A 72089-nucleotide genomic window follows, 5' to 3' on the forward strand; every position below is an offset into this window, starting at 1 on the left:
GTAGGCAGCTTTTTTCTGGGTAGGTACTTTTGGGCAAACAAACCTATTATTTATTATGGCATAAAATGTCCTGAAACTGGGTTTGTGAGTTTGTGGGAAATACTGGATAAACCCAGGTTTTACTGTCAAAATTTTACTGGGTAAATCACCATAAAAGTACCAATTTATCATGTCAGAGTTTAAAATACAATACAGTTTTCTCCTGATTATAAGTTTGGTAAATTATTGGAGATTAAATTGATGTTACCTTTTTTGCTGGACTACAATACAGAAATAAACATTACATGCTGATTTTATTATATTACAGGAACTGTAGGAAGTATTCCAAAGTCTGATTGCAAAGTATGCATTACAGGATTCTATCATTGGAGCAACATCTTAGGAGGATAAGTGGAAATGTATGAAGGAATCCTTGGGTACAAATATCAATTATATGCAGAAGTGGACTCTTAAACTTTATTAACAGACATGGTAGTCATGGTAGTCAAGAAATTTATACCATTACCAACTGGAATTAACTATTGTGTTTATTTTTTCAACCATAAGTACTTTCAGAATACAATACAATTCAAATTCAGATTATTGTGTCAACATACAAAAATGTACAAGTTACATTTAAAAAAAATGAAAATGCATATATATATATCATGTACACGATGTATTGAAAATGAATTTTATATAAAAAATGAAGTAAAAAAATGTTTAGCTTTGTGCAGCCAAACTTTGAAATCTTTAAATGGTATATAGATGCCTGTTATTTGTCAACATTTTGCCTTCACCTTAAGATCAGTGTCAAACGAGAAAACTATTTTGCATATATGAAAAAAGAAGTAGATGGTTGTAAATTAGAGACTTTCAATTTGGTACATTTGTATATCAGCTAGCCTTTGTTTCATAGAACTTTCTTTTTTAGTTTATTAGTACAATGAGATATGAGGTATACACAGCTACTTTTGTATAGGTACTATTTCTGTACTAAAAATATGTAGTACTGGAAATTTACTTTTAATTTTTAGCACTATTTCTTTACTTTAAAATTATTGTAATATTTGGGTACTTGTATTTTACAGTACTTGATTTGTACTAAATATTTTGGTACAGACATGATACAATATTCCATGTTTGAAAATCATAATTTTAAGAGATTTGAAATAGAAAAACTTTCAAAATGCTGAAAATGTAACAGTAATAACCAAAAATCTGTAGTACCTAAATTTCCAGTACAAATTAAGTACTGTAAAATACAGGTACGTAAATATTACAATAATTTTAAAGTAGTAAAATAGTACCAAATTTTGAAAGTAAATTTCCAGTACTACATATTTTTAGTACAGAAATAGTACCTATGCAAAAGTAGCTGTGTTTATCAATCTGATTATCAGACAGCAATAACACAACAAAAACACCCGAAAGGCATTTAGCTATAGGTGCTAACATGCAGTCCTCAACAAAAGCCAGGTGTCTAAAAGATATGCCATGATATATTGAATTGACCAGAGACTATAAACAATTACAATATGAGTCAAAATAGAGCTGCCATCAAAACCAAATTCTTTAAATAATTTTCTTTTAATAAATATGAGAGTATAGACAACCACTAAAAAGGTTTCTGACTATAAATGGGTACATGAATTTGTGGTGAGGTGAACTAGTTATTTCTTCAAAACCATATACAAAAAATTGGCATCTTTCGCAAATAGTCCTTATCCAGAATATGATTAGTTTGTATCATAACTGATGACCACATATTATGACTTTACATATATGTATACATTTGAACATGATATAAATCGTTTCTAATGTTATAGTACATGTAGTACATCAGTGCAAATATCTTCTTTAAATGGCCACAATCCATAAATCATTTACAGTTTTGTTTTAGACAAAAAAAAATGTGGATACAAAGAAAATAAAATAGAATGGAAGCATGAACACATGACCAAGAAGAAAATTTTTCATGCTTATATATGTATCAAAACAGAATTTGTATTAGATTAGAATTGACTTGCATGAAGAAGCTCAAATCCTGTGAAATTTGTGTTATTATGGCTGAATTCACTTTAATTTCATTTAAAAAGAAGAAGCTCGGTTCATGTTAATTTCACGTGAAAAGTTCACGTGAAGGCTCAATTCACGTGAATTTCACATGAAAAATTTAACGTGAATTTCACGTGAATCAGATATTTCACGTGAAATTCACGTGAATTTTTCATGTGAAATTCACGTGAAATATTTCACGTGAATTACGCGTATAAGCTCGATTAACGTGAAATTCACGTGATTTTTTTCACGTGAAATTTATGTTCATTTCACGTAAATTTCACGTGAACAAAATTTGCCTGTGTATTCAACGCAAACTTGTTTGAGCAGAAGGCGATGCAAAGACGGAAAAGGTCTTAGAAAGTTAGCCTCTGCAACTGAATGTATTATACAACCAGTGAAAGTAATACTGACAACTGTTGCTGGCATGTCTGAAAATGTTTTATTGGTCATTTTATCCAAATAACAAAAGTCAAACTTTAAAGTATTCAACTTTGTTAGTTTATTCATACCGCTATTTTTAAAAATTGGATATATAGTTAAGTCCACGGCCAAAACGGATAGATTATACAGTTCACCAAAGAATGGATAGAACACTGTTCCTCCATTCGTTTTATTCATATTTCTCACGATATTTAAAACTTTCAAGGACACGAGTGGCGTAAATACATTGAAATGATACGATGCATTTAGATCAAGATTATTCTCCAGCATGGACAATTGATTTAATTTTTCCAGACCTGTGAAAGTATTTTCCTCTAAATATGCAATCCTGTTTTCATCGAGAATTAATACCTGCAATTTCCGATAACGTATGAACGCTTTTGCTGTTATATTGACGATTGCATTACGTCTTAGATCTAGTTTTACTATATCATCTGGTAAATCCATTGGAATAGTTTTAAGTCCTCTTGAAGAGCAGTCGGCCGCTTTCAATTTGGCTTTACCAGTTATGCGACATGAAATCAAACCAGAATAGACATTAGAAAGACGCATAGTTGTAATCAAACACATAAGAAAAATATACATGTTGATCCTTCGATTTTTGAGGCAATTAGCGATATCGTATGTTATTTGATTACTTCCTTACGTGTTTAACAAAAACTAGTTGTCCGTAACACTTTTCATCACTTCCTTAAAACTGTACAAAAGACAGCGCAACAATAAAGATTCATCTGATAAAAAGTTGAAATAATAGCAATTAGATAATCAGTATTAGATCTGTACACATATTTTTGTCTTATTCAGTGTTCCTCACACATTCTTGTACAGAACATAACTTATATAGCCTATCAATATTTTGAGCTACTTAACAGAATGATATTTACAACAGGTTTTAGCAATGAAAAAGTTCAGCAAAGATACACACTATATATGTGTTTTTATTGGTTGTCGATTGTTGCTGTTTTTCATATTTGATCGTCATTTATTATTTTGAACAAAGAAATGGCTCTTAGTTTTCTTGTTTGAATTGTTATACATTTTTCATTGCGGTATGGATTTTATATCTCTGTTGAAGGCCGTACAATGACCTATAGTTGTTTATTTTAGTGAAATTGTTGCCTTTATGCATGTTGTGAAGAATTGTCTTATTGGCAATCATACTACATCTTCTTGAAATTATAAACAAGAGAAACTTAATATAACGTTTATCGTCTTTGAAATACATGCCTATCAAACCAATTGAATTGAGTCTTTTGCGACAATATATTCTGCATTAATTTTATTATTTTACGCACTGCTATACACGATTGTTGCCTTTATTCTCTGTTTCTTGTCTTAAATCTTTCAACGTTATACGTATACAAAATTTAACGATGGGGAGAAAAAAACTAACGGCCTGATTCATGTACCACACAACAACAAAAAAGACAACCAAGGGGTTTTTCCTTCAGACAAGATAATAGTTGATTTCTCGGTTTTAGTTAGTAACCCGGATTAGTTTTCCATAAATCTACGTATGACTTTCAAACAGCAGTATGGCACTGTTGCCTTCATATTTTGAATTTTAAGAAACTTATCTGTGACGTTACTTTTTGTTGCGTTGATCCGTTCGTGTTACAGACGCACATTTCGTAATTATATGTATATGTTTTGTTTAATATCCATATCTAATAGTTCGTTTCTTTGTGTGTTGCATTTTTTGTTTGTCATTTGTTGCACTTTAGTGTTTCTGTTGTTTCGCGTTTTCGTTGTTAACGTGTTTCTCGTGGTTGTAGTTTATATCCCGGATTTGTTTTGAAACATGACTTTGTGTGAATGTGCCCAAACCCCTATTTAACATCGAACATTTGTGTAACAGCAAAACATCAGCACAAATTTTTGAGCAAAGCAATTATATAAGTATCGACAGAATGTAATAAACGAAGCCTAACCTACTACCTAAATATTAGACCGTTGGTTTTCCCGTTTGAATGGTTTTACACTAGTAATTTTGGGTTTCGTCATAGCTTGTTGTTTGGTTGAGCCAAGACTCCGTGAAGAAGGCCGTACATTACCCTATAATGATTTACTTTTTATAAATTAATATTTAGATGGAGAGTTATTTCATTGGCACTCACACCACATCTTCCAATATCTATGTCTACTACAGAATATTTAAAAGTTATAAGTAATAAGCAACAAAATCCGTGACTAAATAATTAACCAGTAGTACATAATAGATTACGTTAAATAAAATAAAAACAGACACATGCATACCGAACGATTTCTTTGTGTGTTGCATTTTTTGTTTGTCATTTGTTGCACTTAAGTGTTTCTGTTGTTTCGCGTTTTCGTTGTTGACGTGTTTACCGTGGTTGTAGTTTATAACCCGGATTTGTTTTAAAACACGACTTTGGGTGAATGTGCACAGACCCCCTATTCAACATCAAACATTTTGTAACAGCAAAACATAAGAACAAACTTCAGATGTTTTAATAGGTTTAATTTGGCGGAACGATACAATGAACACAAATCGAACAAAACTATCAAATGCTATAGTAGAAATATGAGAATCATCTTCGTTATTGCTAGTTCACCTCTTAGTATTATTAAAATTTTATACGTCATTTATTACGAAAAAAGCACATTTTTGTGCAAAGCAATTACATAAGTATCGACAGAATGTAATAAACGAAGCCTAACCTACTACCTAAATATTGGACCGTTGGTTTTCCCGTTTGAATGGTTTTACACTAGTAATTTTGGGTTCCTTTATAGCTTGTTGTTTGGTGTGAGCCAAGGCTCAGTGAAGAAGGCCGTACATTGACCTATAATGGTTAACTTTTTATAATTGTTATTTGGATTGAGTGTTGTCTCATTGGCACTCATACCACATCTTCCTATATCTATGTCTATAACAGAATATTTAAAAGTAATGTGTCGCAACAAAATCCCTGACTAAATAATTAACTATTAGTACATAATAGATTACGTTAATTAAAATAAAAAACAGACACATGCATACCGAACGATTTTGGACTTATAAACTTCAGAAAAATATATCAAACAAAAGGGAAATTAACAACGTAAATCGATCCTTTTGTCTTAAATCTTTCCCTTGAACCAAAGCCTTTATTTAAAAACATGTTTGACGTTGACATGATGTTTGTAACACATTTTTGGGGAAAGAGCAACAAAATTATAATAAAATTGGCCGGATACAGGCTTTTTTTTTTACCGCCTAACAAGTTTGTTTATGAAAGGACTAAACTATTAATAATAATAAAAAAAAACTACACAGAACATGCAAAACACAACATAAAAAACTCGACTGAGCTAACACACACCCCATCAAAAACTGAGGTGATCACAGTTGCTTCGGAAAGGTAAGCAAGCAGATATTGTTCCATATTTAGCACCCGTCAAATTGGTAATGCCATACAAACCCGGAAATAAACTTAATTCGGTAAGTCGGATTCTGTAAAAGAGTACAAGTTATTGGTTACTTTTGCAACATATCCGTTATCATCTGTGAACTGGATATTTCATAACGGCAACCATCTCGTGATGGCATCGGAACTAAGGGATGACCTCAACTTCGACACTTGGAACTCTTGGTTTAATAGCTTCCTAGTGATCAGTAACCTTTTATCAGAAAATTATGATAGAAAATACAGCCCTGGAATATAGTATCAACTGGGGGATATATACTCCGTATACAGACTTTCAGAATTTGATAACAGTAAATATATTACAGAAAAGGTCAACAACAATCAAAGATAATACATTTTTAATCTAGGTTTCATTTGCCGTTCAGCATATAGGTTTCACAGTTATAGAAACGGCCAGAATAACTTTATTACGAACCTGTAACGTAGTATCGACAAATAATATTTCAGTCAGTGATTGTTGTTCACTAGCTAAATAACTTTCGAGTTTATTTATTTATACTACTTAATGATAAAACTGATGCTTGTATACAGTGTTCGTGTTCTGGTGCGTTATGCAGTTTGTAATTATGTTTGAATTAAGTCGGTACCCAACACTTTAACTAAAATAAATTTGGCTCGTTTAATTTTCTTGAAATTTTGACAAGGTATTTAATTTGACCCTTTGACAAAAATATAAAAACTTTAAAAAATTTGAACCAACCGTTTTATCCGAAAAATTAAACTGGTTATATACACATGTAGCAGTTTGACCAACACTTATTTTTATCATTGAGCAGCTTAATATTCCCTTAACAATACAACGTAATTAAAACGTTTAGCTGATTTTACAGAGTTATCTCCCTGTAGTGTTAGGTATCATTGTGGCACCGTTAAAGTCCACAATTCCTCTAAAGTCCACAACACCGCTAAAGTCCACAACAATTTTCCGCTAAAGTCCACAACGCCGCTAAATTCCACAAACTTTCCGCTAAAGTCCACAAAATAACCTCCGCTAAAGTCCACAAGAAAACGCCGTTAAAGTCCACAATAACAAGTTCCGCTAAAGTCCACAAAAAAGCACCGTTAAAGTCCAAACATTTTTTTTTATTATCAAAAGATCAATTCGCTGGTTTTATACTCCCAATAGTATATATATCTAATAAAAAGCATGAACCCTTGTTTTTTCAAAGTATTTCTTACGAAAGCGATTTAGGGACATAGTAAACATAAAAGTTGTAATGAAATATTTTTCAATGCCGAAATTTTGACATTCCAAATTTTAAAATTTCGACTTAATCTAGAATTTTTGACCGTCTCAAATTTTTGAATTCCGACTAAGTAAAATTTCAAAATTTTGATTTTTTTTAAAACTCGAAATTTCGACTTTTCTCAAACGCAAAATTCGACTTTTCTCAAACTCAAAATTTCGACTTTACTTCAAATTAAAAAAAATACTTTCTTAAACTCCAAATTTTGACTTTTCTTATGATGCGTTCACACGTAATTCACTTCCCGAAGGCTGCGATTCAATCTAATTGAAATGTTGATCTCTGATTACGTTATACTGCATATGAGATCTAACAACTATCAATATGTAGTTTCACTTCTGAGGATTTCACACGTGACTTTTTAAACCAATTAGAATCAATCTTAACAAATTTTTGCAGTCCATTCGATACCTAAATGTATAATATGGCTTATCTATATCATGAGGATATGTCCAGAGAACATCGAAAGATAAAGCCCGACAGTTTGTTACTCGCTTCAAAAACAAAGTCGATAAATAAAGCAGTTTTGTAGACATTGACATCGAATTAACATTACAAAATAACATTCAATTGAGATGTTTCTCTAAGTGGGAAGCTTAAACAGACATGAATAATCTTAATTTGTTCCGCTCAGCCCCCCCCTTTTTTTTCTCGATAAAACGAACCCGTGGCCAACTTTCAATCGCAGGGTTTTGTTACAATTTACCGAGTTTACGAACCCCGAAAAAAAACATGGTTCGATACTACAAATGAAAGGCACTCACTGGCATTGAGTTTGGAGGAAATTATTCCAAGGGGGTGGTGTTTTTTCTCTCCAATTTCTTTAAGGGGTTTATATTTGGGTTTTTTCAAGAACTATGACAACATTTGCTTGAATCCAAAATCAGGCAGTATCAACTGTTCAGGGTTTGATCAGTGTGGCATTTATTATAGTATAGAATTAAGATGGGCAGTTCAATTGATGCATATGTTTTGTGGTGGAGATTGGAGTTTCTTAAGGGCAAATTATTGTTGCAGGAAAAATGGGACACCAATATCACAGACTAGGGTGAAGAATAAGACACCATAAAGCACAAAGACTTTAGGCGTGGTGATAAGTGTGGGCCATTTTCTGCATTAACTGAGTTGTCCAATTTTAAGATACCCTATTATATTAATCTGAAAGTATAAAAATTGTAAACTAAGTTTACAATTGTGTTCCAATAAATATGAACAATATATTTGACTAAAATATTTGCATGCAACAGAGCTCTATTCTGTCATTAACTTGCATACCAAAATGTGGCTTTCAAGCCACACTGAATTCTATATATTTGAAATGAGACTACTATAACACATGTGTTATAGTAGTCTCAGATTTGAATAACCTAAAGTAACTTTACTTTAATTGAAACATTTTAAACAAGGCTAAAAGAATATATAAAGTTACAAGTACATTTTGTACCTGAAGCGGTGTCTTTCGTCTTCCACCTTCCTGAGTGTATAATATGGACCAGTGACTATCTCGAAGAGTGCTTATATTAGTGTACATGTATATATGGTTAATTTTGATGCGCTTTGAGTTCATGCACAACTCATGCCATTTGAATATATATAAATAAAATTTAAATAATAAAGAATTGCTTTAATTTTCTATTGTACTAATTTAAATATTCAGTACGTAAAACCAAACATAATGTACAAAGCAATAAATTGTTTCAAAATATGCAGCGCAAAACTATTTGTCATCAATCGTCAAGAAACATGAATATGATATGAATGTGAAACATATAACACTGATAACACAAATAAAACAATATGTTCAATAATGAAACAAAATTGATACATGTATCCGGTGACACACACCCCTACCTGCAAAAAGTTCCGTCTCAAAACCAATATATCAAACCTATGACACTTTTGAAATTTGGGCAACCTAGATGTGCATGTGGTAAATGCCTCTATACCATATATAAAGCAATGACCAAAATTCAGGATACTTAATAGGATTCAAACAAATAACAACAACAAAAAATATTAAAAAGTCAAATGAAATAAAAAAAAAAAATTCCCTCATTACTATGAATTGTTGTTGACAAACGTTCAATCCAAATTCTTGCAAATCAAATGTAGGATGTACCTTATCCACTAATCAGTTGCACAAATATCTAAATTTCCCACTCTTACATATATATCATTTAAATAATAATAAAGAGTTAGGTCCGATCCATATTTGAATACTTTTTCAAAATATGCATATGGTCTGAATGTACACTTACAGTCTGCCAGATTATAAGACGTTGGTCAAGTTTATTCGATACATATACATGTATATCATTAAAAGTATAAACATCACAGTTCAACATAACCGAAATCTTAAATTAATATAAAAAGTTCAATTGTAATTGAAACAAAAAATTAATGTTATTTAAAAGTTAATCTCCTGTACATACAGTATATCACGGAAGAAAATGGACATAAATTATATAAAAATCTGTTCCAAAAAAACTAAAAACTAAAATAAAATAGTGTTAAAAAGTAGGCAAAGAATGAAAAAGTTTTTGTAGATAGTCGTCTCATTGGCAATCATACCACATCTTCTTTTTTATATTTGTTATTGTGAGAAGAGTAACTCTGGATGTAGGGTTGCTGATATTATTATTAAGTTTGCAATTTTATACAAACTATTATTTGGCATATTGTTAGGTTATGAGTGCAATAGAACTTTTGACATACAAAATTGAAAATGTAATTTGTAAAACAAAAGGAATTTCATTGCATGCTGCTTCAAAACAAGCATGGGTGCAAATGCAAAGGAACAGAACATGTAAATGTAAGAAATATGATTTTCCTTCCGTCAGCAAGTGTCACCAGGGACGAGAATGCTAAAATAAGATTGAAACAGACAATTAAATACAGAATTTTTCAATTTCAATTGATGTAATGTTTTCCACTTTATTCCTTTAACTGTCTTATATTAATAAGAAATACTCAATAAAAGTATTTTGATGAATATGTGTCTAAAATAAACCCATATGTTCCAAATACATGTATGGTCAAGCTCGTACTAGATCATATGAGTATACTCGTACTGGACCGTACACGTACAATCCAAATACTTATATGGTCTGGAATATATAAGCATAGGTACTTTCTCCTTGTAATTAATGATGTATGAAAAAAAGTAAAAACACAAAAATACTGAACTCCGAGGAAAATTCAAAAAGGAAAATCAAAAATCAAAAGTCCAAACACATCAAACAAATGGATAACAACTGTCATATTCCTGACTTGGTACAGGCATTTTTTAATGTAGAAAATGGTGGATTGAACCTGTTTCTATAGCTAGCTAAACCTCTCACTTGTATGACAATCGCATTAAATTCCATTACATTGTCAACAATGCATGAACAAAACAAACATACTCAAAGAGTAAAAATGTCAAAAATAGGGGTACAACAGTCAATATTGTGTTATCATCTTAATATCACTATAGTAAAAAACAACAAATGTAACGAAGAAGCACAAAAAGGCATACATCAAATTTAAAATACTCATATTGCTTTTCTTATACGACTTAATTTATCTATGTAAAGTCTACCCGTGAAGGATAGAAGGTTTTCAGTTCTGGTGTAAAATTGTGCACTTGAAATTCACACAGGTAATCATAAAAATAATTTTGTCGTTCAATTGAGGGCATACATAAATGCAGAGTCACGTAAAGTAGATATAACAAAAAAAATACTTAACAGTAGAAGTAATAATAATAGATAGAATAATTCTGTGGTTCAAAGTATGACGGGATACATAAGTACAGTTTCACGTCAAATGTATGAAAGTATAACAGTAATTATTTTTCAGATCATTTCATTGGATGGACCTATTCTTCAATGTAGTAAATCCCCATGTATGATTGGAAATTTTGTTATGTATGGCCATGTAACATTGTGTAATTACAAATGACTTAAAAAAAAAATAATTACATGTTTAGGAACATTCTTTAGATATCATAATATTGGAAAGTATTATATATATATATACCATGTATACATGGGCTTTGCTCATTGTTGAAGGCGGTACTGTGACCTTAGTTCTATAGTCATAATTTGTTAATTTCTGTGTCTTTTTGATCTCTTGTGGAGAGTTGTCTCATTGGCAATCATACCACATCTTCTTTTTTATATAACATACCATGATCCTATTGAAGACTAAAACAGACCAGCTGCAATATAACATTTTTATTCCATTTCCATACTTCAGGACTATGACGATCCAGCAACTTTCAGCAGCAGTACATGATGTAAATTAACTCATTCAAAATAATTAATTACAATTGCAAACTGTTTATTAAGAAGCAGTTTGACAACTGAATAACCATCTTGAGAATGATTTATGGTCAAGTTTATTTTCCATGTTTTCAGCACATCAATTCACATCTAATAATAATTTATGACAGAATTCTGTAAAACAAAAAAAGACAGAAAATTTAATTCATTTAATCATTAATGAAATTGACAGTTGATATTGTGATACATAATTTTTGGTATATATATATCAAAAATGTATTTGAGAACAAACTTAAGATATAAATGAAATAAATAGACAATAAACTAAAAGTCTATCCAGATACTTTTTTTGTCTTTATCATCATGATCATAAATTTAAAGTATTATATCATACATTATACATACAATACATGTACCATAGGCTAAGATCTGTATGTTGAAACTCTAGAGCTGGTTCACAACCTATATCTGTAGTGCCATTCTCAGATTCATCTTCAGATGCTTGTAGTGGCTTTTTCTGTGTCACTGTCTGTGTGTTTTAAGAGTTCCCTCCACCGTGTTATTTGTTTGGCCCAGTCACAAATTGAAAGAAACATTGTTAGAATCTAGGGTTTTTCAGACTGGAGTCCAAACTACTGTTTGATCAGACACTAACCTGAAATTAAAGAGTTTTATAATTGGTCTTCATTAATCCCATATAATTGTGTTACATTTATATATGTAAATGTCCAAAAATAATTTGTTGAAAAGCTGATAATCATCCCAAAATTTGTAATTTATATTGTTGACTATGTACATGTATGACAGGCAAAAATTTCCATAACAAGTTGTACAATAAGCTGTTTATGGGAACACGACAACTCAACCTTTTCCAAAATAAATAAAATTTGTAAGTTTACATGTACATGATGTACAAGTATTTGTGCAATAACAAGCCATTAATGGCGCACTGACACAACAGTGTTTATCATTCCCCTTTCTTAACTCTTCTGCATCCACCTTTGTTAAATTTACCAACCGTAGTCTTGATTTGAGTTTTCAGAATGGAGTGTATATATAGTTACAATGTACACATATGAATTGAGAGAGATTTTAACTTCTATGTAATTTTAGCTCTTGTGGAGAGTTGTCTCATTGGCAATCATATTTTTATAGCGAATCACTGAGCATGTCTGGAGCCCCCTCCCCATAGGTAAGTCAGCAGGACCTGCACACAAACCTGAATTTAGTTACTAAGCTATTTTTACTTGTTCTACTTGTATTTTTTATCTATCTGATGAGTTAAGCCTTTTTCAACTGATTTATATAGATTGATCTTATGTTGTACTGTCACATGACTGTTATACCACTGTCCCAGGTTAAGGAGAGGGTTGGGATCCAGCTAACATGTTTAACCCCGCCACATAATTTGTGTATGTGCCTGTGTACTGTGTTCTAGATATTCCAGTAAGTCATTTATAAAGATAAAAAACAGTATTGGGCCCAATACTGTTCCTTGTGGTTCACCAAATGTTACTGGTACAGAGGTGAAGAAAATTCCATTAATGACTACTGTTTGTATTCTGTCCTGTAAAAATGCCTGAATCCAATTAAGTGTGTTATTTTCAATACCATAGAATTTGAGTTTGTAAAGGAGGTGACGATGTGAAACTTTGTCGAACGCTTTAGCGAAGTCCATTATAATTAAGTCAATTTGTGTGTTACTATTATTTGATTTTGATCGTGCTAGTTCGTGAATAAAGTCTATTAATTGTGTTTCACATGACCTTGATTTTCTGAAGCCAGACTGAAGATCATATAATATGTGATGTTTTTCAAGGTGAGACATGATGTTACTTGTAATAATTAGTGGCAGATCTAGAAATTTTCATTAGTGGTGGCCCACTGACTGACCTAAGAGGGGGCCCGCTCCAGTGATCCCTATATATGCAACCAAATTTTTTCCCCAAAAGGGGGGGCCCGGCCCCCTGCCCCCCTCTGATAAATATATGTTCCATTAGCTTGCAACATATGCAGGTTAAAGATATTGGCCTGTAGTTTACGGGTTTGTATTTTTCCCCCTTTTTGAAAGCTGGGGCTACATTATCATGTTGGCATGTAATTTAGTAATACCTGCTTCAGTGATTGTTATTTTTGGCATTTTAATGGGTGGGGCTTGTACCTTTGTCTGGGATGCTCCATGAGCTTGCAACGTATGCAGGTTAAAGATATTGGCCTGTAGTTTACAGGTTTGTATTTTTCCACCATTTTGAAGTCTGTATCTGTATCTGTATTTCCCACTTCTGTAATTAGGATGGGTACGTCACAGATTCCTTTCGGCTATTATGTGACGGGTTGGTCTGGGGCTACATTAGCATGTTTCCACTCCTGAAAATTATAGGTGTATCTCCAGTTTCAAGTGACTTTTAAAATGTTAAATTAAGTAAGAAAATTGGGTAACACGAATTACCGAATAACACTGTTATTATCCGAATAACTCATGTAATTACCGAATAACTCTTCAAATATCAATATTAACACATTTAAGTGACTTTTAAACATATATTATTGAATAAAATTATAATAGAAGTGTATTTTATAACTTAAAAATTAAAAAAAAGTTGCAGGTAAGTTAATATTGATCATTATAAAATTATGGATATCGGTGTGTACTTCCAAGATGGCGACCAAGGAAAACGTAATAAATGAAGAAAAGAAAGATTGCATACAATCCCTCAAAAAAGTCATTTAAATGTGTTAATATTGATATTTGAAGAGTTATTCGGTAATTACATGAGTTATTCGGATAATAACACTGTTATTCGGTAATTCGAGGTACCGGAAAATTTACTTAAAAACTCTTTCCGTTGCCCGTAGGAAGCATGACTATACAATCTCTGTGCTTCAAAATACATGCAAACTTTGACTTTGCTCACAATTAAGCCCTTAAACTTTGTGATGAGGCAAACTATCTGTTTATTCGTTTTCCAAATCCTCTTTCATCCTTCGTCGCCATCTTCAAACGTTCTTTTGAAGCCCTTTCATTAGGACGATTTTGATTGGTCAATATAAATACTTTCTAGGGTAAAAAAAAGGTTACAAAAGCGAAACCTATATTGATAGTTGTTAGATCTCATATGCAGTTAGTATAACGTAATCAGAGATCAACATTTCAATTAGATTGGCTGCGATTTGGACTTAACACTACTCGTTTTTGGAAAAGAAACTCTTTCCTATGATCAAAATGTGCAAATTCTTAAACAAGTATTCAATTTTATAAAGATATCAAAACGATTCCTCGTAGTATAGTATCAACATAAGTAAAACGCACATCATCATCATTATCATCATCAACCTAATCTCTGTCGTTCTTTCCTCATTCCCTCTACTTTTTTCAGTATAGATAAGTAATATTTATGTTGTTTATATAATATGATGCATGCTCATGTTCAATTTGTATTGTTATATATATTGTATTGTGGAGAAGACTTTATAAGTATGTTTTACTTGTGTCCGATCCTTTTTCGCTTTGAGCAAATAAAATATGTTTAAACTAAACGTAATTCGCTTTACTGTCCGAACGTCGTTAACTTTTAATTCGTATCAACAAAAACGGATTTCTAAGGCGAATTGGTTAGTGCGAATTAGACAATTCAAATCAATTCGAATTAAAAAGGAATGGTGTCAACACGATTAGCGAATTCGATTGGCCTTCGATTCGAATCAAATGTACGTGTAGACAACATATCGACTTTTTTAAAACAAAAACAAAAAACTTTTAAAACTGAACATTTCGTCGTTTCCTCACTATTTAAACATAGGCTGTTAGTAATCAAACAAAGCTACTAGTATTACAATTTTAGGAGGAGAAGACATGAACGCAAATTTAAAAGCAACCGAGAATCCACACATTTTGGCAATTTATTTTCAGAAATTCGATTGGTTCTAAAAATATGATAAGGATAATATTGAAGAGTTTCATTCGGAAAGAAGATGCATATTGACAGAAATTTGTAGTTTGAATAAATTTCAAGATCTAAGAATGTCAAAGTTTCAAGTTAAAGTCGAAATTTACAGATTTGAAATACCAAAATTTCGACTTTGAAAAAAGAAGTTCACTGCTAATTTTATTTCTACTATATATTAAAAGAAGATATGGTATTATTGCCAATGAGACGGCCTTATTATCTCCCTTATGTGGGGCCTTAAACTAACGGCCTTACTATGTCCCTTATGCGGGGTTCACACATTTCACACATTACCGATTATTGCTCCCGTTTGAGAACAAACATCGATACGACACGAAAAGTGAAAAAGTCGGATTACTATCCTCAATTATCTCGAATGTTCTATAATTATCTGAACAAAGTCGTGTAAGTTCGTAACAGATTCCTACGGATCGGGCGGGGTCCGAAAGTTCAGCGAAGCACCCCGACAATTATGTGCGTCCCGTTACATTCGGGGAAACTCAGCCGATTTTGTCTAGTCGGATTATAGTCGTGCTTGTGTCATGACAAATTATACTGTATCGGATCAACATCCTAACAATGTTCTGTGTATTCTTTACGGTGTCCTGTGGAACGGGAATGATCTGGAGAAATTTTTCATTACTGTTTTTCTGCCGATTAAGTCCAGATTCGATCCAGATCTTGTGAATTGCGAAACGTTTTTGCCTAAACCGTTCGAGAACAGTCCCGTTATTAATATGAAATTCGTCAATGATACTCACATCAGAGTCCCGACAATTACAGAATACAATTCACTGAGACCAGACAAAGCCGTTTGCAATGCGATAGAGCGGACCGTGATAGGTTTACGTTCCGACAGTACCTGGTCATCCCGAGTATGTCGACAGTTTTCGAACGGATAACTTCCGTCAGCGTCTTGTCACTATCTGATGGCTGATGGGTTACATTCGGTAGAATCGGGACGCAGTCGTGACAGACTCGGTTGAATTTTACCTGTCGAAAGATACAAATCGGATTAGAAGCGGATTTAGAACGGGATTATTGGGATAAATTCGCTTGGAAACGGTTGAATATCGACGCTTCCTGAACAATATATGATTGTTGTCGTGATTAAAAAGTTTTTTTTACAAATTTTAATTAAAGTTTGAATTTCCATCCACAATTCACATGATCGTGATCAGACTTTTAATAAATTTCAATCCCGGGAATGGTCCTGTCAAGAGCGGCAGTAAAAATCGTGAATGTGCGACCCTAGCTTAAAAGATACAAATTAGATCAGAAGCGGATTGAGAACGGGATTACAGGGATATATTCGCTTGGAAATGGTTGAATATCGAAGCTTCCTGAACAATATCTGACTGTTGTCGTGATTATATTATTTGTTTTACAAATTTTAATTAAGGTTTGAATTTCCATGCACGATTCACAGGATCTTGATCAGAGTTTTGATAAATTTTAATCGGAAATGGTCCTGTCAAACTGAGACGGCAGTAAAAAACGTGAATGTGTGACCCCAGCTTAAAGCCCTAGTCCCACTAGACCACGATTGCACCACGCTCACCTCGGTCTAAAATAAATCAGAACGTGGTGAAGTCGCGGTAAGAGCATGATTAATATCGCACTACGATCTGTGAAAAAAATGCACGATCGTGTAAATCGCAGTAAGGTCGTATCACGGTCGTGGTGTGGTCTTCAAGATCGTGATGAGCGTGGCTAACTTTGAACATAGTATTTTTGGTAATTTATACCCCAGTCCCACTAGGCCACGATCGCACTACGATCTGTGAAAAAAATGCAAATTTTGATGATCGACGTACGATCGTATAGATCGCAGTAAGGTCGTAACACGGTCGTGATGAGGTCTTCAAGATCGTGATGAACGTGGCAAACTTTGAACATGTTCAAAACAATCGTGGTACGGTCGTGGCGAAATCAGTTCGTAGTAGAAGCGTAGTAAGAGCGCACTGAGATCGTAGTAAGATCGCAAAGGTCGCTGTTCCATCGTAGTGAGAGCGTAGCGAAAGCGTGATTCTAATCGGAGAAACTGCGCTACGATCTCATTGCGACGTTAAATTACGACCTCACTACGATCATCACGTTCTCACCACGTTCTCACCACGACCAAACTACGCGTCCATTATTTTAAGCTGGGGTCACACATTCACGATTTTTACTACCGTCCTCGACAGGACCGTTCCCGATTAAAGTTTATCAAAAGTCTGATCAAGATCCTTTGAATCGTGGATGGAAATTCAAACTTAAATCAAAATTTGTAAAAAAAAATAATTTGATCACGACAACAATCAGATAGTGTTCAGGAAGCGACGATATTCAACCGTTTCTAAGCGAATTAGTACCGATAATCCCGTTCTGTATTTTTCGCCAGGTAAAATTCGACCGAGTATGTCACGACTTCGTCCCCACTCTACCGAACGTAATCCGACAGAGATCAGACAGTGACCAGACAGTGAACCGACGCTGACGGAAGATATCCGTTAGAAAACTGTCGGCATATTCGGGATGATATGGTACTGTCGGAACGTAATCCTATCACGGTCCGCTCTATCGCATTGCAAACGGCTTTGTCTGGTCTCAGTCGTATTGTATTCTGTAATTATCGGGACTCTGACGTGGGTTATTGATTAATGTCGTATTGATAACGGGACTGTTTCGGAACGGTTTCGGCAAAAAACGGTTCGCAATCGACAAGATATGGATGCAATCTGGACTCAATCGGCAGAAAAACAACTATGAAAAATTACTCCAGATCATTCCCGTTCCACAAGACACCGTCCAGATTACACAAGACATTGTTCGGAACTCGATCCGATACATCAGAATTTGTCACGACATAGCCACGATTGTAATCCGACTAGACAAAATCAGCTGAGTTGTCACGAATGTTACGAGACGCACCTAACTGTCGGGGTGCTTTGCCAAACTATTCGGACCCTTCCCGACCCGTAAGAATCTGTTACGAACTAAAACGGCTGTGTTCAGACAATGATAGGACATTCCAGATAATTGAGGATACTAATCCGACTTTTTCACTTTTCGTGTCGTATTGCTGTCTGATCTCAAACGGGATCAATAATCGGCAATGTGTGAACCCCGCATTACGACTATACCACGCTGTTTACGACCATAGTACGATTTTAGCACGCTTTTGCCGTCCTCATCACGCGCTTCTTACGACCTGACTACGTTCATACTACGACCATTATTCTCATTGTCATTTTCCCATAAAAAATATTAATTCTCTCCAGGTTTTGTTTGTCTGAACGTAATTGGGACTCTTAACGGCTCAACTATGCTTCTTGTTGTCATATAGATCAGACCGTTGGTTTTCCCGTTTGAACGGTTTTACACTAGTAATTTCTGTGGCCTTTTATAGCTTGCTGTTCGGTGTAAGCCCAGACTCTGTGTTGAAGGCCGTATCTTGGCCTATAATTGTTACTTTTAAAAATTGCTACTTGGATTGAGAGTTGTGTCATTGGCACTCATACCACATATTCCTATATATATTACAAATGTAACACATCTGTTTCATATCTGCTATCGTTCACTAAAATATCGTCATTTCAGCTTAATGACCAGCAATAGGTTGTAATTTAGGTCGGATTGGTCGGTCCAACATCTGTACTTGTTCAAGATTCGTTACTATCGGAGCAACATTTGCTTCTTCATCAACCCTAATACCACGCCCACGTGGTCTAGTAGATGTTAGTGGCATGGCTGTATCTTGTTTGAAAAATCTACGTATTAATCAGAAATTGAACTGAAGGAATGACACTGTATTGATATGGCACCCAATCCTATACCTTTTAGCTTATAATATAAGAAATTTATTAGGTTTTTTAGCCTTCTTATATAACTAACAAATTAAGACCGTGGGACCATACGGTCTAACAAATGTCTTATAGAAGCAATAATAAGTGTCATAATCCGTACTTCCCCAGCATAACTGTAAGACGTTACCGCATCCGTTTTAACTTTTATATGGTTTTATAAGGGAAGCTGAGCAAGCCTGTCGCCATTATCACGAAGACCAGTAATGACAGTATATTGACAGGAAAAAAACAGATAAATAGTGAATACAGTTATAAATTATATAAATTATACTATAAATTAGAATTCAGTCGACAATAACACCTTGATGATCGAGATCGCTTAGTCTGCATAGTGGGGATATAGTTTCGTGAAATCGGTAAAAAGCTCGAGCAACGTGCAAGGATTTGTATAGTTACTAACTATACAAATTCTTGCGTTCTGTGTATTTTTTTTTGTGGACCAATAGGCTTATAGTCCCTTATATGTGAGAGCTCGCTGCCCTTCGAAAATTGGTACTGATTCTCGTTACTGATACCCTTTACAAATGGTGTACTCTTAAACTTCCGATTGTAGAGAGATATGATATTGTTTTATTGTACATGACTTATGGCATTGGATCTGTCAGCTGTCATGCGTGTTGTTGAAGGAAGTTTGGGGTTATCAATTAACCAATTTTAAGCATTGTACAAATATACGTCCCCCATTCAAATGCATTGATCATCAAAAAGGGGGGGGGGGGGAGATTTCAACCTCTGGATCCACCACTGGTACATATGTATATTCATGATATCTTTTAAGATTGTATTATTAATAAGGGTAATTTAGGCTACACACCTGAGTATATGATACCAGAAGTCCATTACTAGAGGAAGTCGGCAAGCTGTGTTATATATATAGTCCGTGGGTAGTGAAGTAAGGCGTCAAAGAAAAAATTATAATAGCCTTTCAAGACGTTATAATTATTTGGACTAGTCCGCAGGCAATCAGGTCACATTGTCTCCGCCTATTCTCAGTGGAAATCACTGTACAACAATATAATAAGAAGATGTGGTATGATTGCCAATGAGACAACTATCCACGAAAGACCAAAAATGACACAGAAATTAACAACTATAGGTCACCGAATGGCCTTCAACAATGAACAAAGCCCATACTGCATAGTCAGCTATAAAAGGCCCTGATAAGACAATGTAAAATAATTCAAAAGAGAAAACAAAAGGCCTTATTTATGTTAAAAAATGAAAGAAAAAAACAAATATGTAAAACATAAACAAACGACAACCACTGAATTACAGGCTCCTGACTTGGGACAGACAAATACATTAATAATGTGGCGGGGTTAAACATGTGTAGATTTTGGATTATATCTGAAAACTAAGGCATTTGAAGAGCAAATCTGTCATGGCCTAAAATTTTTGATTAGCTTTACATCTATGTATCTGAAATTTTCAGACAAACCTGTCAACTGATTGTTGGGTTGCTGCCAATATATTAGTACAATGTTTTAGATTTTAGGGAACATTTGCAATTGTTGGTTATTTTCTTGACTATTATTATAGATAACGATTGTGCACAGCAAAAATGTTCAGCAAAGTAAGATCTACAAATAAGTCAATTATGTATAAATGACAAAATTTATCCCTTAACCCTTTCTTCCATGGATTTTTTTTTCTTACATACTTGATTCGCATAGGATTTTTTCAATAAAAAAAAATCATCAGGTTTAAAGTATTAATGCTCTGTGAAAATGAACATTTCATCAATGAAATTCAAATCAGATATTCTCATGAATATCCTTTTCATATTGGATACATTTTTTTTCAAGTCTGATGCAGACATTTTGTAGTCAAAGTGTTTCATCTGAGGTCCTACACAGGCGTCACAAGGCGTCATTATGGAGTAAAGGGGGTGGCGTCAAAAAGCGTCATTATGGAGGAAAGGGTTAAGGAGTTATTGGCCTTTAAAGGCAATTTTAAACAATTTGTTTATTATGTTTTTGAGCTTTGAAAAATGTTCTTCCCTGAAACTACTGAACAAGTTGCAGGCAAACTTATTCAAAATGATCCTTATTGTTTTATTTTGTGTTTCGTAAAAAAAACTATGGCCACCATGGCTAAAAATTAAATAGAACATAGGTAAAAATGCAGTTTTTGTCTTATACTTATAAAAACTGAAGCATTAAGAGCAAATAAGATTTATCAACCCTGAAATTTTCAGATGAATGGAACAACCCATTTTTGTGTTGCTGCCACTACATTTATAAAGTAAATTTTGGAAAAATTGCTGTTTTTGGTTATTTTCTAGATTATTATTTATATAGATAAAGACTGTAAACAGCAAATATGTTCAGCAAAGTTAAAAGACCAAAACTTTCAATTGATCACTTTAAGGAGTTATTTCCCTTTAAAGACAATTTTGCACAATTTGTTCATCATAATATAAAATAGAAGATGTGGTATAATTTCCAATGTGACAGCTCTTCTCAAAAGATCAAATGACACAGAAATAAACAACTATAGGTCACTGTACAGCCTTCAACATTGAGCAAACCCAATACAACATAAAATTGAGAATGGAAATGGGGAATGTGTCAAAGAGACAACAACCCGACCATAAAAAAAAAAAAAACAGCAGAAAATAACCAACAGGTCTTCAATGTAGCGAGAAATCCCCACACCCGGATTCGTCCTTCAGCTGGCCCCTAAACAAATATATACTAGTTCAGTGATAATAAACACTAGTATATAGTCAGCTATAAAAGGCCCAGAAATGTCAAATGTAAAACAATTCACACGAGAAAACTAACGGCCTAATTAATTTACAAGTAAATGAACATATAACAAATATGTAACACAGCAACAAACAACAGCTACTGAATTGCAGGCTCCTGACTTGGGAAAGGCACATACATACATAATGTGACAGTGTTAAACATGTTAGCTGGATCCCAACCCTCTCTAACATGGAACAGTGGTGCAATAGTACAACATTGAAACGAATTATAAAAATCAGTTGAAAAAGGCTTTAAAAACTCATCAGATGGATACAAATAGAAGTATATCTAACAAAAACAGAGTGAAAGTGGCTGGGCACTTATACATCCAAACAACAAAAAGACCATTAGTACAGATCTGTGAGTACTCTCAGTTACTGACAGCTAGTTCAAAGCCAATAACACTTATTGTGAAGCCTATCATAGTTTTCCACAGATTCACCTGCAAGTTACCTGTCGATTTAAACTTTTGTAAGTTCTATTGTCCCATTAAACAAATACAACAGGTATTGTTCTCTGTTTAGTTTATTCAATGGGACCTTTAAATTTCTTGCAAGAGAAATTTATCACTCACTGATTAATTTACCTGAACAAAAAATACATAATAGCATGCAGTACTTAAAAAAAATCAGAAATAAACTTTTTATAATTAAATCAGTGCTTAATTTATATTATATTATAAAGTTATATTGAACAGATGGAAAATATATTATTGATACTGAATAAATATTGTATCACATGCAGTTTAGGTGAGTTTATACATGTATTTCAATCAACAAAGAAGATATTTTTTTGGTCAGGCAAATTAATCAATGAGTGATAGATTTCTCCTAGAAGAAATTTAAATGTCCAAGTGAATAAGCTACACAGAGAACAATTTTAAAACCTATTGTATTGATTCAATGGGACAGGTAAACTTGCAAAAGTTTAAATACCTTGGTAAAGAGCAGACGACTCTGGAAAACTTTCATTTGGTTCGCTATAATAAAAAAAATCATGCATCTAAAACATCAACATCAAATGGATTTAGTGTAAAGACGTCATAAACAGTCAGAGAAAAACATGACCTTGTGCAATGCCAAGATACGGGTATCAATTAACAGATTGTAAAATCCATGAATGTGTGTATGTATATAACAAAAATGTTAGTTTGCTTTTAGTTTACTGATAACAAAATCAATATTAATACCAAATTTCAACCAAACTTGAGGTGAATTATAATTAGGGTATCTCCAATAAAGTTTATGTTTTATTTTCTGTTTTCCCGAAAAACATGACCACCTTGGCTAAAAATAGAATATAGGGTAGAATGCAGTTTTTGGCTAAATAATTAGTTATTTCAAAAACTAAAGCATTTAGAGTAAATCAGAATAATTATTTATTTCAAAAACTAAAGCATTTAGAGCAAATGAGAGAAGGAGTTAGGTCAAGGTCTACCTGCCCTGAAATTATCATCAGGGTAACAGAAATTTAGGCTATTGCCCCTTATATATTCATTAGAATCTGTCATTTAAGTAGTGTTTTATAAGCATCAGCTTTTAATTTGCACTTTTCCAATTCAATGGACCATGTTTTATCTTTATAAATGTTCGATGTGACTGTGACATTGTGGGCTTATTAATTCAAGATGCGCTAAACTTAAATTATCTAGACCCAGAACTGCAAAAAAAAATATTGCAACATGTCATTTTCAATAGCTTTTTTCCCTACTGAGGAAGTCCTGTCTGTAAAGTATGATGAATTCATGTCTGTTTTTTTAATTTTTAGATAAAATGCCTTTGGTTAGGAAAAGAGGCAGACATTATGCCCATGTTACATATGAAAGAGGTAAAAGGAAATTAAAGAAAGGTGTTCAGGTCATCATAAATAATTAAACAGGATACAAAACCTACATCTGGACTCCAGCTTGCTTCCAAATTTTTAGGAAATGACCTTAATTCAGATCCTCCTTGTTCAAGTTCATTGCTTGGTACAGAATATTGCCATAAAATATTGGATGTGAAATACCTGAAAGTATAAGATGTCTACATGTTGATCTTTAATTACGAATGATGTCCTTGTTCAATGATAACATTTTGTAAATGTTTTGACTTGTTTGTGATATCAAGAACTTTGGTGTAACAATTTTCAGTAATTCAGAGATTAAAATTTCTTTCATTAAAATCAAATGTATTGTTACAATACATGTACATGTACTAGTATACAGGAGCACATCGAACAAGTTGAGATATATGTATAAACACCATAAGGTGTTGACAGATTGTTTCTGACTGTTTCTTATTTATTTCTTGAATAAATTCCAGTAGTACATTGTGTACTAATATTGCTTTTTTCAAAGATAATATTGTAATGATTTGGGTAAAAAATCCCTCTAAACTATTGAAAGTTAGATAACTATTCACATACATGAAAATGTTTATTTTTTAGGTACAGATGCCCTTAAAGTTTTTGATGAAGTAAAGAGCAAGATATTGTCCCATCTGGCAGCAATACTGTATGACACTGTATGACCAATTCACAGACAATTTGACAAAGAATAACAATAGAACACCAACAATTCACATATGAGACGATGTTTTATGGTAAACCACATACTGTGTAGGATTTAATATTGTCTCCCATGAAATGATGTCCACAGGACTTTATTTCATAGTAAATACATGGACAAAATTTACTTATTTAAATGTGTCCTGGACACAATTTCCTATGAAAATATGTCCTCATGAATGAAAAATGCTATGAACATGGACATTATTTAATACTATAATTTTGTACAGGTGGACACTATTTTCAGGACATTATGTCCATCAGGACATTTTTTTGGTATGATCAAAATATTAAATGATGTCTATTGCCTTGTTATTACTAGACATTTTTTAACCAATAATTGCGAACTTTAATACATTGTAACCTTGACAGAGAGTTGTCTCATTGGCACTCATAATTATCTTTGTTGCTGAAAAATGCTGTATACTTAGGGGACAGCATTCCATGGCAATGGACAGTGTTTAATACCAAAATTCTATAATTTCTATTGCCTTCTTCTCATAATAAATATAGTAAAGTTCTTCACATTTGATGTTATACTTTACACTCTTCTTCCTTTTTGTTCTTCTTTCATTGTCATTATCGTTAGCTTGGTATTTCTTAAAACTTTAAGTTCTCTCTATTCACTTCCATCCTTATTTTTTTGTTAACATTTGTATATTAATCAATGTCAATCAATCCTTTGGATTTTTATTAATATTCAAGTGTAATAAAACTTGTTAATGACCTTTGTATTACTTCCCTTGGAGGTCACAATTTAATAGCCACTTCTATGACAACTTGTCCTGTAGGTGGACACTATTTCATAACTTTTGCAGTAAAAATCTGTCCACTTGAGGGACAATATTTCATGGCAATGGACATTATTAAATACCAAAAATCTATGAAAAATTGTCCACATGGACACTTTTTCACAGGACACTTTTATGTCTTACAACTGTACAGAAATTATTTAAATAATTTGAAATAAAGATATTAAGCAAAATGTTTAAAACTTTGTTGGGCTTAAAATGACACAGAATTAACAACTATATGTCACTGTAAGCCTTCAACAAAGAACAAAACCAACACCACATAGGCAGCTATAAAAATCCTCAAAACAAAAAATGTAAAACAATTCAAACGAGAAAAATAATGGCTTAATTTATGTAAAAAAATATATGTAACACAGTCACAGCAGCAAAAATCCACTACAGGTTCCTGACCTGTGACAGGCACATTTGATTGTGAAGGGTTAAACTAGTTTGAAGGCACTAACCCTTCCCCTAACCTGGAAAAGTGGTTAAACAATACAACATAATAACACAGTTGAAAAAAAATTAACTCAGCTCATGGATACAAATAGAAATACATCTATCAAAAAACAGAAAGTTGACATGGATGGGTACTTGTACATCCCAACAAAAAAATAGAAAAAAACCTGCCTAATTAATGTACAAAAAAATGAGTGAAAAACAAATGTTTACAGTTACTGACAGCTAGTTAGTTCAAAGCCAATAACAACTTATAAAAAGAATCATGCATCTTAGACTGATTTGTCAATCAATACACATGCACCATCTAATGGATTTAGTGAACAGGTGTCATAAACAGAGAAAAACAAAAACTTGTGCAATGCCAAGATACAGGTATTGACAGATTGTAAGATCCATAAATCTGTATTTATTATTAGGTATATAACTATAGTTCTATTTTCATTAAATAATAACAAATCAATATTATTTCCAATAAAAACAAAATTCAAAGAACTTATTACAGTTTTGATTTGGTAATTGTTTAAATGAGTTTATTTAAAGGATCAATAAGTTTACCTGCCGGATCATTTCTAAATTTCTGGGCTCTGAAAACAACATATGATCAACATATACATTTGTACTCATATTTGGTTTTTTTTCATATGATACAGACTTTATACATGTACAGGAACTTCTAAAGAGGTTTGAAAAGATAGAGATGTGGCATGATTACCAATGTGACAACTAGTCACAATTGATTTGGATAGAAGGGACAATAAGTAATGCCTTCAACCATGAGTAGTAAAAGACTAAATTAGAAAAAGTAATGGCTAAATTAATGATAGAATAAATAGAAAAACAATTTTAATGGCAACAAACCACTGAATATTAGTCTCCTGGTTCCAGATTTGAGACAGAAACATACACATTTTAATTGATTTAACTTGTGAGCACTTAACCAAGAAATATTAACAATGTAACAAGAAATCTCCCCTTTGGCTTACATTCTTGCATAGAGTTTCCCATTGGAAACTGACTTATTTAATTCAAGAAATCCACATTTATTACTTTTTATTTTTCTCTTTATTTATCAACTTTAATTAATTTGCTATCATGTTATTGTTTCTTTGTTATTTTTAGGTGAATGGTTATAGTAATTTAGACAAGCAAAACATGCATTAAAGACTGTCAGTGTTGCTTGGATTTTCTCCATATGGTAATATCTATAATAAGTGTTAAATTCATACAAATGTTTTCATTGTCTATATGTGTTGGCTGATAGATGAATCATTTCAGTTAAGCTCATCTGACCCAAAGGGTCAAGTGAGCTTTTCTCATCACTTGAAGTCTGTCATAATTGTCTGGTTACTTTTACAAAAATCTAATCTGAAACTACTGAGCCAAATATAACCAAACTGGTATACAATCATCATTCGGATATCTTGTCCAAGGACCTGGCATGCCAACCATCATAGTTGCCATGCATGGTTAAAAATAGAACAGAAGGGCAAATTCAGGTTATGTTTATTGTCTTAAAAATGGTAGAGAAATTTTGAAAATTGCAGTAATATTTAGGAGACATTTCACTTCAAGATTGATTTTAACCATTTGTTTTGGTTTTTTTATTGCATTTTCCTTTTAAGGAGGCTCGAGGGTACAAATACATCAGTAACCATTGAAACATTTTTTTTTCATTTCAAATTTTATTTATTACACTTTTAGTGTTACTTTATGATATTGTACAAAAATCAACCAAAAAAAAACAATTTGTTTTGGCCCCAGATGACTTTTAAAATGTTTATATCATTGAAAATGCTCCAAATTATCTCCCCTTGGTGAAAAAATGTCATTTAAAAAAAAAAAACTGAAATAACTTTTAACTCATCGGTGACCTTTATTTTTTATTATTGTTTTCAAATGAACTGTACTTATACTAAACTATTGAAAAATTTAAGCGATTTCTGTTATTTCTTTCTTTTTTTCTTTTGATTTTACCTTTTTTTCTCCTATTAGTTCAACAGAAAAAAAGTACCTTACAGAAATACATGCTTCTTTCAAATGCAGAATATGAGCTTAAATAAACGGGAACCCCATATTTTTATTTAAATTTTCTTTTAAGATTAGGATAAAGTTTATTTATAGAAAAGAATAGCGAAATCCTATATTTAAAAAAAAAATTGATTCAGACCTGCGAGCCCCCTTTATATTATAATAAAAGCTATAATAGAAGAGAAGCGAAAGGTACCAAAGAAAAATTTAAAAGACCAACAGACAACCAATATTGCATAAAACATGTAACACTAAAGCTGACCCTATTAAAAAAAGGAGGTGATCTAGAAGGGTAGGCAGATCCTGCTCCACATATGACACCTGTATAGATGTAATGAAAATTTAAATATGAAAAATGGTCTAGTTTCTGGTGTCAAAATTTATGAAACTTGAAACTGTATTAAATGTTTCTCTTTGTTTGGGACAGAATTAGGTATGTGTTTATGTGAATCACTAACTTATGCAAGACAGGTCCTACACCTGACAACCTCACATTTTTGTCGAGCCTTCGACTTTAGTCCAAAATGCAAGACTAAGCGATCCTACTTTCAAGCGGCGGCGTCCACAAAAATTCACTCTGTGGTTTAAGAAAGTTATTAAATTTGCATTCTTAAACTATACTGGATTTCTACCAAACTTGGACAGAAGCTTGTTTATGATCATAAGATAGTATCCATAAAGAAATTTAGTAAAATTAAAATTCTATTTTTTCTGTATTTTATTTATAAATGGTTTGCAAAAATAAAATTCCATTTATTCTGTTTTTTACCTATAAATGGACTTAGTTTTTCTGCGGGGAAACATTACATTCACTCTGTGGTTAAAGTTTTTGAAATTTTAATAACTTTCTTTAACTATCCTGGGTTTGTACCAGTGTATCTGTATTTTACTTATAAATGGACTTAGTTTTTCTTCCAGTTAACATTACATACAGTCTGCAGTTACAGTTTTTATACGACCGCAAAATTTGAAAAATTTTTCGTCGTATATTGCTATCATACTGGCGTCGTCGTCGTCGTCCGAATACTTTTAGTTTTCGTACTCTAACTTTAGTAAAAGTGAATAGAAATCTATGAAATTTTAACACAAGGTTTATGACCACAAAAGGAAGGTTGGTATTGATTTTGAGAGTTTTGGTCCCAACATTTTAGGAATTAGGGGCCAAAAAGGGCCCAAATAAGCATTTTCTTGGTTTTCGCACTATAACTTTAGTTTAAGCTAATAGAAATCTATGAAATTTTGACACAAGGTTTATGACCACAAAAGAAAGGTTGGGATTGATTTTGGGAGTTTTGGTTTCAACAGTTTAGGAATTAGGGGCCAAAAAAGGGCCCAAATAAGCATTTTTCTTGGTTTTTGCACCATAACGTTAGTATAAGTAAATAGAAATCTATGAAATTTAAACACAAGGTTTATGACCATAAAAGGAAGGTTGGTATTGATTATGGGAGATTTGGTCCCAACAGTTTAGAAATAAGGGGCCCAAAGGGTCCAAAATTAAACTTTGTTTGATTTCATCAAAATTGAATAATTGGGATTCTTTGATATGCCAAATCTAACTGTGTATGTAGATTCTTCATTTTTGGTCCTGTTTTCAAATTGGTCTACATTAAAGTCCAAAGGGTCCAAAATTAAACTTAGTTTGATTTTAACAAAAATTGAAATCTTGGGGTTCTTTGATATGCTGAATCCAAACATGTACTTAGATTTTTGATAATGGGCCCAGTTTTCCAGTTGGTCCAAATCAGGATCTAAAATTATTATATTAAGTATTGTGCAATAGCAAGTCTTTTCAATTGCACAGTATTGCGCAATGGCAAGAAATATCTAATTGCACAATATTGTGAAATAGCAATTTTTTTTTTTAATTAGAGTTATCTTTCTTTGTCCAGAATAGTAAGCAAGAAATATCTTATTGCAAGATTTTTTTTTAATTGGAGTTATCTTTCTTTGTCCAGAATCAACTTAAATCTTTGTTATATACAATATACAATGTATATTCACTTTTTACTACCAACTGATAAATTTAAATAATCTTTACCATTCAGTGATAACAAGCAGTTTTTTTTACATCTTAATATTTTATGATGTATTTAAATGAGTAGTTATTGTTTCAAACTCCATAAGAATATTTTAATTGAGATTAGTTTTGGAATAAGGGAAAGGGGGATGTGATTAAAAAATTGGGTTCAATTTTTCTCATTTGAAATTTCATAAATAAAAAGAAAATTTCTTCAAACATTTTTTTGAGAGGATTAAAATTCAACAGCATAGTGAATTGCTCTAAGAGAAAACAAAAATTTTAAGTTCATTAGAACACATTCATTCTGTGTCAGAAACCTATGCTGTGTCAACTATTTAATCACAATCCAAATTTAGAGCTGAATCCAGCTTGAATGTTGTGTCCATACTTGCCCCAACCGTTCAGGGTTCAACCTCTGCGGTCGTATAAAGCTACGCCCTGCGGAGCATCTGGTTAAAACATTTATTCGATTCATAAACTATCCTGAAATTTTTACCAAACTTGGACAATAGCTTCTTACAATCAAAAGATAGTATCAAGAGGAATATTTTTTTTCCTCATTTTTGTTGAGCCTGGGAGTTACAGCAAAAGTAGGCGAGACACTGGGTTCCGCGGAACCCTTACACATTTTTTTAGTTTCTTTGTTCATTTCATAAGTATAAGGACACCATGAAACTAAATATCAAACAAAGTAAAAAATATCTTGTCATCTGGTCACCGCGATATAGCCTTTCTGTGCTAATATGGCGTAAAGCAACAAACAATCAAGCTTGTCATCCGGTGGGTTTTTGGTGCATCACATATAATATCTGTTATCCCTTTTAAAAGCAAGTTTCTAACCTTGACAATATTCTTCTTCACAAAATAAATTAAAAACTACAGCAATCAAAAAATATTTTTGAAATTTTACAGATTTTTAAATTCCTACTTTGACAAATATATTCTAAGTCTTGTACGAGACAACACTATTTTTAACATTTGACCTTTGTTTTTAATTTTGTTGAAGCATAACATTTTAATTATCACATATATCCTGAAATTGTAATACAATGATATCATACATATTAAAGTTTTATTTTGATATGAAAGTATAATGCATAATACAACCACCCACATATTTTTTTTCTTAAATACATAATTTTTTTTAATAACCTTCCCTGGAGGGGGCATAATATTTTCTGGAACAGCCTTTATATGTTTTCTTGGGGGACGGGACATAGTATTTTCTAGAGCAGCCCTTTATGTTTTTATATAAAAAAAAATCTATTTCAAGTTGATATTAAAACACAAAAAACCCTGTGATAGAATCTATATTACTCCAATCCAGGTTTTACCCTTGTTCTATGTGTATGGTACAGACAAACGTATCAAAAAGAAAAGATGTGGTGTAAAGTTTGCCAATGAGACAATTCTCCACCAGAGACCTAATGATGTAGATGTTAATGATAAACCACACATTGAAATGTCTACCTGTTTATTCTGGATAGACATGAAATTTCATTATTGGAACGAAAACAAATGTTAAGTTAAGTATGACGTCCATTATCACTGAACTAGTAAATATTTTTGTTTAAGAAACAGCTATTAAGAGCACGCTTCAGGTTGTGGGATTTTCTTGTTGTATTGAAGATCCATTGGTGGCCTTTGGCTGCTTTCTGCTCTTTGGTCAGGTTGTTGTTTCTTTAAAAAAATCCCCATTTTCAATTTTACATTTTACTATCTGTAGGTAACATTATTTTTGTATACTCTTCATAGATAAGTTTTTGCAAATTTAACTTTCTATTGCAGATGGATTCTATAGTCAGAGGGGAGATGTGAAAAAATCTTTATTAAAGTCAAGTTACATTAAATGGGCTATGTCACAGATTTCAGTCAAATTTTGCATGTATAGAACTCTGGCTCTAGTGGAAACCGAAAAAGTTATGCATTTATCTCACTTATCATTTGAAATATTTACTGATTGAAATCTTTCAATATGAGTGAACATTTGTATAGAAAGCCCTTAAAATCGGCAAAAATCATCCAAAATCTGTCTTAAAATTCATCAAATCTCTAATTCTTCTCCATAGATTTTTTTTTTAAAACTATATGACGTTGATACATAAATTTCAGTTTTGATGTTGCAAAACAAATATAAATAAGGTCACGGAACAAAAAACAAATATCGGTATGTAACACATAAACAAATGACAGCCACTGAATTACAGGCACCTGACTTGGGACAGGCAACTACAAAGAGAATGTGAAGGGGTTAAACATGTTAGCAGAATTCAAACCCTCCCCTAATCTGGGACAGTGGTATAATAGTCCATTTACTGTTCCTTGACCTTAAATTAGATTGATAATTCAAATTGAAAACTCAATTTTAGCACTGACCTTAAAATAGATTGATAATTCAAATTGAAAAACTCAATTTTAGCACTTAACAGGTTGTTTTGCATTTTATTTATTAAAAATGTTATAATAGCCATGAAACAATGATTTTATTTTCAGGTCATTTAAGAAGAAAATTGATAGAGGAAAGATACAGATATGCAAGAATTTAATATTTGAAATGCACTTAATATTTCTTTTGTATATGACCATTAAATTTTGGCAGTCATTGTTATCTCTGCTATACAAACAAATATATCTTGTAAAATTTATTCATAAGAGGAAGCTTTAATAACAAATATCTAACCACATTAGATATTGTTTATGCCCCAACTACAATAGTAGAGGGGCATTATGTTTTCTGGTCTATGTGTCCATTCGTCCGCCCCTTTGTCCGTCTGTCCCTCTCCAGGTTAAAGTTTTTGGTCAAGGTATTTTTTGATAAAGTTGAAGTGAAATCAACTTAGAACACATATTCCCTATGATATTATCTTTCTAACTTTAATGCCAAATTAGATTTTTGATCCCATTTCACTGTCCACTGAACATAAAATAATAGTGTGAGTGGGGCATCCTTGTACTTAATGGACACATTCATGTTTGCCAATTTTTTAATTAGTCTAAAACAAATCTATTTTTTTTTATTCTGTGGGATTCAAAAGATTTTGTTATTTGTGATAATTATTTATTTTGAAGTCTGAGAACATTTCATACAAATTTCAAATTCTAAATAAGACATCTATACAGCACATACTCCATCATAAATTGTGTTAATGATAATGTTGACTATATATCATTTTTATTAAAGAAAAAAAATAATGTATCGCTTATTATGTGCATTCCTATGACTATCCATACTCTTGACTTACTTAATATTCATGTGTTTACATTAATTACATATATTTAAGTAAAACATTTCAATGTATGTCTTCGTAACAATATCACACGTATGAAATGTTTTTTTGGTTTTTTTTTAGCTGTATATTCTCTGTGAGGGTTATTCCATTAAAATGTATCAGGGAGGGAAGTTAAATTATTGAACTTGGGTCATGGGTCTTAATTATACCCCTGCTTTCCGTTTAAAAAAAAGGGGGGTATACTGTTTTACCTCTGTCTGTCAGTCCGTCAGTCCGTCCGTCCTTCTGTCCCATGAATATTTTTCGTCGCATTTTTCTCAGGAACTACAATACAAGGATTTCTGAAATTTAATTTCAGGGTTTATATAAGTCAGCTATACCGTGTGATGCGTTTTCAGATTGATCACTTGACAATTTCCTGTTTACCGAACACTTGTATGATTTGACACATGATAGCCAAGTTGAAAATTTTCGTCACATTTTTCTCAGGAACTACAATACAAGGATTTCTGAAATTTGGTTTCAGTGTTTATCTAAGTCAGCTATACCGTGTGATGCGTTTTCATATTGATCACTTGACAACTTCCTGTTTACCAAACACTTGTATGATTTTACACATGATAGCCAAGTTGAAAATTTTCTTCAAATTTTTCTCAAGAATTACAATACAAGGATTTCTGAAATTTGGTTTCAGGATTTATATAAGTCAGCTATACCGTGTGATGCGTTTTCAGATTCATCACTCGACAACTTCCTGTTTACCAAACACTTGCATATTTTAACACTATTAATATTATCCACTTGTGACGGGGATATCATCAGTGAGCAGTAGCTCGCATTTTCACTAGTTCAGTTTGCATCTTTTATCATAATGTAGAATTATCTAAAATATTGTTCTTAATTGTAGGGATATTTTGATAGTCCCTACCTACTCTCAGTTCAATGGAAAAGCCCTCACAAACTTTCTTTGCTTTTTATCATAGATGCAATAAGAACATTAACTGAATGATTTATTATTTGTAATGTTTGTGACTCATGTTGTTTGAAATGACATTGAATGAAATAAAGTTTGTACCAAAAAATATTATTACTACTTTGAACCCAGAATTATATGCAAGTTATTAGGCTCTTAGTTAGACAGTCAAAGGGGACTATAGGTTTGCACACTTTTTGTCTGTGTATCATATTAAGTTGGTGTATTAAATGATTACAAATCAGTCTGATAGCTACATGAACTTGACCACATATTTTTTTCTGGGACGTTGTAAGCAGCAAGTCAACAGTATTTGATGTATGGATGTATGGAATGATTATTCCATTACAGGCAGGCTGTACATTATGGTTTACCTGACATTGACCTCTTTTTTTATGGTTTTATTGGTCAATGATTAATTTTCATACTAGCCAGCAATTCAGTTTCTCAGATGTTATCAACTTTCAGATCTGGTGTGTGGAACTATTTTTTGTTGTAAATGACCTTGATCAAACAGAGATCGTGGATTTAAGCAAGTATTGATAATCTGACCTTCAAAAATGAACAATGGTTACAAAGAAACAACTCTCCAACAAATCATGCATTTAAGCAATTATGGGTAATCTGACCTTCAACAATAAACAATTGTTACAATAAGACAACCGTCCAACAGTGATCATGAATTTAAGCAACTATTGGTAATCTGACCTTCAACAATAAACAATCGTTACAATAAGAAAACTCTCCAACAGAGATCATGAATTTAAGAAATTAAGGGTAATCTGACCTTCAACAATGAACAATCGTTACATAAGACAACTCTCCAACAGTGATCATGGATTTTATCGTTAAGGGTAATTTGACCTTTAACAATAAACAAATCGTTACCATAAGACAACTCTCAAACAGTTATCATTGATTTACGCAATTATGGGTAATCTGACCTTCAACAATGACAATCTTTACAATAAGACAACTCTCCTACAGTGATCATGGATTTAAGCAATTATGGGTAATCTGACCTTCAACAATAAACAATCGTTACAATAAGACAACTCTCCAATAGTGATCATGGATTTAAGAAATTAAGGGTAATCTGACCTTCAACAATAAACAATCGTTACAATAAGACAACTCTCCAATAGTGATCATGGATTTAAGCAATAATGGGTAATCTGACCTTCAGCAATGAACAATCGTTTTTACAATAAGACAACCCATTGAATAACTCTGTTTAATTGTTGTATGCATGTTATATAAGGTATATATCCACCAAATAATTATGTTTCATTGGTGTATGCTATATACAAATCGACTAACGTTGTCTCAATTTGGTGTACGAACAATGTAGAAGTTTTAGACCCATCGAATAACTGTCTCATTGGTGTTTTACCGTTGTATAGGATTTAAACCCATGGACTAGCTTTGTCTCATTGGTGAATAAACATAAATAGGGTAAATATCCATCGAATTACTCTGTCTCATTGATGTATGACAGTTGTTTAAGGTATATATCAACCGGCTCATTATGTTTCATTGGTGTATGAACATTGTATAGGGTATATACCCATCGGATAACTTTGTCTTATTGGTGAATGAACGTTTTATAGGGTCCATAACCATCGAAAAGTGAATGAACGTTATATAGGGTCCATACTCATCGAATAAATTCTGTCTCATTAGTGTATAAACGTTATATAGGGTCCATACCCATCGAATAACTCTGTCTCATTAATGCTTGAACGTTATATAGGGTTCATACCCATCGAAAAACTCTGTCTCTTTAGTGTATCAACGTTATATAGGGGTCATACCCATCGAATAACTCTGTCTCATCAATGTATGAACGTTATATAGGTTCATACCAATCGAATAACTCTGTCTCATTAGTGTATGAACGTTATATAGGGTTAATACCCATCGAATAACTCTGTCTCATTAGTGTATGAACGTTATATAGGGTCCATACCCATCGAAAAACTTTGTATCATTAGTGTATGAACTTTATATAGGGTTCATACCCATCGAATAACTCTGTATCAATAGTGTATGAACGTTATATAGGGTTCATTCCCATCGAAAAACTCTGTATCAATAGTGTATGAACGTTATATAGGGTTCATACCCATCGAAAAACTCTGTATCAATAGTGTATGAACGTTATATAGGGTTCATTCCCATCGAAAAACTCTGTCTCATTAGTGTGTGCACGTTATATAGGGTTCATACCCAACGCATAACTTTGTTTCATTAGTGTATGAACGTTAAATAGGGATCATACCCATCGAAAAACTCTGTCTCATTAGTGTATGCACGTTATATAGGGTCGATACCCATCGAATAACTCTGTCTCATCAGTGTATAAACGTTATATAGCGGTCATACCCATCGAAAAACTCTGTCTTATTAGTGTATGAACGTTATATAGGGTTCATACCCATCGAATAACTCTGTCTCATTAGTGTATTAACGTTATATAGGGTCCATACCCATCGAAAAACTTTGTATCATTAGTGTATGAACTTTATATAGGGTTCATACCCATCGAATAACTCTGTCTCACCAGTGTATGAACGTTAAATAGGGTCCATACCCATCGAAAAACTTTGTATCATTAGTGTATGAACGTTTCATAGGGTTCATACCCATCGACAAAAATCTGTCTCATCAGTGTATGACCGTTATATAGGGTTCATACCCATCAAATAACTCTGTCTCATCAGTGATTGAACATTATATAGGGGTCATACCCATCGCAAAATTTTGTATCATTAGTGTATGAACTTTATATAGGGTTCATACCAATCGAAAAACTCTTTCTCTATAGTGTGTGCACGTTATATAGGGTTCATACCCAACGCATAACTTTGTTTCATTAGTGTATGAACGTTAAATAGGGATCATACCCATCGAAAAACTCTGTCTCATTAGTGTATGCACGTTATATAGGGTCGATACCCATCGAATAACTGTCTCATCAGTGTATGAACGTTATATAGCGGTCATACCCATCGAAAAACTCTGTCTCATTAGTGTATGAACGTTATATAGGGTCCATACCCATCGAAAAACTTTGTATCATTAGTGTATGAACTTTATATAGGGTTCATACCCATCGAATAACTCTGTCTCATCAGTGTATGAACGTTATATAGGGTCCATACCTATCATGTGTGAACGTTGTTATAGTGTTTATGTATTTTGTATAACTGTGTCTCATTGGGTTTTTTTTATCGTTGTAGGGTCTACATATCCATCTTATAACCCTGTCTCATGTTTGTTTTACGTCCAGTGACAAATATTTCATTCATGTTCAGGACGAGATCATATTATCGATTAATACAATAGTTAGGTTATTCAACCGCTAGTCTCTGTCCGTTCAATAAACGATTTAAATCCAGTGGCAAATATTCCAATCATGCATATAAACTGTGTTTAAGAACCATTATGTATACATCTATGAACCACAGGCAATACTTACAGAATGTATATGAGAACCACAGAGTAAACTTACAGACTGTATCTAAGAACCACAGACAATACTTACAGACTATATCTAAGAACCACAGACAATACATACAGACTGTACCTAATAACCATAGACTATACTTACAGACTGTATCTAAGAACCACAGACAATACTTACAGAATACATATAAGAACCACAGACAATACATTCAGACTGTACCCAAGAACCATAGACTATACTTACAGACTGTATCTAAGAACCACAGACAATACATACAGACTGTACCTAAGAACCACAGACAATGCTTACAGACTGTATCTAAGGACCACATACAATACTTACAGACTACATCTAAGAACCACATACAATACATACAGAGGGTACCTTTAAACCACAGACAATGCTTACAGACTATATCTCAGAACCATGCACAGTACTTACAGACTATATCTAAGAACCAGACTATACTTACAGACTGTACCTAAGAACCACTACAATACTTACAGACTACATCTAAGAACCACATACAATACATACAGAGGGTACCTTAGAACCACAGACAAGGCTTACAGACTATATCTCAGAACCATGCACAGTACTTACAGACTATATCTAAGAACCAGACTATACTTACAGACTGTATCTCAGAACCATAGACTTACAGACTGTACATAAGAACCACAGACAATACTTACGGACTACATCCAAGAACCACATACAATGCTTAGACTATATCTAAGAACCATGAACTATACTTACAGACTGTATCTTAGAACCACAGACTATACTTACAGACTGTACCTAAGAACCACAGACAATGCTTACAGACTGTGTATAAGAACCATAGACTATACTTACAGACTGTATCTAAGTACCACAGACAATACATACAGACTGTACCTAAGAACCACAGACAATGCTTACAGACTGTATCTAAGGACCACATACAATACTTACAGACTATATCTAAGAACCACATACAATACATACAGAGGGTACCTTAGAACCAAAGACAATGCTTACAGACTATATCTCAGAACCATGCACAGTACTTACAGACTATATCTAAGAACCAGACTATACTTAAAGACTGTACCTAAGAACCACATACAATACTTACAGACTACATCTAAAAACCACATACAATACATACAGAGGGTACCTTAGAACCACAGACAATGCTTACAGACTATATCTCAGAACCATGCACAGTACTTACAGACTATATCTAAGAACCAGACTATACTTACAGACTGTATCTCAGAACCATAGACTTACAGACTGTACATAAGAACCACAGACAAAACTTACAGACTACATCCAAGAACCACAGACAATGCTTAGACTATATCTAAGAACCATGGACTATACTTACAGACTGTATCTTAGAATCACAGTTTATACTTACAGACTGTACCTAAGAACCAAAGACAATGCTTACAGACTGTATCTAAGAACCATAGACTATACTTACAGACTGTATCTAAGAAACCACAGACAATACATACAGACTGTACCTAAGAACCACAGACAATGCTTACAGACTGTATCTAAGGACCACATATAATACTTACAGACTACATCTAAGAACCACATACAATACATACAGAGGGTACCTTAGAACCACAGACAATGCTTACAGACTATATCTCAGAACCATGCACAGTACTTACAGACTATATCTAAGAACCAGACTATACTTACAGACTGTACCTAAGAACCACATACAATACTTATAAGACTACAACTTAGAACCACATACAATACATACAGAGGGTACCTTAGAACCACAGACAATGCTTACAGACTATATCTCAGAACCATGCACAGTACTTACAGACTAAATCTAAGAACCAGACTATACTTACAGACTGTATCTCAGAACCATAGACTTACAGACTGTACATAAGAACCACAGACAATACTTATAGACTACATCCAAGAACCACAGACAATGCTTAGACTATATCTAAGAACCATGGACTATACTTACAGACTGTATCTTAGAACCACAGACTATACTTACAGACTGTACCTAAGAACCACAGACAATGCTTACAGACTGTAGCTAAGAACCATAGACTATACTTACAGACTGTACCTAAGGACCACATACAATACTTACAGACTACATCTAAGAACCACATACAATACATACAGAGGGTACCTTAGAACCACAGACAATGCTTACAGACTATACATAAGAACCACAGACAATGCTTACAGACTATATATCAGAACCAAAGTCTTTACTTACAGACTGTATCTAAGAACAATACACAGTACTTACAGACTACATCTAAGAACCACAGACAATAAAAACAGACTATTTAAGAACCACAGATAATATGTACAGACTGTATATAAGAACCATAGACTATACGTACAGACTGTACCTAAGAACCACAGAAAATACTTACAGATTACATCAAAGAACCACAGACAATACTTACAGACTATATATAAGAACTGCAGACAGTACCTACAGACTGTTTCTAGAAATCTCATTTGCCTTATATATTTTAACATCTAAAGTTAACTAATTGTCTTATGTACATGCCTTAAATATTTCATTATCTATATTTTACAAATGGTCTATGTACATTTGTCTTACATTGTCCATCTTTAACTAACCATTGATTTTATGAGTTTTATAGATTAAGGTTTCACTGCAAGTATCACAGACAATTCACATTTCAGATAAATTCTGACCGACATTCATGAATCATGAAAATTAGACCAAGGTTAGATGAAACCTGCCAGACTGATACATGTATGTACCCCTTTCAATCATTACATATACAACATATAGTTGACCAACTACTTCCAGTATTTTAGAAATGGAACTAATCACACAACTTTCAACATAAAATGAGGTAAAGGTCAGAAAAAAACCTGTATAACTGAAATGTATACATAGCAAGGAATCAATATACCAAATATAGTTATCCATCCTATTATTCATAGTATATACTAAATTTAAATGACAAACATATAAGCAGATGCTGAACCATTAAAATGAGGTTGAGGACATGGACATGGACATTTAACAGAGAAAAAAATCTTAAAATATGGTATCTGCAGCATCCAAGTCTTCTAACTTTTGAGATATAAAATTTATATTTCAGAAAAATTATCCTGTAACATGAAAAATTTATGGTCATTTATCATAATTTAAAACCATTACATATTGCTTGGAATGTATCTAATAACCACAGAAACAGCATACACACTGTATGTTTGAATATTGGAAAATACATCCAGACAAGATCTTTGAAAAAGACATAACATACTGACGATATCTAAGAATCACAGACAATTCATACATGTATACATGTAGATCATTTCTAAGAAACCCATATAATTCACACAGATTGTATCCTGATCTAGTTTTACTTGGTGGGAATAGTAAAGTTATCATTTAATAATAAAATCATTTCACATATGCTAAGTCTAATTCAGGCATTTTATTACACTCAATTGAGTCAATTCTTTGTGTAAACAGGAAATGTGACTTTGATTATGACAGTATAATCCTGTTGAAGCAATTGTCTCTCTCGTTTTCTTTCTTTTCCTCCATTATTTTCTTTAAGATGCAAATTATATTTAAAAGCCATATCAATTATTGGAACAGGTTTCCTTTTTGAAGAAGACGTTTCTAAGTTGAAAAACTTGTGGCTAATCCATTTGTAATATTTGAACAATAAAATACTAGCTTTTCTTTTAATATACATATTGGATAAAATCAAATCAATCAAAACAAGTTATCTATTAATTTTTTTTTTTTTTTTATTATCATAAAACTTTCAATTTTTCCTATTTGCATACAGTTAATATATTTTTCATGCATAACATTAAAGTATATAACAAAATAGACAAACATGTAACCAATTAAATCATATATAAAAAGAGGTCACAATGTGGTTTGGAGAGATTTTTTTTTATAGAAAGTCTAATTCAATCGACATTTTTAGAAACATTCTATTCTATTATAGAGCAAACAAATTTATTATCAATTGATAAATTGTGACTTTTGGACTTTCTGTCTTGTAATTCTTTTGACTTATTTCTGTTTTTCAACACATAATGTCAACAATCAATGAGCATAACATGTGAATAGTCAATTCCAGTTTAAATATTCATTATATTTGAAGTAAAATTATTTGTTAACTTATCATAATCATTATGTCTGTCTTTCTGTATTCCCAACATTTAACACTTGCATTGTTAGGTATAATAAAACAGATGATAAAGCATCCTCTATGCAATGAAGAAAGTTCCCAATGAAAACTGAGATTTAGAGCATACCTGAATTTTACCAGAAGAATCACTGGAGTGATACTTTCCAAAGTAGTTTTGTATGGAGTCTTCATACATATTTTTTTCTTTTGAAATTCATATTTAATGTGTGCCAAGATTATTTAATCTTTATCTAGAGAGGCATCCATTGTTGACAGGCCTTATGGAAAATATATTTTACAAAACTAAATATAATTGGAGGGGGGGAGAATAATACTACACATATCAAAGAATCAAGAAGTAAAATACACAGTTCATAACTACAAGGTATTCAAGTATGACATCTTAATATTATAAAATACAAAACCCAAAGAAAGTAACCTTACTAAAAACTTAAAATAGTTGTCAATGCTACTCAAGTAGGAAAAGGTATAAAAAAACCGTCTCAAACGTATTTAAAAATGAGTAAAACGTAATTACAAAACAGATATATCAGAAAAATACAATTCCTGAATTTAACATTAGTCTATCATAGTGATAAAATATAAAACAAAAACTCAAAACTAAGTGCAATAATAGTCTTCTCTGTTCTTTAAAATTGTTGACACTTATATGGCAAGCTCTAAGAAGTCTTCATAAACCTAAAATAAAATTACTTTCATGTAAAATTCACAAAATCTGGTTTAATTTTTGAAATAAACATTTTGAAAGAAAAAAAAAGTTTGAACTATTTATATTACATTTCCACAAGATGACTGGCTTTCCCAGTGATATATCAAACTCAAGTTGGTATGGTGTCTTTTTCTAATCTTCTGGTTTGGACATGTCGCAAAAAATACCCTTTTTTTGGTTTAAAAATATTTTACCAAATATGATTTATTAAACGACTGGAAAATCTTTGGCTTGCAAGGTAGATCCAACTATCAAAACATTTAAGTGTAATCAAGCATATTTAAATTTAATTAAAAAAATACCCTTTTATAATAAAGGGCAGATAATTACATTGATTTGATAGGACAATTTGTGTTTAGTTCTAATGGACAGACAGACTGACAGGGTGAGATCTATATTCACCTCAAAAACTCAATAAGTTGGATACGGACACGATTATATCAAGGCAAGAGGTTTAAAACAATAATCTTCAATAAATTTAGTATACAGTACAATGTAACAATTATATCAGAATTATTTATTTTTGATTTTGTATCTGGAAAATTAAAACTATACCAGTAAAGTCTCTTCTCGTTTTGAAATTTAATGGAAACCAAACTAAAAAATACTGTGAGAAGGCAGTTAAGGTAGATTTTTTGTTCATGTCCATTTTGAATTGATCAAATGTTTTATTAATCCCAGGGAAACTGTTTGGAGCAGCATATCCAGTCTGCCTTACTTCACCAGAGTACTAAGCAGATTTTCCATTGGTCAATAAAACATTAAATCTCCATGAAAATATGTAAAAAAAAGAAGTAAAAATACAAAAATACTGAACTCCGAGGAAAATTCAAAAAGGAAAATCAAAAATCAAAAGTCCAAACACATCAAACGAATGAATAACAACTGTCATATTCCTGACTTGGTACAGGCATTTTCTAATGTAGAAAATGGTGGATTGAACCTGGTTTTATAGCTAGCTTAACTTCTCACTTGTATGACAGTCACAAGATGAATTGAAACATTTTTCAATATGCCTTAATAAAATGGATTTTAATGAAGTTGTTATATGCATGTCTCATATTGAAAGTTTTTTTTCAGATCAAATAATCCTAGATAAATTTCAGTTTTAAAAAATATTTTTTTGGGGTGATTGATACCATTGTAGGTCCTGGATTTCTTACAATATCACCATACAGCAACTGATCCCTTTAATCTTCACTGTTGTTAGGGTAGATGTTCTTTTGGTTAAAATACTACTCACAACTTCATTATACTCTGAAACAATATACACATAGATATATATTTATATCAATAGATAAAGAAAAGAGATAAAGAGTTTTAAGTTGCAATCTTTAACTTGATTGACTTTCTCAGATCTTTTTTTTTTTAAAACTTAAGTTTGCTTTAACAAGTTAAAAGTACATAAAGAGTGGATGATGAACTGCAATAATTTATATAATATAACATGCACTTCAATCACCATGTTTGAGATTTTTTTTATAGGTCCGGTAAGGGCCGATTTTGGCCTCAAATTTCAGGTTCATCTGACGAAAGATTTTTACCACTTTTTAAAAACTATTTCATTTGAATTAATAGTTTTTGTGAAAGATTTCAACTGATTTAGTCATTAAAAACGTTCCAATTCAAGCTCAAATATGAAAAATCTACCAAATATGCTGAAAAATGTCACCTTTTCAGATGTTTTTTGTCAAAAATGAAAGTGGCCGCATCCGTGTTCATCCTCAACCTTTATATATGTTTTGTATTATCATAAAATACAACTTACATTTTTATATAAAGGATGAACACGAATGCTGCCACTTTCGCTTTACATGAAAACCGTCTAAAATTTGACTAAAATGCTAGAATTGTTAAGATTTCAGTGGTGCTAGTACCTGATGTATGTGCATTGTATTGTCAAGAACAGCCAGTATTTATGTTGCAGATGCATTCTACTGTCCAATAAATAACTGAAAGTTTACATTTCAACAATTTTGTAAAACTGCTATAGTTTGGGGCCAAAAAGGGGTCTTAAACTATCAACAAATTTTGTTTGTGCAAATGTGAATAATTCCTCAAACTGAATTTAAAATATAAGTCTGTTGTCAGATTGAAAATGATGACATTTTGTTTTAAAAAAATATTGTTATTTACCAGGGCTTCCAAAAAATATTTAAGCCAGCCGGACATTTTGTGTCTTATACCATGTATACAGATCTCTTAAGACTATGTAACAAAAGACAACCATGGTAATCAGTTGGCCATCATATAACCAATGATTGACAATTACAAATGTAAAAAAAAAACAGATATCAAACTTTACTTTGAAATAAATTCAATGTTCTGGCGTAAAGTGCTAAACTGACAGTTCATCATTTGAAGTGAGCAACATCAGTGTACTGAATTCTGCCTTAGACTCTTTATTTGTGCAAAATAACATTATCAAAAACTATATTTTCATTTTGAAAAACATATTTTGGTAATACATGTACCAGATGTTGACCTGACAATGATAAAACATGGACCAGATATGGATACGTAAAATCCATGTGCATTTATAAAGCACGATTGAGTAAAAGTAGCTCTTTCCACATTATTTCATCATCAAAATACTAGAAATGAAAGTTAGATAAACGTATCAATGATAATTTTAATAGCATTTTTGATGAGCATTGATAGATTGTTAAATTTCCCACCTGCACACATACTGACAAGATCAAACGTTGTTTTAATGACCTTTTAATTTTTTTTATCAAATCATATTTATAAAACATTTACTAACATATTTCTAATAACTTTAATCTTTTTGAAAAAAGAAATTAGATGTAAACAGCTGACATGTAGGAACTTCCAAATGTTTTGGTGAATTGTATTAATATGACCGTCTCTTAAGAAAGCTGAAAAGTAGATGAAGGTATCATGCTTATCCCAGACATACAATGTCTGGACAAATTTCATGTGTAAGGAATATATGACCGTTTTAGAAGCCATGTTATTTATTGTTTCCAATTAAAAAAACTTGTTATTATACACTACCAAATGCTCTATGTGTATCAATCTCGTCACAGAAACTTCTCTCTTCCTCAACAGCAATTTCTTTATTCCGTATCTAATAAAAAGAAAATCGTATTGAATTAACCACCCACTCTACATAATTTTTTTATATGATGTATTGAAAACAAATGAATTAAATGCTTGTTGAAAACTGTATGTATTTTTGTTCCACAGTTCAAATTCACGTTAGGCAAATAAAGATCCAAATTTTCATTCTTTTGATCAAAATGTTTTTGTAATTTTCTTAAACTGCAAATATAGGCAAGTACATTGGGTGCAACAAACTACCTGTGGGATAGTTTTAATCTGTAAATGGAAGGTCATGGACTTAGAACCAACCTAAATTTGAACCCCTGTATTCTAGTGTATATCAATTTTCCTTAAGTTCAAATTTAAATAACACCATTCAGCAGAATTAAATCCATATTAATCAAAGATGTTCACTAGTCAAGTTTTTAAATTTTGTCAGATTTTGTAATTCCTCTATAGTTCTATCCAATTGAAGACAAAAATGCAACATTCATTTTTCTTTTCAGAATCTTTAACATTCTGGAAAGAAGTCATTTGTACAAATTTTGAATTCTTGTAATTTTAGCTTCCTAGCATTTTGTAATTATTATAGTGTTTGGAAAGTAAGACTTGTCAATGATTAAGATATCGAAATTCAAGAGATAATTTTCCCCACAAATTTTCAATAGCCTATATCTCATGATATATCTCAAACAAACAAAAAAAGCACAAACAAGACAGTAATTAATTGTTTTTTGCTCTTTTGTTCTTTATTAATCACATATCAATATTTACCAGTTTGATGAAAAGCTTGATATTTTGAAAAGGAGATGAAAACATCCTTTAAGTAATTTACCATATTTTCAAATGGTGTGATGAATTCTGAATGTGTATATATATAACTAACCCGAAATATAGAATATCTGACTGTCTGAATGTTGCCTACAAAAAAAAATGAAGGCATAAGCATATAAATTCTTATTTATTTTTTGCTCATAAGAATAAAAAATGCACATTGAAGACCTATTGGTGGCCTTGGGCTGTTTTCTTCTCTTTGGTTGGGTTGTTGTCTCGTTGACACATTACCCCTTTCCATTCTTTATTGTAAGTTGATCATTCAATAAATGTGATAAGCCTTAGAAAATTAAATCTATTTTTTCATGTTTGTAGCTAGCTGTTGTCTGTTTCTCACATTAAGAAATATGTCTTGCATTACACTGCATATATAGTTAAATAAATGCATTCAAGATACATTGTAATGGAGTCTAAATATATTCTTTATGTGATTTTGGAAGCAACACTATTAATGGATGGAAATGCAGAGATCTGATATTTATGCAGTTCAATATATATATATTCATATATATCAGCCATATACAACAATACCTGATAAATACTATGTAAACCTTTGTTTGTTAGGATGACAGCCACATCCTCAGTGAACTCAAACACTAGATCACTCATCTATACCCTGTTTCTAAAAAATAAATAATGCAATGTATCAAATATGAGATGAAGGTACTAAAACATTCAACAGTTTTAAACTAAAAGATAAGGAATTACAGTAGTTGTACAATTATTAAGTAATTTTGTTGGTAGTTATTTTTTTACGGCTCATGTGTAAGTGAGTCTTCTTCAAAATTATATCAATGTATTATCATGTGATGTAAAATATATATGTTGTGTCCAAAAGTAATTTATGAACAGGAGTTTCTTCTCCACGGCGATCACTGCTTTATTATATAGAGAGTCTCCATCGGCGAGAAAATTACTGTCCTATCCCCAAGTACTCTTATTAAATTAAAGTCTTAGATGACTAACAAGTTTGTCTGACGACTGAAACCATATCCGTACGCCTTTATTTTTCGTTTTTCTCCTAAATAACCCAAACTGAATGAAAAAGAATAGATGACAAATGCTACTATGCATAATACCTATAGAACACAGAGGCATGAGGATTAATTTATTGTGGAAGGAAGAGAAGCTACACATAGAATGAGGTCTTCTCGTTTAATAGTATAGACTATAGATGCCAACTCAAACCTTTTTGTATTTTTTTCTGGAGAAGCCCTTTGTAAATTTTATTACAAATAAAATAATTCATAATGGAGCGAAAGAAAAGATAAACACATAAAGAGTAATGCATCAATGACCAACCCTGATATTTATAAGTTAAGAATTAAGAATAAAGTTTGAATTTTCGCGGATTAGTTATTTAACATTCAATATTTAGGAATTAAAATACAGCATTTCTTTTTTCATCAAAGATTATATAAGCACTTTATTTTCGAAAATGTATAGACGTTCAAACATTTGCCATGCATGAAGCTGGTGTAAAACGAATTTATGGTATAATATCATTTGTAGTCATACTATTCAAAATAGTATGAAAACTGTTTTTTCTTTCTTTTTTCTACCAATCTCATCTGAAGGCACTCTGTCAATGTGAATTTGTTCCACCTAACAGAAGTTCCAGTTGAAACTTTATTATAAACAATGTCATAATACCTGTACCTGTTGGAACAAATATTTGATACTATTTATTCCGTTAGGAACACCTACTGTAAAATAGGGTTATTGCATGAATATTGGGGAATATTGTCCCGAGTAGAATTTTATATTGCACAAGCTTGTGAGTGCAATATATGATCTACGAGGGACAATATTCCCCAATATTCATGCAATAACCTTTTTATTGTATAGCAATATAATATTTGAAAGTAAATATTGGTTTGAACTGAGTTTTTGTCTTTGATGACATCATGAATTTTGAAGATTTATTGCACTAGTGCAATAATGGAATTTATTGCACGCTAACTTTTGGTTACTTTCTGTGGGAAATATTATATTGCTATACAATAATAGTTCTTCTTGTGGAAATAATATTCCAGAATAGTTTTACCATTGGGAACTTATATTCTGTAACAACACTCCTCCTTTTGGCAGGGGCTCCCATTGATTTCTTCATTTCTATAATATACACTGTAAACAAAATTCCAATAAAATGAATTTTATTAACCAATAACAAAAATATGATATATTTTATTTTTAAGATATAATAATTCATTCATGTGATATGTGGGGAAAACTATTTTTATATTTTTTGGGTGTATCTCTTTAACATTTTTGAAGGATGATTGCTTATAGAATTGTATACAGTATTGTTGATTCGATCATCTTTATGTTGTTCATCTGAGTCTGAGTGTCATGTAATAAAAATGTAATCTCTACACAAAGTATGTTTATTTTCCATAGAAACAGATAGCCTTTTGAAATACTGAGGATGGCTTGCAATTTAATTATCATCATGATCATTAAATTCATAGACAACACTGTGAGTGTCATTTTAAACTTAAAGAGAGATAGTAACTAAAACTATAGCACTTATATGTAAAAGACCTCTTCTGCTGCAAATTTCATTAAGAGTGGTCTTTTTGGGGCAGCTGTAGAGGCAATATTTGTTCTGGCAATTTGCAAGTTTATTTTCTTTGTCTACATGATTAATTTTCTTATGCTTGATTTGTTCAGAACAGTATACTCTACAGTGTATCCCGTTTTATTTTAGAAAAATGAACAATGTCACTCTCATGAAAGAATTTTATGTGTGCATGACTTTCCAACATACATGTATATGGCCTCTTAAAAATAATTATCACATAACTTTTTCAAATTCTGCAATCAAAATACCGGGACCCTTCCTGATGCAATGTATAACTAAGTTTGGGTACATCTATGCTTTGTTTATTAAATGTAAAGTAAATGTAAAAATTTTGATTACAAAATCAGACGCCACAACCATTTTAAGATTCACTCACTGTATATATATTATATATATATGACTGTATATATAATTCTTAAGAAATTAGAGAAAAATGTTATTTTTGTTACTTGCAATTGGTCTTTCATATCTTGCCCTTCATAACTCGACTATCCTAACTCGCCTATACACCTCGCTGATAAGGAGCCCTATGTTTTACTGTGTAATGTCATCAATTTCAGCAGATCTAAGGGGTTGCACTTGCAAAAATTACAGATGGATGATATAGGGATTTCTATGTATCTCCCAAAACTTTGTTTGTAGGGACTAGGGGATATAAAAAAAAGTCACATTCAACTGGAATATATTCCATTCATTCTTATAATAATAGACATCATTTTCATACCTTTATATCAAAGGTGGTCTCAGTTTGGTCTCCTGTTACATGCATAGCAAGTCTCACCACTTCAGCATAGGTCATCTTTGATTAAGTTTTAGCCCCAGGTATGCACAGTATTCTAACAGGGTCTTCCATCATTAACATTGGTACAACTTGCTTCAGGTTGGAATATCCTCAAATTAAAATGCTTTTCAACCTTTTCTGAAGTTTGTAAATCATATATATAAATAAATATAATCCTTAAAAAAAGTTTTTTAGATCCACCATAGATTTGGATATTTTTCCATTTTATAATAATGGAGCATAAATAATTGTAACTCAAAACCAGAAACAGTGAAAAAAGTCAAATTTGAACTTAATCTGTGTTTTGTTGTAATAAGCAGTGTATAAGTTTTATAACATTTGTTGAGACAAATTAAAGTTAGAGACTAGAAAAGAGGTTTAGCAATTGGTGCGAGGACACAGTTATTGTTCTTTGATGTTCGTTGTCCACATATATATATTCCCTAGTGTGAACAGTGTATTACTTGCCAATTTTTTTCATACCCTTTTCTAATTTATTTCTTGACATTTTATGCATGAAATATTAAGTAAGGGGATGAAATTACATGATAAAAAATTTGGGTGCTGAATTTTTATGTTAAGTAGTGATTTGGTCCAGTGGAAAAGGGAAAAAATTAGTATGTCTGAAGCTGTCAAACTGAATTTTAGACACCCTTAACACAGAATTGTCAATATTTTGAGTTAGAGAGCTGGTATAAGTTTCTTTAATTTTGCTTTATTTGTCCCAATAGTAGTACACTACACTGTAAAATCTTTTTGAGATTGAACAAGTGCGATTTTTTTTTAATTTGAATGTACATTGTATTGTCTAAAAGAAAATGCACTACGAAATAACTCTTCTCTGGCCTAAGAGATGAAATCAGTAAAATGTAGATTCTGTACTTTGGCAACTTCCCTGAATGGTTTACTGGTCTCAATAAAAGTAAAGGATTTAAATCTGTGTTTGATAGAAATTCTGTCATTTTATAGCTAAATAAGCAGTTTAAAGCAGTTTCCATGTTTATGGGTTACAGGCATGCTGACTTTTTATTTGAAGGCTTTTTATGTTTTGATATTTGTGTTTCTGTGCTCAATTCAAATTCTATTACCCATTAGGTGAACTCCGAATCTAGAGAAAAGTAGATTATCACAGAAAAATGTGCAAAATATGTTTTATTCATGGCCCTGGTTAAACGGCCTGTTTCATGTACATTGTATGTGAAATGTGAAGAGCTTTGTACATAAAATCTGTAGTCCATCATAAATATTTCACTAAATCTATAAAAAAGCAGTCTTCTTTAGAATAGTTAGTGGTTCAAATATATATGCCAATTTAGACTAAAACTGCATGCAAGTTTTCCATGAAAAGTGAAAAAAAACTGTGCATTAGACCATGCTGTCTGCAAAAAAAGTTGAATGCAAGAGTATTTGTGCAATTAGACTTCTTGTATCATAACATCCTAGCATAGAAATGAACAAAAAATAACAAATTTCAATTTCTCATAGCTTCTGTATGAATTTTTATATGTATTAAAATATGTGCTACCGCCTAAATCGACTCTAAATAATCTTTAATCTTACATTTTATACTCATAATCATGTGGAATGCTTTTTGTAACTTTTCTTTACATTTAAAGTACATTTAATACATATGGAAGAATAATTTATGGTAAAAAAACTTCAAAAACTTGAAATTGGGTGAAAAAATTGCATGTTTATGTGACAACAGTAAAAGTTAGAGACCACTTTTACCAGCAGGCAGCTGCAGTGGTCTGGGAACAATGTATTTTAATAGGAAATGAATCTGATAGACTCTTCAGTATAATGTTGACAAAATCTTGGACTCCACGGTCCACGAGACTTCCAAGACTTGGAGATTAATGGATTTTGGTGGTGTATTCTTATAGAAAAAAATGTTGGAACTGCTGAGGCTATACATTGACCACATAGTTCTAAAGTTTTATCATAAAATTAATTAGATATATTTTGTCATATATGATTGATTGATTGTCGGCGTAAAGCAACCAACAATCAATCAATCATATAAAATGTCCAAAATAAGTGTGATTTATAAAAAGTTCTATAATGTTTTTGAATTTGGACTGCAATCAGCGCCGTTTTTTAATTACCCTGTTTGCATTCTGTGATAAAATGAATGTGATAATAACAAATTTAAAGTGACATACTATAAGTTTGATACGCTGGCATCACTAGTTTGAAAGACATTTTATTGATATTATCGGAAATAATTAAGATAATACATGTAATAGTGAATATGTTTTTTAACACATGTTTGGTACCGTATTGTATCTTTATTACCTATGTATGGAACGACAATAAAATCACTGATTATCAGCTACAATTAGTTAGTGTCTAGTCCCGCCAATATATATGTATTTTTATGGGATGCATAAAAAAGTAATATTTATATTTATTTATTCATTCTGTCTTTGGATTCAGGTTCCAGATATTTTTTAAAATTCTATCCATTTATATGAGAGGGGGTAGAAGGGGTCCTGATCCTGAAATCCCGGGCTAAAATATACCTCATCCCGAGATCCCGGGCTTAAAAACACGAAATCCTGAGGTCCCGAAATTCGAAAAAGGAATTCCCTGATCCTGAAAGGGTCAATCCCAAAATCCTGAGGTTAAAAACACCCGATCCCGGAGTCCTGATAAAGGTCCTATCCCCCCTCTTATACATATGGTTTGATTGGTGATTAATTCAGTGGTAAAAAAAATCACACCAGACACATTATCTAATTCATGAATAGACTAAAAAATACAAAATTGTGGCAAAATATTTTTTATAGACCAGATCACGGCACTTGTTTCTATCCATGCGAAGACCCACTATCAAACGGTATATTTACGTAAATATATTTGACAGTGGGTCTTCCCATGGATAGAAACAAGTGCCTGTGGACCAGATACATAACCCAAGACGGAAATAGATTGCCACTAAATACTGACCTCTATAGAGAAACGATTCAGTTCTTAAACTTCTTCTGTAATGAAAAATCTAGTGCTCTAGCAGGTCCGTGGTGATTTTAGTTGACAAGCCGAAGTCCCTGTAGTTTAATTTAATCTATTAATTCTAGAACTGAATTTGCTTACTTTTTTATGTAACAATTTTTAAAAATATTGCAATCTTGCAATAGGTACTACATATCTGCATGTTTATATATTTTAACAGCGTATATTACCATTTCAAAAGAGAGAAAAAAAGAAACTTTTTTTCGTTTTTGTATTCATGTGTATACCTTTGCTACCTCAAACGTAGAGAGCTCAAATAAAAATATAAAATGGAGTCAAAAGCGGAATAATTCCGGAGTACACCTTTTCAATGAAAATCTCTATGTACACGTTGGCGTTTATGTGCGTTGTTTTTTTACTTTTGCAAGCACATCATACACCGTTCAAGTTTATGTTCGCTTGATGTCTTCAATGAAATTGAAGGATACGGCGTTGCAAACAACACTGATGTAAAACCCGGAGTACATCGGGAAAACTTGTGTCGTTTACTGAACATTTCTAAAAATGATTTCATTACCCTCAATATAATTTCCAGCTGATTACTATGACCAATCTGAATGTCATCTGAATGTCATCTGGATATTTCTGTTTTGTTTCATGGACTTATAAAAATAAATAAGATCTTTGAAAATAATTTTCTGTAACAAAGATGGCGAAGATAGCAATGATGTCAGGAGGATCAATAATGATCAGCGATTGGTTTATTTTTTTAAAATTTGTTATCAGTACTAAAAGATTTTGTTAGACCGTACTTGCTAGACTTCAAAGCACTATGGTATTATATGTTAACGTTAGCGATTGGTTGATCGCACTGTTAAGTTTTTGTTAACGATATTATCAGAAATTTGTTAGACCGCACGGTCTCACGGTCTTACTTTGTTAGTTATATAAGAAGACTAAAAAACCTAATATATTTCTTATATTAAAAGATAAAAAGTATAGGATGGGGTGGATATGGAACACGATGTTGACGTTATTGCTGAGAGCGTAGTAAGATCGCGGTTTGAACGTAGTGTAATCGTGGTAAGAAAGTGCTACATTCGCAGTAGAAGCTTGGTAAGATCGTGTTGCAATCGGATAACACGTGGTATGGTCGTAGTAAGAACGTGATGAGCGTAAAAAGATCTTGATAAGCGTAGTAAGGTCGCAGCATAAACGCGGTGAGTGTGGTGCGATCGTGGTCTAGTGGGACTGGGGCTTTACCTTTTGCTTAAATTATTTTTGAAACAAAATAAAACGATATATGAAAAATCTTGCATGTCTGCTTTTTTTTTTAATCAAAATCACTCACGTGTACGTTATAATGTTTGAAGTAAAGTCGAAATTTTGAGTTTGAGAAAAGGCGAAATTTTGCGTTTGAGAAAAGTCGAAATTTCGGGTTTTTCCAAAAAAATAAAAAAAAATGAATTTTTACTTAGTCGTTATTCAAAAATTTGAGAAGGTCAAAAATTCGAGATTAAGTCAAAATTCCGACTTTGAAAAATATTTCATTACACTTTAACGGCGTTTTCTTGTGGACTTTAGCGGAGGTCATTTTGTGGACTTTAGCGGTGTTGTGGACTTTAGAGGAATTGTGGACTTTAACGGTGCCACATACCATCTTAAGCCAGTGCAATGATGATCCTTAGTTATATAAAGTAAATATATCAAATATAGTATTTTGGGGAATACATCGTATGATCTAGACACATTTACCTTTATCATGTTTATTGTCCGCTGAAGACTTATAACAAAACAAAAACAAGTTATGATGATGAAGGCTTTAACTGTGGCAGTTTTTATTCAAATTCTATATCAGAAGATACATTTTCATCATGATGATTAAATAACAATTTTTCTAGCGATTATGTATGTATTATTTTAGTATATCCTCTACTGATAAAACAAAAAGGTTTCATTAAGCGGGATAGACAGATATCAGCAACTATTTGAATATGAAATTAAAAACATGGCAACAGTTTTGAATTGCATGACAAAAATTATAGTTTTTTAAAAAGAGGAATATAAGGAGGAGGCGGGCGTTAAATCTTTTCGACATTTTACATCCTACATATATCCTTACCTGGGCAGCTATTTAGAAAAAAAAGCAAATTTTTACATGTGTGGTAAAAGTACTGCCCCTATTCAGTTATCAAAAATTCTTTTTTATTATAATTCATTGACATCTACAAAACTATGTCCTATATACATGATATAATGCGATAATTTACAATCATAATACAAAACATTGAAATGTATAACTAAAATTAAAACAAAAAATACTTCATAAACCAAAGGATATTTTTACATGTTCATGAGAAAAAAAAATGTTTTATATTATCACACTGAATTTTGCATACATTATGTATATTATACATATATTTGCCAAATATACGTGTTAATTCGGAATATCATTTCTTTCTTGAGGAAAGACTTCAGTTATATGTTGTACTTTACAGTATTATAATAACAGTGTACTCCCTAGTTCCAAAGCCTATATTGACTCTATTTCACAAATGAAAGTAAATTTTTCCTCACAGCTGACATCGTCCATTCTGGTCGTGAAGCCGTCGTTCACAAGTACAATACAATCTTCACCATCCTCATCGGAAGTGTCTTTGTCATCCTGCCCGGAACTATCTGTACCATCCTGCATGAAACTATCTGGCTGCTTAGTTACAAACTCTAACATGTTCATCAATGAACCATCGGAAAATTTCCACAGACCTTCAGATGTATACTGCCCATCTACTAGTATACGAACGCCTACCTCTGCAAAAAAAAATGTGAACATAGTTCCGTACCATGAACACTAGAACCCTACTTTGTATAATTTCTTTAAAAGACCTCTAGAATTATCAAAATTCAATGTATGAAAACCAGATATAAGCGGAAAGAGTTATCGAGATCCAGGTTAATGCAACAGTTTGCCCGAGAGTTGATAAAAGCAATTATAAGTGCTAATCTCGTATAAACCTATATTTCTGTAAATATCTATCCGTTCCTCGACGTAGACTCTCCAATTTCACCCTGAACAAAAATTACAACAAAAAGGGATTTTCTTCGTATCCTATTGCTAATGTTTTTTTCTTTTTTTGGAAGGTGGTCTTTCTTTCACCCGATTTTTTAAAGTTTATATATCCCAACTCACTCGTGTATACTCATGTTATAACCTTGTTGTACTCGTACGGTGATCGATAGTTGTTAATTTCTGTGTCCATTTGTCTCTTGTGGAGAGTTGTCTCATTGAAAATCATACTACATCTTCTTTTTCATATAGAATAACCGTTTCTGATCTTTCTGAACGTAGTCACCGGTAAGTCATTAAGTTAGGCATTTCATTACCACGAATTAATTAAAACCTTAAATATATATAGTTGTAGAGATACAAAGGTTTGGTTAAGTTATTTGGCTGTTCTATTAATGGAATACATCAGTGTTTTATTTTGACAAATCCATAAATGTAGATACATGTACCCTAAACGTTAGCCAATCAACCCTTTCAATAAAATAATATATTGACAAGAATACCGATATCCAATTCTAAAATTGGAAAGTTAAGCTTTTATCAAATGTTATCAATTAAACACAGTAATATTTGTTTATGTTGAGTAGCGAATATCGAGGTGCAAGTAATAAAATGATAAATATCGAGTTACAAAAAGTGAGTAATAAGTTATAAAAGGTGAGTATCGAGTCATTAAAAGTGAGAACCTACTTAGATTAAGAGATTATTGAGTCATAAAAAGGGATGATCCTGTTAAAAAATTTATAAAAATCATGTTAAAAAATGAAAGTATCGAGTGACAAAAAATGAGTATCGCGTTGTTCATGTAGCTAAAAGTGAGCATCAAGTAGAACATATTGAGCACTGAGAAGCAAAATTATGATGGATGATTTAACGACATTGACTGGTTTAACCGCCCTCGCACGGTCGGTAGTTGCAAACAACATTGAGTTGATATTTAAAAATATAATTTTCTTCAAAAATAAATATTAGGTACATATAAAGACAAGGGTAAAAATAATCATAATTTTTTCAGAAAATTACTGTAAAGTGTGATGATTATTTAATGTCTTGCGATTGCTGACATATATCAAACTTTAACTGATATATGTGAGTATACTCCTTTCAAATTTATATCAACAAGTTAAAGGTCCATTTTGTTAAAACAAAATACTGTATTCTATCTACAAATGATGTCATTCCAAAAATAACATGACCCCAAAAAGCATCTCTTTGAAAGCTTTAACATTTTCAACTGATATAAGTGATTTATTTCTACAACTGGATATAGTTAGTTTCCGGCACAGAAATATGACATAGTTTTTTAGTATCTATAAACAGAAAAAAATATTGGTGAATTGTATATGATTAGACTTAGATTAATATAAAAATTGTAGAATGACTAACAAGTACACATACATATCAAAACAATATTACAAGCGTACAAGATACATAATAATTTTGAAGTCGAGGTTTTTGGAAAAGGATTCGAAATACGACTGTTTGACTTCTTAAATTCCATTTTTTATCCTCATCTACGAATGTTCCGTAGAGGGCATGAACGACTGACTAAATGTTTAAAAAACAAGAAAAACGTTACCCTCACCTATCACGACAGCTTTAATGTCATTAAACGTTTCTGTCGAGTCCACTCTGACTAAATGACCTCCCTCATCAAAACACTGTCTCGATGCTGTTTCATGATTTTGCTTTATATCTTCAATTTGATAACACATGATACCAGTTTGACTAATGTTATACCCTGCGCCTCTACATAAGCTGTCCTTAAGACTTTCTCCTGTTGCTGATACTAGGTTGTCTTCTTTCAGTGAATATGCGAATAAATAACAAATATTGAAATAAAAGAGGGAGGAAAGGTACAAAAGTAACAGTCAAACTCATAAATCTAAAACAAACTGACAACGCCATGGCTAAAAATGAAAAAAGATAAACAGAAAACAATAGTACACATGACACAACATAAAAAACTAAAGAATACACAACACGAACCCCACCAAAAAACTAGGGGTGATCTCAGGTGCTCCGGAAGGGTAAGCAGATTCTGCTCCACATGTAGCACCCATCGTGTTGCTTATGTGATTACAAATTCGGTAAATAGTCTAATTCGGTAGGTCACATTCATGAAAGGGAAGGGGATTGTAGTTACGACGTGAGGAACATATCCGATATATAATATTGCATTTAACGTATAGTGGAACCCGTTTTTTACAAGAAAACAAATACTTTAGCAAGTTGTTACTAATCATTACCCGTAGTCACGAATATGACAGCTGTTTTCCATTAATTTGATATTTGACAATTAGTTCAATGGTAGTGTGTGTTTCTTGCACAAGTATTTGAATTTCAGTGTATATTTTCGATTCCTACTTCAAAAACTTTGGAAATTTTAGACGATTATATGGTGACATCTCCACAATGAAGATAGTTCAAGTGTAACCATTGATCAAGCATCATGTATTCGGAATAGTCGTGACTCTAATCAATCGATTGTTTGCGCTACATTAATATCACAAATATTTTTTTTAATGTGGCAAGGTTGGAGAGAAGGAGAGTGAATCGTTATCCTTTGCTAGCAAAATGTAATTTAAAAGCCTATTGCTGGTTATCGATACGGAACAGATACTACACGCTGGTGTGTACAATTGTACTTACCAGTAACAAAATACGAATTTCCTGTTCTGTTTGCATGCAGTCCAATCGAAGAAGTGTATAAGGTTAATTGTCTCTGACATTCTGAATGGAGACTATTCCAGAAATAGGACTGACACTGATCGCTAGCTCTACAGGCCACAGCACATTCTAACAATGAGGACACCGTGAGTTTATCGAGAATATAATCCTCTGTTGCAACTCCACTAAATTTTCCTTTAATTTCTATTATTCTATCTGCTTTAGATCGACGAAATAGTTTCACTGAAAAAATACAACAACTTGATTTTAATGAGATAATATATAAAGAAGCAAAGATATTAAATAAATGTAGAAAATACTAATTAGAACTATTTAATTAATTCATGACTTTCCCAGCGTTTTTGTTTGTGTTTTTATGTTTATTGTTGTTGTTTTTTGGGGGTTGGGGAGGGGGGATAGTAGACCTTGGTCGATTGCATACCTGCAAACGGTGTGTAAGTGTAGCCATTAATTTCAGCAAGAAATTATTTTGCGCTTTTGTAGATTTTAGAAAAGCGTTTGACACAGTGTGGAGGGTGGGACTATGACAAAAACTATTAAATTATAATATTGGTGGGAAAATGTTAAGTCGTGTGTTAAAAATGGAGAACTGAAAACAGCTTTTTTCCCGTGTGAGGTAGGTGTAAGACAGGGAGAAAAAATGTCACCTTTTCTCTTTGTCTGATACCTTAATGACTTGGAGGAATATCTGGATGAAAACTCTGTGGATGGTCTAAAATTTATTAATGGAAAGTTTACAGAGAATCTTGATTTGTATATCAAGTTGTTTATTTTTCTGTACGCCGATGACAGAATTAGTTTTGCGGAGTCGGCAGAAGGGTTTCAAAAGGCTCTGGATGTTTTTGAGCAATATTGTTTTGAGTGGAAACTCACTGTAAATGTTACAAAAACAAAGATTGTAATTTTTTCAAAGAGAAAGTATAATAAGAATGTTACTTTTGAACTATGTAATGAAATTATTGAAATTAAAGATTCATATGTTTATCTTGGTCTGCTGTTAAATAACAACGGAAATTTCATTCAAGCTCGTAAAAAATTGGTAGACCAAGCTCAAAAAGCACTTTATGCTCTTTACAAGAAGATACAAAATATCTCACTTCCGATTGATCTACAGCTTAATTATTTGATGCGTTGGTGGTTCCTATTTTGACCTATTCCTCGGAAATATGGGGGTTTGAAAATTGGAATAATACTGAAAAGTTACATCTACAGTTTTGTAAGCGCAGTTTGGGTGTGCGATCATTTACGCCAAATTTTTAGGTATATGGGGAACTTGAAAGATTTCCACTTGAACTGCAGACCAAGTTACAAATGGTATGTTTTTGGTACAAGCTAGCAACAAATGATAAAAAAACTATCGGGTAAACTTTATAAGTTACTATGGTACATTTGTACATGCATGAGCATGAAGGTTGTAATTTTAAGTGTTTTAATTATGTAAAATCTGTGTTAAATGATTGTGGCGTTAGTGAACTATATAATTTTTTGGAGCAAGTTGATTATAATTATATTAAAATTAATGTAAGGCAGCGTCTCCAGAAACCAGTTTATTCAAAATTGGTTCTCAGATATAAACAGTTCATCAAGGGGGGAATGTTATCTACACTTTAAAGAAGAGTTTTGCTTGGAACCATATCTGTTAAAATTAAGACGGGGTCATAGAGTAAACATATGTAAATTAAGGGTATGTAATACAACGTTTCCCATCGAAACAGGAAGGTGGAGAAATGTACCACGAAATGAGAGGATTTGTCCACTCTGTAAAGCTGGTCTTGGAGATGTATACCACTATATATGTAATTGTACCAACTGTGAAGTTAAGGATTAAAGGGGGAAGTTCATACCTCCATATTATTTAAAATATTCAAATGAAAAAAAAGTACTTGGCATGCTTAAATGTAGTAATAGTAATGTGCTGTTCAAGCTGTCAATTTTTATTCAAAAGGTAGAAAAGATGCTTGTCTAATTTAAAACTGTAAAAAGCAAAAACTTATTTCTGAAGATGTATAATTTAAAAATGTATTCTGTTTGTATTATGAACTATGTTGTAATTAATATTGTGTATATAAATATGCTCCTGTTATGCAGTCTTCTGCGGCTGACAGATAAGTCTACCTAACTGATTTTGCATAAAGAATAGGAAGGTCACCTTAATGCAGCATATACGGAGACTTATCCCCAAACAAAAGAGTGATACCATGGATACTGGTCGATGTCTTTAGAGGGCAATGCACATTCTATTAACGGTATCATAATGAATATTTGAAAACAATCGTGCGTCTTACCTTTACTTCTTAAAAGTCTATACTGTAATTGTAACACTTTATGTTGTGCAAGTACTGCAGTTTTGTTTACTCCTTCAGTAGATTGAAGAAACATGTCTGAAAAAATAATTTTAGATGTTTACTAGCTATCGTTCTTTAACACTACAAACTGCTAAGAGGCTGAATTGACCAGTTTGTGTGCTCGACCAGTACAATCGAGCACACGTTTTACTCGACTAGTCTCGACCGTATTTAACTGTACTTAAGTGTACTAGACTAGGTATCGACTTTACTTAATTAGTCTGATTCAGTACTTGATGATCTTTGTGTAGTCTGACATGGTCTTGACCAAGGATAAACCTGTCTCGACCTGTCCTGACTAGTCTCGACCTGTCTCGACTAGTCTTGACCTCAAATTTAGTTTTGAATGGTGTTAATATGCCCATCTAACTAAATTAAAAATATTGATTTTACAAAATTCAAGCTTATTAGGTAGTTTGATTTATTGCTGTGAAATGAAAGAATTATATTTTACAAAATGTAAAAATAGAAATTATTATATAAATTCAGAAAGGCATCTTTAATTTTATTAGAACTTTTTCGAATCATCTTGGATTTTCATCAAACTATGCAGCTATCGTAGATATATATTAAGCTTACTGAATCCCATGTCATTCAGTTTTTTGTTGTATTGCTGTAAAATTTTGAATTAAAGTAATCTTGGTAAAAAAAAGATAGGATTTGCAATGCGGACAAAATAGAGATAGTACACTTTGATTTTTAGCTCACCTGGCCCAAAGGGCCAAATGATCTTTTCTGATCACTTTGCGTCCGTCGTCCGTCGTCGTCGTCGTCTGTTAACTTTTACAAAAATTTTCACCTCTGAAACTACTGGGTCAAATTTAACCAAACTTGGTCACAATCATCATTGGTGTATCTAGTTTTACAAATGTGTCCGGTGACACGGCCAACTAACCAAGATGGCCGCCATGGCTACAAATAGAACATAGGGGGTCAAATGTAGATTTTGGCTTACAACTCTGAAACCAAAGCATTTAGAGCAAATCTGAAATGTGGTTAAATTGTTTATCAAGTCAATATCTATCTGCCATGAAATTTTCAGATGAATTGGACAACTGGTTGTTGGGTTGCTGTCCCCTAATCGGTAATGTTTAAAGAATTTGTTTTTTTTTGTTTTTTGAATACTATGATACATGTAGATAGAGATAAACTGTTAAAACAGTTATGTTTCGCAAATTAAGATTGAATAATAAGCCAACATGACCAAAATAGTCAGTTGACCCCTTAAGGAGTTATTGCCCTTTAAACTAAATTTTTAACAATTTTCATTAATTTGGTAAATTTTTGTAAATTTTTACAAAATTTTATCCTCGGATACAGAGGGTATCTTAAAGGGCCAAGTTTGTTATTTATAGAGAAAATTGCAAGTAGTAAATATGTTCAGCATAGAAAGATCTACAAACACATCAACATCACCAAAACACAATTTTGTCATGAATCCATCTGTGACCTTTGTTTGATATGCACATAGACCAAGGTGAGCGACAAAGGCTCTTTAGAGCCTCTAATTTTAATAAATTTTTCAAATCAACTTGGATTCTCAACAAAATATGCAGCTATCTTAGATATGTATTAAGCTTACTGAATCCCAAGTCATTTTGGTTTTTGTTGTATTGCTGTCTGATTCAAGAATTAAATAAATCTAAGTCAACAAAACTAGATTTTGCATTTCGAACAAAATAGCGATAGTACACTTTAAATTTTTGAATAACCTTTCAAATCAACTTGGATTTTCATCAAACTATGCAGCTTTCTTAGATATATATTAAACTTACTGAATCCCCTGTCAATTAATTTTTTGTTGTATTGCTGTAAAATTTAAGAATTAACTTAATCTTGTTAAAAAAAAAAGCTAGGATTTGCAATTCGAACAAAATAGAGATAGTACACTTTAATTTTTTTAATAACTTTTTCAAATCAACTTGGATTTTTATCAAACTATGCAGCTATCTTGGTGATGTATTAATCTAACTGAATTCCAGGTTGTTATGACGTTTGGTGTATTGCTGTCAAATTTAAAAATTAATTTAATCTAGGTAAAAAAAGCCAGGATTTGCAGTTTTGACAAACTAGAGATAGTACACTTAAATTTTTTTCATAACTTTTTCAAATCATCTTAGATTTTCATCAAACTCATTAAACTTTGCAATATACTGATCTTACTGAATCATATGTTGTTATTTAGTTTCAAATTGGTGTATTTCTGTCCAATTTAAGAATTTAATTAATCTTGGTCAAAAAGCTACAATATCAGAAATATATCTTTCCTCATATATCAAATGATTTTTGTTTAATTTTTTCAAATCAGCTTAAACAAAATAAACACCTTTTTTTTGTTAAAACAAAAATTAAATTTCACGAACTTTCATACGAATCCTTGATAACCTTTTAAGAAAAGAAATGTGTTCCAGTTACAGTTAAAATTTATTTTAATCAAATCTTACAATATATTTTTGTCAATTTAAAGACATGGCACTAAACATGGTTTAATCACATCAGTACACGCGAGTTTTACAAGTAAAAAGAAAGCACTACTTAGATATAGGGAGATGTGGGTGCGTCCCAATGAGACAACTTTCCATCCAAATAACAATTTAAAAAGTAAACCATTATAGGTTAAAGTACGACCTTCAACACGGAGCCTTGGCTCACACCGAACAACAAGATATAAAGGGCCCCAAAATTACCAGTGTAAAACCATTCATTGTATTTTACTTATCTAGTGTATTAAAAAAGCCCTGCGATTTAGATTTAACAGGATGGTGCAACTTTGAATAAATTTTCTTTAATGTTTCAACCCTTTTTGATATAATAATATATATATATATATCAAAAGTAATAAAATATTAAAGGAATTATATAACTATTTTATATATACTTTTTCCCTAATCATGAGGAAAGATGTATTTATAATATCGTAGCTTTTTGACCTAGATTAATTAAATTCTTAAATTTGGCAAAAATACACCTAACTAAATAACAACTTATGAATCAGTAAGATCAATATATTGCAAAGACAAATGTAGAGTTTGATGAAAATCTAAGTTGTTTTGAAAAAGTTATGAAAAAAATTAAAGTGTACTATTTCTTTTTTGTCTAATCCTGCAAATCCTAGCGTTTTTTTTTTACTTAGATTGAATTAATTCTTAAATTTGACAGCAATACACCAAATTCTATAACAACCTGGGATTAATACATCACCAAGGTAGCTGTATAGTTTGAAGAAAAACCAAGTTGATTTGAAAAAGTTAACGTTATTAAAAAAAAAGTGTACTATCTCTATTTTGTTCAAACTGCAAATTCAAGCTTTCTTGACTAAGATTAATTTAATTCTTGAATTTGACAGCAATACAACACAAAACAAAATGACCTTGGATTCCGTAACCTTAATATATATCTAAGATAGCTGCATAGTTTGATGAAAATCCGAGTTGATTTGAAAAAGTTATTAGAAAATTAAAGTGTACTTTCTCTATTTTGTCCGATTTGCAAATCCTAACTTTTTTTTACCAAGATTACTTTGATTCTTAAATTTTACAGCGATACAAAAAAAACTAAATGACATTGGATTCAGTAAGCTTAGTATATATCTAAGATGGCTGCGTAGTTTGATGAAAATCCATTTGATTTGAAAATGTTATAAAACAAATTAAAGATGCCTTTCTGAATTTATATAATAATTTTTAATTTTACCTATTCTAAATTTAATTCTTTCATTTCACAGCAATAAATCCAACTACCTAATAAGCTTGAATTTTGTAAGAGCAATATTTAATGTAGTTATATGGGCTTATTAACACCAGTCAAAACTAAATTTAAGGTCAAGACTAGTCAAGACAGGTCGAGACAGGTTGAGCCTTAGTCAAGACCATTTCAGATCATCAAGTACTGAATCAGACTAATTAAGTAAAGTCGAGACCTAGTCGAGTACACTTAAGTACGGTTAAGTACAGTCGAGTAAAATGTGTGCTCGATTTTACTGGTCGAGCACAAAAACTATTCAATCCAGACTCTGAACAGTTTGTAGTGTAAAATAACATTTAAATAGAAATGACGTCAGAACTTACTCATAATTTTCATATATGTATTCGTTTGTATTCTAACATCAAATCATCCTAAATAAAATGCATGACTTTGAGAAAATTCAGGTACCAACACCTGTTTTCAAATGGTGGCCACGTATCTTTGAAGACTATACGATGGTAAACTACGTCGGTATAGCTAATAACATTAACGGTACCAATTCGTCTGCACCAGATGCGCATTTCGACAACACATGTCCCTTCAGTGATGCTTGTGGCCAAATTATGTAACGGAGGAGAAACGATTTACTCGTACGCAGCACCTTGTTTATTCCTAGACGAAAAATATTTTGCTCTGTTTTGATTTTTATTTGTAGCATTCTATGAACCATTGTATGTCATTTTGTTTATCTTATCCATGGTGCTCAATCTCTTTTATTCAAAGTTGACTCATGTGTTTCGACGCACACCTATGTATCTACTGACATTTGTCAAAATATTTATAAATATATGTTTATCATACAATCCCGTCCGTAAGGGGTTTGTATCATTACTAGTACATCATAATACATATATGAGAAGAACATAACCCGTGTCATGGCAATAACTGGATTTTGAATACATATGTGTTTTTGCGATGCAAAGATCCTATAAGTGAATCAATATTGCTAGTAATACCTTAATAACCTGACAACAGTATCGAAACTACTAGTATATCCTTTCCGAAAAAATATGTTTAAAGGTTTTTTAGCCTTTTGGGGTGAATGTCGATATTTGTGTGCTTTGTTAACAATATTACTATAAAATATCATATGTATAATAACTGAACGCAAAAGATGTCTGCCTGTTGATTTAAATTTGAGAATGATCTCCTTATACTGATGATAAAATTTAACAAATGTTTTGACTAATTTGTGATTTTCTTTTGTAGAACCACAATGTAAAATTCTCATCAAACAATAATTATATTGTAAGCAACTTTATCAGCTGAAATAAAAACAAATTGCTTTTAGCTTATATTGCATACGGTAAAATGGCTATAACGGAATTAAAACATAATCAATTGTTTTCTTGTCAGCCTTATCTAGTTTTGTGTCCATTTAGAGCAGTAAGTACGGGGTCAATCGTGAATTATGTTACGACATTTATTCTAATAAATAATTGACGCATTTATTCTTATAAATAATTGACGCATTTATTCTTATAAATAATCGACGAGGAAAAGAGTGAGGAGTATTTATGTTCTTCACAGAGGAATGATTTAAACTCTCGATCACGAAAGATACACCGGGGCCATAAATGTATTCGGAACTACTGCAGTTTCGTTAGGTAGGTGTCTTGTCACTGATATTAATATTTTTACACACTTCACTGTAATTAAAACATTTTGCGGGTAGATTCATTTTTAAAAAATAACAAATAAGAGCGAGTTCAGTATTATAAAAATAGCCAGGTATTTGCTCTTTGTCAGGATGATCATTAAAAATACCGGCAATTTTACTAAAATGTTTTTTTGATCTTCCTGGCGAACAACTTTGGGAAACAATTTAAATTAACAAAGTGCAATTGTGACGGCCAGAAATCGCCTTTAAACTGTAGCCAACAAAAGACACAAATCAATAGTAGAATTTAACAAGATTTATTATACAAAAGTTTACAAAAGGTATTACACAAATATTACTGTCAACTTAACTGTCAAAATATGAGTCCAATATTTTATCTTTATCTGTTTCTGGAAATCTTTCGGAATCCAATCTGAATATTACGTTCACTACTAACTTCAACTTAACACAATCCAGTCTGATGTTGTTTGTAGAATGAAAGTGTCAATCCAAATGCTGTGAATACTAATGTCTATCAATGTCTAAGTCTAAATCTTTAACTTTAGTGTCTGTATATATATCGTTGTCACGGAAATCTCTAGAATATTCCATAAATGGAAAGTTCTAGAGAAATATAACGGAAGTTTCTGGAAAATGTAGAGGTTTATATAACGCATATTTTATAAGAATCATTCTGGAATCATTATGTAAGTCAAATAGAAAGTTCCAAAGTTCTCTCTCCTACTAAAATTGACAGCAATATTTACTAGCGTCTGAAGTTCTATTGGATTGTTTGCTATGATAGCGACGTCATCAGCACATGTTGGAGCACAGCAGCTATGTGTCCACCTATTTCTGTGTCACATAAGAAGTTTATTAGAGGGTTTACAAACAACTTGTACAAATCAGCACTAATGGGATCGCCTTGACGTACAACCTGTTCTATTTCAAATACTGCTGAAGTTTTATTTCTCCATTTTATACAAGATGTTGCATTTTTGTATAGACTGTCTATCAATATTATGGATTGATCAGAGATTCCTGTTTGATATAATCTCCTTATACGATTTGAATGTACAACCACATCAAATGCTGATTTACCATCAAGTAAAGCTATATATGTTGGTAATTTGAGATCTTTACTTTCACGCTCAAACTCTTCAATATTTAATCACATAACAGAGGGGTGGTGTTCTCAGTAAATCCTCTTTGTTATGGATTTTGTTTCTCCAGGATGATAGGGTTTTCCCGTAATTTAATTATCTTTTCAATGATTTCGGAGGTATATAGGTGTGACTGTTATTTCTCTATAATTTGACGCATATCTTGCATCACCTTTATTCTTACATACAGGAAATAGTGTACCGATTTTCAGAATATCATATATACAGCCTAGTTCAAAAGATCTGTTGATAAGTAGTTGTAGATATTGTTGTAATTGTTTACCACCATGTATGATATTTGCAGCGATTATACCAAAGAAGTCGGCAGCTTTATTCTTGTTTAGACATGATATTGCTTTTGAGATCTCTTCTTCTGTAATAGGGTTATGCTTGAAACGATCTTTACATATATCAATTATAATTTTAGCTTCTTTCTCAATAAGATCTAAGTATTGAGTGTCATACTTTGATTCGTTTCCTTTTTTGCAAGCTTATGAAAGTGTGAACGCCAGCCTTCAATGATATTATCGTTGTGATAGGTAATATCATCTACATGTAATTGATCTATAAATTCTAGATAATTTTCCTCTTTGACTTGTTATAAATTTATAAAACATGTTTCTGTCTGATGTTCTAGCATCAATTAGTTTTTGACGTTCATTTATTCTACGTTTAGCTACTTCTAATCTGCATTCTTTACGTAGAATGTACGTTGTTAGTTTCTTCTTTTTCAGATAAATGCTATCAGATTCTTTTGGACGTCCATTTAACTTCCAGTCGTGAAAAGCAAATTTCTTCTTTTTGATAGCTTCTTTTATGGCATCATTCATTACTTGTAGTTTAGGTATTTTTTTTCCAATTTGGATTGCTGGTGCAGCGGCTTTAGAAGATTTAACAATAATTTGATTGAGATTTTTGAAAGCATTTATTACATCTTCTATTGTCTTTATTGTTGGTTTGCTGTCTGATATTTCTGAAGCAATAAGACTCTCATATAGCTGTGTATCAACTTTATCCCATTTGATCTTACATTTGACAGAAGTATTACTTGAATTGATTTGTTTCACTGGATGATGATATTGAAGAATCAGTTTGATTGGATAGTGATCTGATACAATAGTTATTATGTCCAGTTTTGAAATTTCAAGGACTGTATGTTTATATAAATTTTGAAATATAAAATAGTCAATGGCAGTAGTATCGCAGCCGTTTGAATGGATAAAAATGCTACCATTATATTTTGTTTCGAAATCATGCTCTTTCATAAAGTCATTGACACAGGTCTTTCTTTGTGAGTTTGGACCATTGATAATATCCTCGTTAAAGTCTTCTCCAATAATTGATGATTGTTGATACGTACTGACTATTTCATGTAACTGAGCAATGCAGTTTTGAAAATCACTAAGGTGTTGCGATGTTCCGTTACAAGGCAAGTATATAGAGAGAATAATTAAATTAGGATCACGAGTAACTTCTATTCCTTGAATTCTTTCGTTCCCTAATGTTAATGGTGACATTATAGAGTCTAGATGTTTTTTCCATAAAATAGCTGTGCCCCCATAACCTCTAGGCATCTGTGTAGCCGGGATGGGATTTAATAAGTCAACTGCCTTGCCGACACCTGTGAGCTTGTCACTTATTTCATTTAGTATCGATAACTGACAGTCATATAGCCAATGTTCTTGTAGCAGAAAATATCTATACTGTTTTCTAATTCCTTAAAAAATGGACCACATGTTAAAACGTTTTTACAATTAAAATCTAGAATTGTAAGTGTCTCTTTCATACGTGTATTTACATCATTCTCGCTATTTACAGATTCATCTAAATGTGTCCTAGATTCGTAAAAAATGAGTCTGTTGTGTAGGTGATGTATAATATAATGGTTGTCCTACTTTGGGTTGAGGTAGAGCTGTATAAGGTTGTCATGGTTGGATATTTCTGTGTGTATCACTAGTAGTTTTTGTTGGCAACATCTTGTCATTACATATATATTGCTTTGAAATTTCTGATTTTGGTTCATTTGGTTGAACAATAGGTTGAATTTCAATTAGATTATCCATGCAGATATTTTGACAAGACTCTGAACACCTAAAAGGAGCATAATCATATTCATAGCTGTGATTCCAGTTTTCATGTGCAATGTTTTGAGACTGTCTTACACCATGTTGTTGAGTATGAGTTTGATTGCTGTTCCAATGTTGTTGAGAATGAGCATGGTCATAGTTCAAATGTTGTTGAGAATGAGGATGGTCGTATTTCCAATGATTATATGAATAGTTTTGAGTTTTGTTTTGTTGGTACATATTTGCCCTAGATTGATCTTTTTGGGATTCAGATGAGATATTAAAGTTTGATTCTAATTTATTAAGCTCATTGTCGATTCTCCCTAAAACAAATTTTGTAACACGCTTTCTCATACCAATAGTTAGCTCGTCATCTCCTTCATCTTTGTAAGAATGAACATGTGGAGATATGATATATGATGATGATTGTTGATTGCGTTGGTACATGTAGCTGCTCTATTCGGGTTTGAAGAGTTTTTATGGTATTTTCAAGTTCAATGTTCCTGATTTCAGCTTTGTGCTATCTTTCAATTAGTTTAGTTTTTTCTTTCATGTCTTCATTTAACATAGCTTCTTTGATTTTTTAACTGTTCTTCCTTTTTTTAATTTTAGCTCTAGGGTTCTTATTTCTTTTCCTTTGATTGACATATTTTGTTCATATGCCACTGCTGGTGGAGATTTATTTCCCCGAGGGTATCACAAGCCCAGTAGTCAGCACTTTTTGTGCTGACATGAATTGTCATTGATATGGTTATATTTATAAATTTACTGTTTACAAATTTGGAATTTTTTGAAATACTAAGGATTTTCTACCTCAGGCATAGATTACCTTAGCTGTATTTGGCATAACTTTTAGGAATTTTGGTCCTCAATGCTCTTCAACTTCGTACCTTATTTGGCCTTTTTAACTTTTTTGGGTTCGAGCGTCTTTGATGAATCTTTTGAAGAAGAAACGCGCGTCTGGCGTATATACTAAATTTAGTCCTGGTATCTATGATGAGTTTATTTGGAGTGTCAGTTTTTGAATGACCATCTAGATTTTTTGACGCTATAGATGGATTTAATGATAACTTAGCCTTGTTTTGTACTACAGGTTGAGTTTTTTGAACTGGTACTGAGTTGTCAGACATAGGTTTGTGCCCATTGTGAAGTTGTATCTGCTGCTGATTTTCTGTAGTTTCATTCAAATTTTGAGAGTGGTCTAAATTCTGCTTTATTCCAGTTTGATGTAAGTGTATGGGGTCATCACTTGTATCTTGTTCATCTATCCCTATACATGAAAAACATATGTCAGTTTTCTGTTCTAAACATTGAGTGAAATATCATGTCACATTTGGTACATCTGTTTTCGACATTTACTAAATTGTCAGTACAACCATTGCATTGTAGTTCTTCAAATAATAATGTTTCAGCTGAGGTAGTTGTTACAATTTGAAATGAGTCTTTTCTACATGTTACATTATTAGATGGTAATGTTGAATATATCGATGGTGTTTTTGTGACTAAGATAGAGCAAGTTTTTCAAACATAGTCCTGCACATCTTTTTCTATATTTTTGATATCATGTTCTGAAAGCTTATCACACAAATAATGCACCCCAGTGTCCATTTTGGCATAATACGGCTCTGGATTGGCATGTTCTTGTACATTTGTAGCATTTTTCTATAGGTTTTTTAATAGCAGTTTCACTTGTTTTTGATTCTACAGTACATTTTGGAGTATCAATTGTTTCTAAAGCTGTTTCCAGTTTGAAGGCAAAATTTTGGTTAAGCAGGTTGACATTAATTTTTGCACCTTGAATTGTGGTGTTTGACATTATTTTATGAATATGTTTAACATCATTATCAATAAATGACTGCACATCTTTCACATTTATCAATAAGGAACACTTTGTTAGATATGCATTGATTGTGTAGGAAGCTGGTATAGTATCTTTTTTTTCACTATATGAAAGGTATGTTAGACATTATTTTTCTGTTTGTCAGTACCAGTTGTTTAAGTGAAGTTATAGTTGTTCGAGTCAGCATAAAGCTGCTCACAATCATAAATGAAGAGTTCAAATGAATTTGCATCAAATTTTGCAGTAACACCACCCCTTGTTTTTATATATTCTATTTCTGATCTTTTTGTTGATTATATATTTTTTTAGTGATTTTTCTGAATTCAGAGTTTAGGTATTCTCATAAATACTCCTTACTGAAATTTTACTGTCACTATTGTAATGCCTCAGCACTCGCACCCGCAAAGTTGAAAGGGATAAATATAAGTTGCAAAACTTGTTTTCCAATCCACTATAAATAAATATGTTTAAACTAATGCCTCAATGATTTTCTGACAAGTTCCATTTTTTCACTTTTATTTTTTTCTTTCAATTCACTAGTTGTACGTTCATAAGTGTCTGTGATTGTTCCAGTGATCTCTAAACGGCACAGTTATAAGATTATTTTGTAAACAACTATCAGGCCAAACAACACAAATTAGGCCAACATAGATATTAAACATAATAATTACAATATCATAACACTTTTAGTTTGAGTTCATGTTCTAATTCAAGCTGTTTTAATTTAAAGGCGTCAATATTTTCGACCTTAAGTTCAAGAGCCTCTTCATCTTATATTTCTGCGTCAACTAATTTGTCTATAACCAATTTTTTTATATTTGTTTTCTCATAGATACTTTAAAAACTAATTTCAGATGTTTAGCAAGCAACACTAATTCCTCTTTCTTTAAATTATCAAAACTCTCCAGGTCTGGCGTTTTTAGAAATTTACCAGCATC

The 72089-nt window shown here is 32.1% G+C and overlaps 3 long non-coding RNA genes across 5 annotated transcripts in view; 2 read left to right on the plus strand and 1 right to left on the minus strand.

Moving 5' to 3' along the window:
• The window catches only part of LOC134706899 (uncharacterized), a 4443-nt gene extending 3813 nt beyond the window's left edge, over positions 1 to 630 (plus strand). Inside the window, exon 4 of the long non-coding RNA XR_010105671.1 lies at positions 308 to 630. This is a non-coding gene — a long non-coding RNA (uncharacterized LOC134706899). The remainder of the gene's footprint in view (positions 1 to 307) is intronic.
• An 18614-nt stretch (positions 631 to 19244) lies between these two features.
• On the plus strand, positions 19245 to 34138 carry LOC134717688 (uncharacterized). Of its 2 annotated transcripts, XR_010107369.1 has the most exons (5): positions 19245 to 19464; positions 23746 to 23805; positions 24406 to 24560; positions 26901 to 26976; positions 32326 to 34138. It is a non-coding gene; the product is annotated as an uncharacterized LOC134717688 (long non-coding RNA). The 2 variants fall into 2 exon arrangements; XR_010107370.1 differs by lacking the exon at positions 23746 to 23805 and having other exon boundaries at positions 19247 to 19464.
• Positions 34139 to 46375: 12237 nt separating this feature from the next.
• Positions 46376 to 53588, minus strand: LOC134717697 (uncharacterized). Of its 2 annotated transcripts, XR_010107371.1 has the most exons (6): positions 53213 to 53588; positions 52633 to 52730; positions 49624 to 49818; positions 48363 to 48442; positions 46847 to 46937; positions 46376 to 46402 (listed from the first exon to the last, which is right to left on the minus strand). It is a non-coding gene; the product is annotated as an uncharacterized LOC134717697 (long non-coding RNA). The 2 variants fall into 2 exon arrangements; XR_010107372.1 differs by lacking the exon at positions 53213 to 53588 and having other exon boundaries at positions 52633 to 52912.
• Positions 53589 to 72089: the final 18501 nt, after the last annotated feature.

This window comes from Mytilus trossulus, chromosome 1 (genome assembly GCF_036588685.1).
Source record: "Mytilus trossulus isolate FHL-02 chromosome 1, PNRI_Mtr1.1.1.hap1, whole genome shotgun sequence".
NCBI classification, from domain to species: domain Eukaryota; kingdom Metazoa; phylum Mollusca; class Bivalvia; order Mytilida; family Mytilidae; genus Mytilus; species Mytilus trossulus.